We start from the raw sequence: 65,103 nt of genomic DNA on the forward strand, positions 1-65,103 counted from the left end.
TACATGTTACATAGATACAACATATGCTATAAGTCAGTGGTACTACTTATTTAATGTTAAAGCTGTAGCAAAAAGCTCTAGTGGCAATAAGATTATTTTCCTGGACTTTAATTTTCAGGATCCTAGGATGATGTGGAAGTCCCCTCTGTATGCTGTGAATATGTTTTATTACCATTGGTCATTAATGAGTAAAGCTGTTTCAGCCAATGACTGAGCAGGTCAAAGCTAGGTAGGAAATTCGAGCTGAGATATAGAGAGAAAGCAGGCAAACTCAAAAAGATGCCATGTAGCTGCCGAAGGAGAAAGATGCCTGAATGCCAGAACATTGCCAATAGGTCACAGACTCACGGTGAGAACAGATTAATATTACTTGGCTTTATTAAGATGTTAGAGTTAGCCAGGAATATGCTGGGGTCATTGGCCGAACAGTACTGTAATTAATGTGGTTTCTGTGTGATTATCCGGGTCAGAGTTAATAAACATGGTAGGTTTCCTAGAGTGTATACTGTAAACTGAACACACTCCTGCTGTCACCACACTTTCTCCCATTATGAACCTCAAACACGAGCCCTTTAAACATCAGTACTCTGCCATAGAGATCTGCCTGCATTTTCATGATATGAAACATAGAGTCCATGTATGCATAATCAAGATCCTACCTTGAAAGAAATTCTTCAAGGCAAGTATCTTTCTGATATGGGTTGATTTGGATTACTGGGTTTATCTCAAATTGTATCAATCTTTGAAATTATCCATTTAACATGTTCATTTCTCGTGTGTGTGTGTGTGTGTGTGTGTGTGTGTGTGTGTGTGTGTTGTCCACATGAGCTACTGTGTAACAAATGTGTGGAGTGCTCACAGAGGCCAAATCTGGGCATCAGGTCTCTGGAGTCTGGAATTAAGAGAGACTGAAAACCATCATGAGGTGCTCTGAATTCGACCTGGGGACTCTGCGAGAAAATCAAGTGTTCTTGTCTAAGAAGCCATCTCATCACACCCAAGTTGAGTACACATAATGCAAACAACATAACCTTAGCCTCTCTATTGCTGCAAAGACTTGACTGTCTACGAACATCACATGTTTTTCACCCATGGAAACACTGTTGGACACCACGCCTGGTTCCCTGATGTACTGTAGACAGTGCTGCAATCAACACTGACGGGCAAGTGCCTCTCTAATGTCCCGAGTTCTTTGGGAAGGTGCACATGAACCATGGGGTGGGCCAGATGCAGGCTTTGGTGGTCCCGGAACACTGACAGCCAGTCAGGATGGAAAATGTCCAATCCCCAGCAGCAGTAGATAGCATTCCTCACTGTGAATTCCCATTAGCAGCATTGGTCACTTTTTCTAGTCGGCCTTGAATGGCATCCACTGGAGGTTCACTATGCATTTCCCTGATTCCTCCTGAATCAGAACATTTGGATGTACTCACCCTCAGTTTTTCCAAAATCTATGAGAACAGTCTTTTTCTATCCCCTTTAATACCTGTGTTGTCTTCTTTCTTATGATTTACTTATTTAATTCTAAATCATCTAGATATTAATCTTCTAACTGAGCTATCAGTAGCAAAGATTTCACTTGGTTTTCAAGAAAAAACCCTCAAATAATGGCTTCTCTTGCTGGCAAAGAATCCTTTACTTCCCTGAGCAACCATTGATCAACTGACATTTGATCGCCTGATATTTTCCTCCATCCTGACCTGTCCCTGAATCTTAACCTCCTTGCACTATTCTGTGCTCTAACTGTTTCAGAGTTTGTAACACATTGTCCTCTGAGGCATATGCCATTAACCTTGTATGGGGTGACACATAAGAAATAGAATTAATTTATTTATAAGTTTAGTTTCTTGAGACAATGTTTCTCTTCATATCACTGAATATTTGGGAACTGACCTCACTAATCAGGCTAGCCTTGAAATCACAAAGATATGCCTGACACTGCCTTTGTAATGCCTTTGCCTGTGTCCCTGCCTCAAGAGTGCTGGGACTAAAGGAATGCACCAAAATCACAGGGGAAAGCACCTTCCTTTCTGAATATGTGGGTCACCGATTTCCCCACCATGATTATGTGAGGATGTATGTTAGCAACAGTACATTTTTTGATAGCTACCAAGAGTCACAGAGGCTGAACTGCTTGCGCTTACAACTGTCATTCCACACAGATTCATTGTTCTGAAAAATTGCTACTCAAACAGAGATCATAGGAACGCCTTCCTCATCACTATAAGGACCTAAGTGGAGAGGGCACAGAAGGAGGGGAGCATCTCACTTACCAGTCACTAACTTCTTCCTTGACTCTTTTTCAGTGTTGGAGAAGGGGGTGTCCGTGGGACTGACACCTCAGGACAGACAGTCCATCAGTTGCAGTCCACAATATTGCTAGTATTCCACCCTGCATTCACAGATGAGGACGCCACCTGTTGATAGGGACAGGTCATTGACTGCCCCCATCCAAAGGTCTCCAGAATTCCTGTTCTTGCCAACAGCTCTAATCCTGGGGGGGGGATGGAAAATAATTTAAATGAGATGACAGCCAATCTATCAATGCTTATGAATTACTTAAAGGCACACGGGAAACCTAGTCCCATCACTTCTCCCTTTAGCACACCCCAACTTGCAGCACACGCTGTGCTTTACTGACACTAACACCCTGAGGCAGAAGCTGGCTGTTGACCATGTCTCCTTGAGAAGCAGCACCTTTGGCCATCATGAGCCTGGACATGCACACTGTGATGGTCTCCAGCATAGACTTTGCTGACATGACTACACCGGGGCCAGATATTCACCTTCCACAATTTTTCAAATAACTCAATGTATTAAACATATTCAGAGATGCACAGCATCCTTATGCAAAGACTCCATAGTCATCAGGAGGGAATAAGCTGGGGCTCATGAGCAAGACAATACCAAGAAGACCAGAGAAAACAGCTTCAAGAAAACAGAGGAGCTGAAGCAGTTTAGGAAGAGTCAAGTCAGAAGAGAAGCACACCATCCCAGGACCAAAAGGAGGAGGAATCCACCTGTGCTCAGCCACCACAGCTTCAAGAAGCCTCGAACCCACCCCAGCATGCACACACGGGAGTCCGGGAAGGACTTTCACCTCTTGTGGGGGAAGTGAGAGAAGAAAACTGGCCTCCCCTGAACTCTGTCAACTCTTCCTGCTACTCTGTCCTCTATTATTACAAGAGTTTATTGAACTTTGATCTCTGGGGAAGTGGCATTGGATATTCGCAGGATGACATTGATTCACTTTCTTTTATTTCCTTTAGAGAGAGTTCTCTCCAAAGCGCTCTATGTCCTGGTAATAACATCATAGACCAGGTTAGCCTTGAACTCAGTGATCTGCTAGACTCTGCCTCTGCCGCTTCCTCTGTCTTTTGAGTCCCTGTCTCAAGAGTGCTGGAACTGAAAATATGCTTCAACGATCCAGGTAGAATCAAGATTCTTTCTGTACATGTGGATCACCAGGTTTCCCAGCATGATTTGATGAAGAGTCCATGTGTAGGCCAAGGCAATTCTTGCTACTGACCTAAAATCACAAGAGACTTAACTGAATGTATTGACTTAGCTGCATGGATTTACAACTGCAACTCAACTCAGATTCTTTTTTCTGACAGTACCTTTGTTTCACTTGTAGGCTGGACTTCTGACAATGCCTATCTACTTCCAGATAGTACAACATCTGGATTTGACTCAAGGAATGTATTCAACCAGTCCCTAGATATTTATGGTGTTTGTATTTTCTCAATAGGCAATCCACAGCTACTGTGTAGACACAATACTGTCCATTCTAACAAAGCCTATTTGCTGTCCAGAGTCACTGGTCTAGATAAATATAACAAAGCCAGCACGAAAGGATCCCACAACCTGTATCCAAGCATCCTGACAGGGGCACAATTGACTACAAGAGAATGAAGGAAAGCAATAGTTTAGGGAGGTCTCTTGTTTGATCACTCTCTCTGTGTTTTTTAGTTACAGAACTTGGGACTCCATGAGTCTACTGGGCTTCACTGTACTCCTCAGAAAAACAGAAAGGCATTTGAATGGATATACATTCATGTTAAGATTATTATTTTAATCTTTATGTTTTCAAATTAAGTGTCTTGTAGAATAACACTTGTTGAACAAAGCTCAGGAATTATTTTACATATTAAAGCAATTAACAAAAAGATGTACTGAATTCTTCTCATGGACTTTAAGTCTCACTGTACTATTTATTCAATGAACAGATTTTATTCTGTATATTGTATACTGACAACAGCACTCAGTTCCCACTACCTGGCCATTCCTTAGCTCTCACCAAATATCTTAGGAAATGTTCTTCTGCTTTATAGGACTGCTTACAATTTCATGAATGTCTATAGGTAGAGATGTGTCGCCAAGGATCCACATAGTGAGACAGGATAAGAAGATGTTTCTGTGGGACTGGATACATTTGGTACAATATAATTATCTCGAGTTCCAAGGATTCTCCTGCAATCACCTTGACTGCATTCATTGTTTTTACTGTAACGAGTTCCACTGTGTGCAACATCACAAATTTCTTATCATTTGCTCTGCTACTGGATACCAAGTCCAGGCCCTAACACAGATATCCTAATCCTGAACAAACTGCAATATACAGCAATGTGCAGAGCAATAATCCATCCAACACCTTGGAACAGCATGGACAGGAGGAGTGGTAGACCTGCTTTGGTGTTTAAAGACACTGTATATTGAAATACACGGAGGGTACAATACTTCACATTACACCCACCAACTGATTTGCTGCTCCTACGGGAGCAATACTTGCAAGTCCCCAACTTTCAGATAACTCTCTACTTCTTATATTCTGTACCATCTAGAAAGATCAAGTCCAACTGATCTTAGCTAACATATCTCTATGGGATAGTCATTTTATTATGGGGTAAAATACCAGGCTACACTGCTCTACCTGAGTGCATTAGCTCTTACATACAAACCACTGCACTCCTGCTTGCATGACAGTCCCTGATATTTGGATGGACTGCATTCTGCATGATCCATTTTGGCATAAGAGGCAATCATCTCACCACAACAGCAGCCACAGCCACTGAGTATCAGCAGCCAAAACTTTTACAGTTTTTCCATCAGCACCAAAAGCACACAGAAAAGGAAGTCGAGAAAGGAGACAGACTGGAGCAGTTCCATGGACACCTGCAGCTGCACTAATCTCACGCAGAAGCACAAAGGTTTAGAAGGGAAATACAAAGGCCCATCCATTCCCTTCAATAAAACAGTAGGAGGTCCCTTCCCACTGTGACCTGTGATCCTCTGAGCCACAGGAGATTCTGTTGTACGTCACGGCACAACATAAAAATTCCCTTCTATGAAAGCCAGCCTGCTAGCAGAAAGGGAGGTTACAGTTCAGTCCAAGTCTGACTTCTAGATATCCTACAACTGAAACAGAGGGACAATCATCTACTTCTTACTCATACCAAATAAAAGGATCCAAAGAGCTTCATCTTTTGGGAGGTCTTGAAGAGTTTCTTGACCAGCATCTCCTGAGTCTTAAGATCATTTCTGGGACATAGAATATAGCAGGCATATGGCTTCAGTGAGTGCCATATTCCACTCATTCAGGGTCCCATTTCTCAACTTCTCTAACTTACTTTTGCTCTCCTTGGAGATGCTATCCATAATTTTCAGGCACTGTAACGATACCACGGTACCACCGACGATAAGAAATGTTTCGTACACATGTGAGCAGTCTCTGGGCAGACCTGCCAATGCCAATTCTATCAGGGGATAGCCTTTGTGCAAAGTCACACACTAAGAAGATTCTCTAAATAGGGAGGGCAGTCTATTCCGCTGCAGCTTGCAAAGATCCCCTCACATGGAATTTTGTAATCTAGATAATACAACAAGTCCCTTCAGCTCCTAGTTTTCAGGATTCTCATGGGGCCAGGGCACATCATAACAGCTCTTACGCATCTGGTAGTATCAAACCAATCTCTTTACACTGACTCGAAGACAAGAACATGGCCGTCATATACCCATCCACTTGAATGTATTATTGAATTTACTTGAGTGTATTATTGAACACAGCATGGTCTATGTTTTAGTTTGCTCTCACCTATACACTTGGCACAACTAAGACTTTTGTCATTTTGAGTTAAAGACTTCAGGAGTTCATTGACAGGGTATGTGGATTTCAGTTAATTTCTTTCATAAAATGCAGTCAGCGTAAGTAATGTCACATGTGTGTCTCCCTAACAATGTCCATTCCTACAGAATAAGAGAACAAACACCTTCTCACCCACGTCAACAGTAATGATCTTGTGGGATTGCCCACGTTACTTGAAAGTGAAGGAATGGTGGGTTACAAGCACTGGACATCATTTATATACGTAGATATGTAAAATAAAGCAAAAACTCACATGGATATGGTATATGGGACAGGAAATCAAAGTCCCTAGGGCTCTTTCATTAATGGAATCCAGCAACACAGCTATGTAAAGTGCTCCCCTAGTAATGGGGCAAGGCACAAGAAAGACATCAGAGATCACCCACAATGCACTATTCCATTGACACCTCTGGACCATGTTATTCATGGGAACCCCAAAATTGGATAATAATAAACAATTGGTCAGAAAAATGCTTACTTTGCGATGCTACTTGGAGCACAACTGAGATACAACAAAGGGGCAATAGTGACGACTGCAAGTACCAATGCACACACTCCTATTTAGCTTATATAGCATAAAACAAACCAGGATCCTAAGGAAAGAGGAGAGTTCAATTCAGTGGTTGCCTCCCTGGAGTAGCCTCTCAGACTGATTGTGAAACATGATCTTTTTTTAATATTTATTTATTATGTATACAATATTCTGTCTGTGTGTATGCCTGCAGGCCAGAAGAGGGCACCAGACCCCATTACCGATGGTTGTGAGCCAACACGTGGTTGCTGGGAATTGAACTCAGGACCTTTGGAAGAGCAGGCAATGCTCTTAAACTCTGAGCCATTTCTCTAGCCCCTAGAACATGATCTTTATCATTAAATGGCACAGAAGGACCTAGTCTATGCTCGGCAATACTATACAAACACAGTTGACTTGGAATATATAAGAATGTTGGCTGAGCAAATCTAGAGAGTACCAGGAAGGAGAAATCCCCTGTGGTCTCTGATTTACCTCTTACCTCAATGTACTGCTTTGGTCTCCTGTTCTGGATTGCTTAGACAATGGTCTGTAAAGGATAACATGAAAGACACTTGATCCTGCACCAAGTTAGCTGAGATTTCTCTGTTTAGGTCTGTATCTCATTTTTTAATTGGGTTATTTGAAATGTTGATGTCTAATTTCTTGAGTTCTTTACATATTTTGGACATCAGTCCTTTGTCTGATGTGGGGTTGGTGAAGATCTTTTCCCATTCAGTAGGCTGCCTTTTCCTCTTATTGACTGTGTCCTTTGCTTTACAGAAGTTTCTCAGTTTCAGGAAGTTCCATTTATTTATTGTTGCTCTCAGGGTCTGTGCTACTGGGGTAATATTTAGGAAGTGGTCTCACGTGCCCATGCATTGAAGACTACTTCCCACTTTCTCTTCTATTTGGTTGTGTGTGGTCAGATTTATATTAAGGTCTTTGATCCATTTAGACTTGAGTTTTGTGCTTGGGGATAAATATGAATGTTCAACATCCTTAGCAGTCAGGGAAATGAAAATCAAAATAACTCTGAGATACCATCTTACACCTGTCAGAATGACTAAGATCAAAAGAATATCATGTTTTTGGTGCCATCTTCGACACGGTAACCTTTCTGTCCCGGTGCCCTCGCCTGAGGCCTTTACTCTGGGCTTTTGGCGCCTCCCAGAGCTTGGGGCCTCCCCCGGGACAAGGTCAGGACCAACAACCTGTGACCTCCCCCACGTGTTCAATGCAGCCATCTGGAACCAAGAGCGACTAATTCGTGAGTTCACCTGGGTTGGATCGCCTTCCCATTAAGCCCAGAGAGGTCCCGGCTCTCTTTGGTGCATAGTGGGTAAGGTTGCCGACTCCTCCCCCCTCCACCCGGCCTTCCACCCTTGGCTAGGTAGACCTGTTTTTTTTATCTGCACCTGGGAGCTCGGAGCTCCCAGTTCTATCTTTTTCTGTTTTCTTTCTGATCGCTTTTCTGTCCTCTTTACGGGCTCCCTACGGGGCGAGCGCCTCTCGGCTGCAACAGGCAGCCCCCAAAGGCTTAACTGCCTCCTCCTAGCCGGGATTGTTCCCCATCGGAAGCTCGGTTCGGGTCAGTTAGGCTATAGCAAGGCCCCCTGGTTGCTCGGACGCCTGTAATTAGGGCTGCTTTGTTCGTGGCACCTCCCTGTGCCATCTGCGGATAGTTTCACGGTAATAGCCATGGGTGCTAAGCCTTCTCAAACGGTTCCCCTGGCCTCCCCATTGGGGCAGCTGCTGGAAGCTCTGAAACCTCATGCCCTAATTCCCTCCGTGATATACATTAATCCATCTTTGCTCTAAAACTTGGCCAAAGTACAATTTACAGGGTTCCTTCAGGTGGCCTTCTCAGGGTTCATTTGACCCCGATATTTTACAGGAATTGGCTAACTTCTGTCACCGTTCAGCTAAATGGAAAGAAATGATGTACATTATGGCATTTTTCTACATGGCCATTAAGATTGACCCCTCCGTTGCCTCTCACTGTTCACCTGCACACATGTTCTTATCAATGCCATCCCTCCAGGAACCCTCTGCTCCCGCCATGGATCCCGCGGACAAACCTCCACCACCACCACCCCCGGCCTCGAGGGGCCACTCGCTCTCGCTCTCCCCAGTCGAGTGACAGCAACAGCTTACCCATCCCTCTTTCCTCCAAGGTCTCTTCTAGGCACAGGAAGGACGCACCTAACATCTCTAAACGTTCCCCTTCCAGATCCCCAAGAAAGTCCCATTCCAGATCTACAAGGACTTCGCATAGCCCCTCCAATAGAGTCCCTCATAAATATTCGTCCAACAGGTCATGCAAGCAGCTGGAGGCTTCCCCCTGCCACAGGTCACACAGACAGACAAAAGCATCTTCAGACTCCTCTCAGTCTCCTCCCCACCCTGCTCCGCCCCCTCGATCTGCCAAAGCCCCTCTAGGCTCCCGCTGTCACTGATCACCATTCTCCCGTTGTTAAAACACCCACACCTAAGGATATCAGGTTCTTAAAAGCCACAGCAGCCCCCTGTCAGATCTGCCAAAAGATAATGGCCCAGAGTTTACTTCCCAGATTTCTCAAAATCTGTCTAGGGCACTTGTAATCCCCTGGAACTTCCACACACTGTACCACCCTCAGTCTTCAGGTAAGGTAGAACGGACTAACTGCTCTTTAAAGGAAGCTCTCGTTAATATGTCACAGGAACTGCACCTCGACTGGGTAAGCCTTCTGTCCCTTGCTCTTCTCAGGCTTTGGGCTCTCACAAAGGGCCCCCTTTTCATTTCACCCTTTGAACTCATGTATGGGCGGCCGGTTTTAACCCCCAGCCTCTCATCGGGAACCTCTCTCTCCCCTTCCTGATCACCTGCTCACTCCCCTCCTTTTCCACTTACCTTCGCTACTGTGGGACTTCACAGATCACTCATTACCTCAACCATGTGCTAATACATGTCCAACGCCAGTTAAAATAGGAGATAAGGTATTACTCTCACCTCCAGGCCAACGTCCCTCACCTCTTTCCCCTAAATGGCAGGGTTCTCTCAGAGAAATTCTTCTAACCCCCACAGCTGCCAAGCTTGAAGGAATTCCCCATTGGATTCACCTGTCACATCTTAAACTGTTCATCTCCACGGCTCAAGATAATCCTTCATACACGGTAACTCAGACAGGACCTTGTTCTCTTAAGTTCCAAAGGATATCAGGTTCAGCCCCCTCGACTCCAGTCTAAGGGAAACAGTGGTCCCATCCGTCACTTAATCCTCCTGTGTTAACACACCCTCCCTTCTTTAAATTCCTAAATAACCATCCAGCTGCCGTTACAGATATCATCATCAAGTACGGAGTCAAGGGCTCAGGCGGTAAGCAGATTCTTAACAAAGTTCCTTGACATAACAGGTCAGTCGCTGACTGCAGCAGTGACCCCTGAAATGTTAAGGAGTATACGGTTAAAAGCTATTTTCTTTTAAGACACTTTCTTTAAGCTCTAGGAAGCCAGCCCGACCCACCTAAACAAATCAAACACAAGCAGACATTAACGGAATAAGTATCATTTAATTTTTTATCATTCTTAACCCCAGACCTCCAAAAACTCCTCCACCCCAAATTTCCCCTTTAATTTTCCAAACCTCCTCCCAAACCTCCTCTCCCCTTTAATTTTTTTCTCTCTACTAATGCGACTTTTGTCTTCCAGCAACATAACTATGACCCAGATACTCAGGAGGAGCCAGACAGATGTGATTTCTTCAGTCAGCCACCTTTAAAAGCCTGCAAACAGGACATAACCAACAGGACATCGCCAGAATAATCGGACACTCCCTGGATCCCTCGACGCCCAAAACCAGCAGGAAGCAGTCATGAGAGACCGGGCTACGCCCCCATTCCCTACCCTTTAAGACCCCCCACAATTTTTTTTAATAAAACCAAAAGGGTGAAATGTTGTTCCTTTTGCAGACTACAGCTCCCAGCATCCCCCTGGACTGGAAGCCGCAAAGGCGCAGGGCATTTCTCCCAGAAGCCCGTGTGTTCCCCGTTAAAAACAGGGGTCACCACGAGCTCTCTCTCTCTCTGCCCCTCTCTCCTTTTGTCTCTGCACACCTGTCCCTTACTTGTTGTTACCCCAACACTAAAGTGCACCCACGTGGGACGGTCGCGTGTCTGTGTCTCCGTCCTAACCCCGCATCGCCGGGTGTCTCGCGTAAAGTCTCCACTCTCTAATCCCGCAGACAGACAAACAAGACAAAAAAGAATAACAGAAGCAACAAGAAGACAAGCGTCTTAGAGTTCATCAACATGCACGCAGGACACTGAGCCCTGACCTTGCACATAGTCACAAAGGAACACTTTGATCTCTTCCTTGGGTCATGGACAGATGCTGATGGCACAAAAGCCAGACGGACTGGAATGGCCTATCACCTGAGTTCCCTCAACAGCAGTTCTCCCTCCTGCCCAAGACTACTCACTGTATGTAAGTGTTGGCTGATGGGACACTTTCTGTTGGAAGGTGACCCATTATATGTACATTATACACTGCTTCATCAGTGAACCTTATAAGAGCACTGCCATGATAGCCTAGACTAAACGCCATGGGAAGTGGCGCGCCCATGCCTTGATTGCCTCTTTCAGTAGCCCACACCCCAGCCTCCAAGGCTACTGTTGGTCTCCTGGCATCTTCTCCAACCAATCCCATCTTCTAGTTAGGAATCGAGCCTTCCCATTGGCTGTTGCCTCATTTATGACATCATTCTCCCTCCAACCCTACCAGCACCTGGTAGAATCTTGGTGTTTCCATGGTGATGACTGTAAACAAATTTGGATCATCACAGGTCCAGGTGACCAGTGACCAGTGAGTGCTGTCTGATACTGGACACACTTGCCACTGAGGTCAGCTGATCAGACAAAGCCGACCGATTATCTTGCTCCATTGTTCTTTGGATTGCTAATCCTCTCCCCTTGACCATGTCAGGTAAGGAAAGAGACTTTAAAACATGTGATCCTCTCCACTGACTTTTACTATACTAGTAAATCTTTGCTGAATGTGGATAGTATTGATGTTGATATAGATATCTAGATTTGAATGTCACATTTAGCTTTGGTTCTTACTAAGTATGTGATTTTAGACAGAAAGTTTATTCTCAAGTGTTTTCCATCCACCTCAAGGAGTGAACAGTGTCACTATGCTTGGGGTCTGTACTGTTGGGTTTTCAGAGGAAAGTGACCAGGGAATAAAATCAGGCCCTTTTGGATGGTATTAAACTACAGAGACACAGGAAAATGAACAAGGCACGCAGAGATCTAGCACTCCACACCACTGATGAGACAGTCTCCCCCCACTACTGTTTCCAGTCTTAGTTTAAAATTCAGGGCGACTCTAACAGTATCGGTCACACCACGGATGGTGGCACACAACTATAATCACAACATAGAGAGAACTGGGTGGGATGGAGGTCAGTTCAAGTCTAACTAGCTCTACACTGGCCTCTCTCTATACTCACCAAATGAATATTGACTATGGACAAAATGGTGACTGCCATGGTGTGCAATTACTTGGACTTCCCTGGATTAAACATGGAGAGTGGAAGAGAATAAGACGATTGTGGAATCTGAGAAGGCAGTTGTTGTACTGAAAGAAATATTGACAGTGTTGCTGGAAGGACAGACCCACAGGCAGTCAGGGAAGGGGGCAAACACAGTACGGGTCTAAAAGTATATAAATATATGAAGGCACACTGCAGAGGGGACCCTGGTGGTCAACAATGGTAGTTTAGAACACAATGTTGAAGACGACCAGATTATAATCAAAACAGACAAGGCATTGTCATTTCCCAAGCCATGTTTGACCAAACGTAACTGTTCAGATTAGTCTGTACAAAGGTTCCCTGGCACATATAGAAAGAATATCCTGATCTGGTCCCTACTCTTGCACTCCATCCAGACCACTTTCTGCCCAGTTCCCCATGTCTCATGTGCACTGGTGGTGTTGGATAGGATCAACTGGGGCTGCGAAGTCCAGTCAGTTAGAGTCTGACCATGGCAACTGACACGCTGTTGTGGGGGAGGGGATTCTCACAAGGATTCCCCCTTAGAAGAGATATAAAAATTAACAGTTACTGAGGAGCTGTTAAGAAAACAATTTAATCAACAGATATTAAATTGAGAAGCAATCATATTCAGAGATGAACCCCATAAAACATTAGCAGTCTCAAGAGGACACACTAAACTGGTGCAAACAAGAAGAAATGTTGTCAGTAGGTTGTATTTCTGAAATCATATTTGAATAATGCTTGAAAGTTATGAAATTATAAGAGATCCTATTTATACAAGAAATCCAAGGGGGAAAAAAGAGAGAGGGGAAAGGAATAATTACCTAAATTCCTTACACATTTGTTAAACATCATTTCAGAAAAAAAAACTCAATAAAATAGAGATTGGCCTGGTGGTCATGGCAGGGGCTCCAGCACCAGCACTTTAGAGGCAGCAGCAGACCTGTCTCTGTGATTTCAAAGCCAGACTGATCAACGTAGAGTGAGTTTAGGTCACTCTATACTGTAAGATCTGCAGAGAACAGGACAAAGTTCCAGGTATGGAATATGCCTATGGGTCTCTTCCCAATAATAACCTCTGTTGTAGAATATATTTGCAAGGAAGTGTCCCAACAGGCATTATTATATTACAATCAGGAAAAAGGAGCATCGTGTCTAGATCTGAGTGAGGATTAAGGCAGATTGACCAGGATTTCCATGCCCACACAGGAAAAAGCAGACAGTTCATCTAGTGATTGTCATCCTACATAGCACCACCGATCGATCTTAACCCATTTGCTTGAGATATGTAAGGGAACATAGGTGCTAGACTCTCCCACTCAGTACAACCTGGAGATAACACAGTCTCTCCCAGGGGATAGAAAGCTTCCATCTCAAATTTTTCCAACTCTCTTCTTGCTTCCTACAGAAAATTGCCAAAGTGCACCTTTCACTGGGACAGAATGTGCTCTGCAGCCCTCTGTGCCTGTGCTGAGGAATGCCACACCCTCAGCAGGAAGTGTGTGCAATTTCTATGGGGTCTGTACCCCAGCTGTGAGCTCAGCATGGCTCCTGTCATCAGACTCCAGCACATGCTGCCAGCAGCTCACGGACAGTGCCTGTCTTTACCAACGAGTTGGCACGACCATGCTGACTAAGCCAACTGACCAGAACCAGATCTCTACTTCGACATTTTTCTATCCAAGTGTTCTCCACTGGGATCTCAGAGAAAGCACCACCAGAAGGGAAGCTCCGTTCCTGGATGCCCCTTTAACTGTCATTGACCAGAATACCACCCCCTCGTCTCGGTCTATAACGGCCCAGTGTGATAACACTTTCCATATCAATGCATTACCACCATCCTATCCAACACTGTCTGCCTGCCTTGTACAGGCAACGCCATCAAATCTACCAGATCAACGATATATCCTGGCACCTTGCTACCTGCATGGAAGTCAGGTCTATTATTATGACCAGAACAGCCTGGGTCCTCCAATGGCTGAAGAATTCTGGCAGTGCCAGCAGGCCTATGGCTCTGTGTCCTGCTCTGGGAATCAGGCTTCCTCTCTGCACCCAGAGATGGTGATGGCACTACAGGAGATTCAGCCAATGAACATCCAAACACCTTTCTCCACCTCTCCCATCTACTGGCCCACATCTGCTCAAACCATGCCAGACACCAGTCTTCAAGGTGAGTAAAGCCAGGAGGAGAGGTGTGAGATCAGCCCTCAGACGAGACACAGCTCTACCTTTCAGAAGTGGATGTCCACACAGAGGAAGAATGGGAGTCCTGACATGTTGGCTGTGGCTCAGGCTTATTACCCCTATATTCAGTCTCTATAATGAGAGAGAATACAGGAAAGTGAGTGACATTCAACCTTCATTAGACATGTCCAAGGACCACACCACAGGAACGCATTTCACTGCCAAGGCTAATCAGCCCCACGTACCAGCTCACTAAAATCACCTCCTTCCTAATCTATGTCTCCAGTTTCTAGATGTCACCAAGAATTTTTTTTCTGTTTTTGTATCACTAAGTTTCCCCTGAGTTGAAACTAGTATCGAGAGAAATGGAACCCTGAATCTGACCTAGAGGAGGTCTTCTCCCACACTCCTAGTGTCTGCTGTGACATTCTCTAACACTTAAGATGTAGTGACAGTTTGCTTTGACCTGTGTAATATTGATAAGTAGGAATGAAGCATCTAGCCCTATCTGTCTCGCTCAACCTCTCTCTGTCTTTGTCTCTGTCTCTTTTCTTCCTCTAGATCTCTCTTCCACTTTCTCTTTTTCTTTTCTTTCTGAATCTTCAGCAGTGACCCAAGGCCAAGACTATGTAGACATGTTCTCTGTTACAAAGTTGAAGCTAAAAGCTACTACAGTCTTACATTTTCGCATCACTAACAAAAAAATCTGTGAAATGTGGAGCTTAAGGAATGTCAGGGCTTTTGAACTGCTTGCCTTTCAGAATTGAGGAACTGATATGGATACCTAAACTCATATAAAAATCCAGGCTTCAAGGCCATATGAGTAATACAATGAACAGAAAGAAACTGGTAGAGATGAGTAAGATTAGGAAATAGTGAACAACACAACCTGTCTCAGAGCAAACTTCCAAGGCAATGAGAGGCACTGTTCCAAAGGAAAATATGGGAGACAGGGAAGAGCACACACCAAGGAATTCTACCACCTCCCCATGATCACTAAGCATGTACACACCACACAATCACAAAAGAAAACATGATATCACACGGTCATGAGAAACAAATGAGTAGTTACTATGTGTCTCCAAAGAGGGCTGCTTTCCCTGCTCCTCCAGCAGAACTCATAGCAATGCCTGTAACACTGCTGCAGGAGCCTCAGTGCTCAGGTGCACTGAAAGGGGGGGTAGCATCTCACTTACCAGACACTGACTTTGAACTTCCTCTCTTTCAGTGGTGGAGAGGGAGATGACCCTGGGATTGACACCTTCAGAGCAGACACTGTGTCTGCTACAGAGTCCAGACCTCGGCAATGCCTGCACCCAGGATGCCCAGATGACGACAGCACCTGTCAGTGGGAACAGGTCATTAACTGCCCTCATGCACAGTCCTTCTGAATTCCTGGCCTTGCCTCCAGCCCCAAGCCTGGAAAAGACACAGAAGAACAATGCAGATGAGATGAATGCTGAGCAATCAACACCTCTGGATTCCTATGAGGGCACAAAATGCAACCAAGACGCATCACCCCTCCCTTCAGCACACCCCGGCATGCAGCAGCCCTTCAACTACAGTGATGTTGGGAGCCTGAGGCAGAAGCTAGCTTCTCAAAATGCCACTTTGGGAAACAGTGGCCTTGGTCTGGAAGACCCTGAGGCTCTGCAGAGTGTCATGGAGTCTAGCAATGACTTTACAGACATGACTACTCTGGTGGCAGATATTCACCTTCCCCAACTCTTAAACTCCATCCCTGACCTTGACCAAATGGAAGATCACACAGCAAGCCAAACCAAAGTCTCCAAAGACATCAGGAGGGATCAGGCCCAGTCACGCACCAGCATCTTTAATGGACTATCTGAACTAGGCAAAAAGAAAAGCCAGAAAGTCTCTGATGTGTTTCATGGAGCTCTTCAGGCCAGAACCCATCACGAGGATATGCTGAAGGAAGATGATCCTGGGACCATAGACAACACGGCCAACCACGTGCAGAGCAAATCTCAGATATTTGTACCCAAGAGGCCCAGCGTAGCAAGAGCACAGGGGAAAGAAAAGGCCAAAGAGACCAGAGAAAACGGCTCCAAGAAAACACAGGAGCTGAAGCCATCAAGTCACAGAGTCAAGGCAAAAGAGAAGCCCGCCATCCCCAAGACCAAGAGGAAGAGGAATCCACCTGAGCTCAGCCATGACAGCTTTAAGAAGCCTCGAACTCACCTCGGCATGCACATGCTGGAGTCCGTGCAGGTCTTTCACCCACTGGGGAAGAAGAGTGAGAGGAAAACTGGCATCTCCTCCTCCCGGGCTCTGCTGAACTTCAGCAGCAACAAAGATCCCAGGACGGGTCCTGATACCACATCACTGCTGGATATGCCACGTGAGGGCCAAAGCCTTGACAAAAGCCTGGGCAAGATTCAGAGACCAGGGAGCAGTGCTCCCAAGCGGTATCCATCTCCATCCCAGTATGAGCTTCCCCAACCTGGGAAGGTCAAGTTAGTACCTCTGCCTTTCCCAGTCCTGGACAAGCCTCAAACCAAACCTGTTTCTAGAAAGCTCCTCTGCCTGGCTTCACGCAGGCCCACTGTGGCTTACCCAGTGAGGCCTCACTCCCACTCAGCTCAGCCTCCCACGCTCAAGCCATCCCAACCAGCTCCTGCCAGCACATCACTGATGGCCTCTGACAAGCCAGCTCTGCCAAACGGCACCAGTGCCACACGAGCCAACATAACCAAGCCCATCCAGTCTTGCCCTGGGCCTCAGCCGGCTGCCTCTTTGCCTGCACCCTACAGAGCATCATCTCACACTTCACTCCACAGGGAGCCTCTTTCTGCTGCCAGCAACAAGGCCCTCTCATCTCCCAAAGCTAAAACCCAATACCTGCTGCTAGACTTCAGTTGCCAACCCATCCCATGGAGGAAAGTGGACATTCCAGGGCCAGTCATCTCACAGCCCATCACTGAAGAGCAGAGGCCAGAGAGGGAGGCCATGAAGAGGCGGGCTCAACAGGAGCGAGAGAATGCTGCCAAGTGTACCTCCCTGGGAAAACCACAGCTTTTCCTTCAGAGGGAGAAAGATATGGAAATTTCGAGATATTATGGCTATGCAGTGTAAGTGCTGCCCAAACCTTTGGGACACAACGCTGTTCATCATACACAGGTAAGATGTAGATACACATAGATATTCATGCATACATGAAGTTTAGAGGCTTAGCCTAATGTGTAGATATGTAGATACATACATAGTAATGCAGAATAATATTTAGATATATGCATATATATGAATGGAAAGACATAGTTTATAAATTTATAAATATTTGAAGACACTATAATTGACTGTAGAAACTTAAGACTGTGATTTTATCCATGAGTATATAGAGAGGGCTTTGATGTCTTCCTTAGAACTTTACTATTATTAATTTATGTTTCCTAGTTATGTAATAATACATGTTACATAGATACAACATACGCTATAAGTCAGTGGTACTACTTATTTAATGTTAAAGCTGTAGCAAAAAGCTCTAGTGGCAATAAGATTATTTTCCTGGACTTTAATTTTCAGGATCCTAGGATGATGTGGAAGTCCCCTCTGTATGCTGTGAATATGTTTTATTACCATTGGTCATTAATGAGTAAAGCTGTTTCAGCCAATGACTGAGCAGGTCAAAGCTAGGTGGGAAATTCGAGCTGAGATATAGAGAGAAAGCAGGCAAACTCAAAAAGATGCCATGTAGCTGCCGAAGGAGAAAGATGCCTGAATGCCAGAACATTGCCAATAGGTCACAGACTCACGGTGAGAACAGATTAATATTACTTGGCTTTATTAAGATGTTAGAGTTAGCCAGGAATATGCTGGGGTCATTGGCCGAACAGTACTGTAATTAATGTGGTTTCTGTGTGATTATCCGGGTCAGAGTTACTAAACATGGTAGGTTTCCTAGAGTGTATACTGTAAACTGAACACACTCCTGCTGTCACCACACTTTCTCCCATTATGAACCTCAAACACGAGCCCTTTAAACATCAGTACTCTGCCATAGAGATCTGCCTGCATTTTCATGATATGAAACATAGAGTCCATGTATGCATAATCAAGATCCTACCTTGAAAGAAATTCTTCAAGGCAAGTATCTTTCTGATATGGGTTGATTTGGATTACTGGGTTTATCTCAAATTGTATCAATCTTTGAAATTATCCATTTAACATGTTCATTTCTCTTGTGTGTGTGTGTGTGTGTGTGTGTGTGTGTGTGTGTGTGTGTGTTGTCCACATGAGCTACTGTGTAACAAATGTGTGGAGTGCTCACAGAGGCCAAATCTGGGCATCAGGTCTCTGGAGTCTGGAATTAAGAGAGACTGAAAACCATCATGAGGTGCTCTGAATTCGACCTGGGGACTCTGCGAGAAAATCAAGTGTTCTTGTCTAAGAAGCCATCTCATCACACCCAAGTTGAGTACACATAATGCAAACAACATAACCTTAGCCTCTCTATTGCTGCAAAGACTTGACTGTCTACGAACATCACATGTTTTTCACCCATGGAAACACTGTTGGACACCACGCCTGGTTCCCTGATGTACTGTAGACAGTGCTGCAATCAACACTGACGGGCAAGTGCCTCTCTAATGTCCCGAGTTCTTTGGGAAGGTGCACATGAACCATGGGGTGGGCCAGATGCAGGCTTTGGTTGTCCCGGAACACTGACAGCCAGTCAGGATGGAAAACGTCCAATCCCCAGCAGCAGTAGATAGCATTCCTCACTGTGAATTCCCATTAGCAGCATTGGTCACTTTTTCTAGTCGGCCTTGAATGGCATCCACTGGAGGTTCACTATGCATTTCCCTGATTCCTCCTGAATCAGAACATTTGGATGTACTCACCCTCAGTTTTTCCAAAATCTGTGAGAACAGTCTTTTTCTATCCCCTTTAATACCTGTGTTGTCTTCTTTCTTATGATTTACTTATTTAATTCTAAATCATCTAGATATTAATCTTCTAACTGAGCTATCAGTAGCAAAGATTTCACTTGGTTTTCAAGAAAAAAACCTCAAATAATGGCTTCTCTTGCTGGCAAAGAATCCTTTACTTCCCTGAGCAACCATTGATCAACTGACATTTGATCGCCTGATATTTTCCTCCATCCTGACCTGTCCCTGAATCTTAACCTCCTTGCACTATTCTGTGCTCTAACTGTTTCAGAGTTTGTAACACATTGTCCTCTGAGGCATATGCCATTAACCTTGTATGGGGTGACACATAAGAAATAGAATTAATTTATTTATAAGTTTAGTTTCTTGAGACAATGTTTCTCTTCATATCACTGAATATTTGGGAACTGACCTCACTAATCAGGCTAGCCTTGAAATCACAAAGATATGCCTGACACTGCCTTTGTAATGCCTTTGCCTGTGTCCCTGCCTCAAGAGTGCTGGGACTAAAGGAATGCACCAAAATCACAGGGGAAAGCACCTTCCTTTCTGAATATGTGGGTCACCGATTTCCCCACCATGATTATGTGAGGATGTATGTTAGCAACAGTACATTTTTTGATAGCTACCAAGAGTCACGGAGGCTGAACTGCTTGCGCTTACAACTGTAATTCCACACAGATTCATTGTTCTGAAAAATTGCTACTCAAACAGAGATCATAGGAATGCCTTCCTCATCACTATAAGGGCCTCAGTGGAGAGGGCACAGAAGGAGGGGAGCATCTCACTTACCAGTCACTAACTTCTTCCTTGACTCTTTTTCAGTGTTGGAGAAGGGGGTGTCCGTGGGACTGACACCTCAGGACAGACAGTCCATCAGTTGCAGTCCACAATATTGCTAGTATTCCACCCTGCATTCACAGATGAGGACGCCACCTGTTGATAGGGACAGGTCATTGACTGCCCCCATCCAAAGGTCTCCAGAATTCCTGTTCTTGCCAACAGCTCTAATCCTGGGGGTGGGGGGGATGGAAAAGAATTTGAATGAGATGACAGCCAATCTATCAATGCTTATGAATTACTTAAAGGCACATGGGAAACCTAGTCCCATCACTTCTCCCTTTAGCACACCCCAACTTGCAGCACACGCTGTGCTTTACTGACACTAACACCCTGAGGCAGAAGCTGGCTGTTGACCATGTCTCCTTGAGAAGCAGCACCTTTGGCCATCATGAGCCTGGACATGTACACTGTGATGGTCTCCAGCATAGACTTTGCTGACATGACTACACCGGGGCCAGATATTCACCTTCCACAATTTTTCAAATAACTCAATGTATTAAACATATTCAGAGATGCACAGCATCCTTATGCAAAGACTCCATAGTCATCAGGAGGGAATAAGCTGGGGCTCATGAGCAAGACAATACCAAGAAGACCAGAGAAAACAGCTTCAAGAAAACAGAGGAGCTGAAGCAGTTTAGGAAGAGTCAAGTCAGAAGAGAAGCACACCATCCCAGGACCAAAAGGAGGAGGAATCCACCTGTGCTCAGCCACCACAGCTTTAAAAAGCCTCGAAACCACCCCAGCATGCACACACGGGAGTCCGGGAAGGGCTTTCACCTCTTGTGGGGGAAGTGAGAGAAGAAAACTGGCCTCCCCTGAACTCTGTCAACTCTTCCTGCTACTCTGTCCTCTATTATTACAAGAGTTTATTGAACTTTGATCTCTGGGGAAGTGGCATTGGATATTCGCAGGGTGACATTTATTCACTTTCTTTTATTTCCTTTAGAGAGAGTTCTCTCCAAAGCGCTCTATGTCCTGGTAATAACATCATAGACCAGGTTAGCCTTGAACTCAGTGATCTGCTAGACTCTGCCTCTGCCGCTTCCTCTGTCTTTTGAGTCCCTGTCTCAAGAGTGCTGGAACTGAAAATATGCTTCAACGATCCAGGTAGAATCAAGATTCTTTCTGTACATGTGGATCACCAGGTTTCCCAGCATGATTTGATGAAGAGTCCATGTGTAGGCCAAGGCAATTCTTGCTACTGACCTAAAATCACAAGAGACTTAACTGAATGTATTTACTTAGCTGCATGGATTTACAACTGCAACTCAACTCAGATTCTTTTTTCTGACAGTACTTTTGTTTCACTTGTAGGCTGGACTTCTGACAATGCCTATCTACTTCCAGATAGTACAACATCTGGATTGACTCAAGGAATGTATTCAACCAGTTCCTAGATATTTATGGTGTTTGTATTTTCTCAATAGGCAATCCACAGCTACTGTGTAGACACAATACTGTCCATTCTAACAAAGCCTATTTGCTGTCCAGAGTCACTGGTCTAGATAAATATAACAAAGCCAGCACGAAAGGATCCCACAACCTGTATCCAAGCATCCTGACAGGGGCACAATTGACTACAAGAGAATGAAGGAAAGCAATAGTTTAGGGAGGTCTCTTGTTTGATCACTCTCTCTGTGTTTTTTAATTACAGAACTTGGACTCCATGAGTCTATTGGGCTTCACTGTACTCCTCAGAAAAACAGAAAGGCATTTGAATGGATATACATTCATGTTAAGATTATTATTTTAATCTTTATGTTTTCAAATTAAGTGTCTTGTAGAATAACACTTGTTGAACAAAGCTCAGGAATTATTTTACATATTAAAGCAATTAACAAAAAGATGTACTGAATTCTTCTCATGGACTTTAAGTCTCACTGTACTATTTATTCAATGAACAGATTTTATTCTGTATATTGTATACTGACAACAGCACTCAGTTCCCACTACCTGGCCATTCCTTAGCTCTCACCAAATATCTTAGGAAATGTTCTTCTGCTTTATAGGACTGCTTACAATTTCATGAATGTCTATAGGTAGAGATGTGTCGCCAAGGATCCACATAGTGAGAGAGGATAAGAAGATGTTTCTGTGGGACTGGATACATTTGGTACAATATAATTATCTCGAGTTCCAAGGATTCTCCTGCAATCACCTTGACTGCATTCATTGTTTTTACTGTAACGAGTTCCACTGTGTGCAACATCACAAATTTCTTATCATTTGCTCTGCTACTGGATACCAAGTCCAGGCCCTAACACAGATATCCTAATCCTGAACAAACTGCAATATACAGCAATGTGCAGAGCAATAATCCATCCAACGCCTTGGAACAGCATGGACAGGAGGAGTGGTAGACCTGCTTTGGTGTTTAAAGACACTGTATATTGAAATACACGGAGGGTACAATACTTCACATTACACCCACCAACTGATTTGCTGCTCCTACGGGAGCAATACTTGCAAGTCCCCAACTTTCAGATAACTCTCTACTTCTTATATTCTGTACCATCTAGAAAGATCAAGTCCAACTGATCTTAGCTAACATATCTCTATGGGATAGTCATTTTATTATGGGGTAAAATACCAGGCTACACTGCTCTACCTGAGTGCATTAGCTCTTACATACAAACCACTGCACTCCTGCTTGCATGACAGTGCCTGATATTTGGATGGACTGCATTCTGCATGATCCATTTTGGCATAAGAGGCAATCATCTCACCACAACAGCAGCCACAGCCACTGAGTATCAGCAGCCAAAACTTTTACAGTTTTTCCATCAGCACCAAAAGCACACAGAAAAGGAAGTCGAGAAAGGAGACAGACTGGAGCAGTTCCATGGACACCTGCAGCTGCACTAATCTCACGCAGAAGCACAAAGGTTTAGAAGGGAAATACAAAGGCCCATCCATTCCCTTCAATAAAACAGTAGGAGTTCCCTTCCCACTGTGACCTGTGATCCTCTGAGCCACAGGAGATTCTGTTGTACGTCACGGCACAACATAAAAATTCCCTTCTATGAAAGCCAGCCTGCTAGCAGAAAGGGAGGTTACAGTTCAGTCCAAGTCTGACTTCTAGATATCCTACAACTGAAACAGAGGGACAATCATCTACTTCTTACTCATACCAAATAAAAGGATCCAAAGAGCTTCATCTTTTGGGAGGTCTTGAAGAGTTTCTTGACCAGCATCTCCTGAGTCTTAAGATCATTTCTGGGACATAGAATATAGCAGGCATATGGCTTCAGTGAGTGCCATATTCCACTCATTCAGGGTCCCAATTCTCAACTTCTCTAACTTACTTTTGCTCTCCTTGGAGATGCTATCCATAATTTTCAGGCACTGTGACGATACCACGGTACCACCGACGATAAGAAATGTTTCGTACACATGTGAGCAGTCTCTGGGCAGACCTGCCAATGCCAATTCTATCAGGGGATAGCCTTTGTGCAAAGTCACACACTAAGAAGATTCTCTAAATAGGGAGGGCAGTCTATTCCGCTGCAGCTTGCAAAGATCCCCTCACATGGAATTTTGTAATCTAGATAATACAACAAGTCCCTTCAGCTCCTAGTTTTCAGGATTCTCATGGGGCCAGCGCACATCATAACAGCTCTTACGCATCTGGTAGTATCAAACCAATCTCTTTACACTGACTCAAAGACAAGAACATGGCCATCATATACCCATCCACTTGAATGTATTATTGAATTTACTTGAGTGTATTATTGAACACAGCATGGTCTATGTTTTAGTTTGCTCTCACCTATACACTTGGCACAACTAAGACTTTTGTCATTTTGAGTTAAAGACTTCAGGAGTTCATTGACAGGGTATGTGGATTTCAGTTAATTTCTTTCATAAAATGCAGTCAGCGTAAGTAATGTCACATGTGTGTCTCCCTAACAATGTACATTCCTACAGAATAAGAGAACAAACACCTTCTCACCCACGTCAACAGTAATGATCTTGTGGGATTGCCCACGTTACTTGAAAGTGAAGGAATGGTGGGTTACAAGCACTGGACATCATTTATATATGTAGATATGTAAAATAAAGCAAAAACTCACATGGATATGGTATATGGGACAGGAAATCAAAGTCCCTAGGGCTCTTTCATTAATGGAAGCCAGCAACACAGCTATGTAAAGTGCTCCCCTAGTAATGGGGCAAGGCACAAGAAAGACATCAGAGATCACCCACAATGCACTATTCCATTGACACCTCTGGACCATGTTATTCATGGGAACCCCAAAATTGGATAATAATAAACAATTGGTCAGAAAAATGCTTACTTTGCGATGCTACTTGGAGCACAACTGAGATACAACAAAGGGGCAATAGTGACGACTGCAAGTACCAATGCACACACTCCTATTTAGCTTATATAGCATAAAACAAACCAGGATCCTAAGGAAAGAGGAGAGTTCAATTCAGTGGTTGCCTCCCTGGAGTAGCCTCTCAGACTGATTGTGAAACATGATCTCTTTTTAATATTTATTTATTATGTATACAATATTCTGTCTGTGTGTATGCCTGCAGGCCAGAAGAGGGCACCAGACCCCATTACCGATGGTTGTGAGCCAACACGTGGTTGCTGGGAATTGAACTCAGGACCTTTGGAAGAGCAGGCAATGCTCTTAAACTCTGAGCCATTTCTCTAGCCCCTAGAACATGATCTTTATCATTAAATGGCACAGAAGGACCTAGTCTATGCTCGGCAATACTATACAAACACAGTTGACTTGGAATATATAAGAATGTTGGCTGAGCAAATCTAGAGAGTACCAGGAAGGAGAAATCCCCTGTGGTCTCTGATTTACCTCTTACCTCAATGTACTGCTTTGGTCTCCTGTTCTGGATTGCTTAGACAATGGTCTGTAAAGGATAACATGAAAGACACTTGATCCTGCACCAAGTTAGCTGAGATTTCTCTGTTTAGGTCTGTATCTCATTTTTTAATTGGGTTATTTGAAATGTTGATGTCTAATTTCTTGAGTTCTTTACATATTTTGGACATCAGTCCTTTGTCTGATGTGGGGTTGGTGAAGATCTTTTCCCATTCAGTAGGCTGCCTTTTCCTCTTATTGACTGTGTCCTTTGCTTTACAGAAGTTTCTCAGTTTCAGGAAGTTCCATTTATTTATTGTTGCTCTCAGGGTCTGTGCTACTGGGGTAATATTTAGGAAGTGGTCTCACGTGCCCATGCATTGAAGACTACTTCCCACTTTCTCTTCTATTTGGTTGTGTGTGGTCAGATTTATATTAAGGTCTTTGATCCATTTAGACTTGAGTTTTGTGCTTGGGGATAAATATGAATGTTCAACATCCTTAGCAGTCAGGGAAATGAAAATCAAAATAACTCTGAGATACCATCTTACACCTGTCAGAATGACTAAGATCAAAAGAATATCATGTTTTTGGTGCCATCTTCGACACGGTAACCTTTCTGTCCCGGTGCCCTCGCCTGAGGCCTTTACTCTGGGCTTTTGGCGCCTCCCAGAGCTTGGGGCCTCCCCCGGGACAAGGTCAGGACCAACAACCTGTGACCTCCCCCACGTGTTCAATGCAGCCATCTGGAACCAAGAGCGACTAATTCGTGAGTTCACCTGGGTTGGATCGCCTTCCCATTAAGCCCAGAGAGGTCCCGGCTCTCTTTGGTGCATAGTGGGTAAGGTTGCCGACTCCTCCCCCCTCCACCCGGCCTTCCACCCTTGGCTAGGTAGACCTGTTTTTTTTATCTGCACCTGGGAGCTCGGAGCTCCCAGTTCTATCTTTTTCTGTTTTCTTTCTGATCGCTTTTCTGTCCTCTTTACGGGCTCCCTACGGGGCGAGCGCCTCTCGGCTGCAACAGGCAGCCCCCAAAGGCTTAACTGCCTCCTCCTAGCCGGGATTGTTCCCCATCGGAAGCTCGGTTCGGGTCAGTTAGGCTATAGCAAGGCCCCCTGGTTGCTCGGACGCCTGTAATTAGGGCTGCTTTGTTCGTGGCACCTCCCTGTGCCATCTGCGGATAGTTTCACGGTAATAGCCATGGGTGCTAAGCCTTCTCAAACGGTTCCCCTGGCCTCCCCATTGGGGCAGCTGCTGGAAGCTCTGAAACCTCATGCCCTAATTCCCTCCGTGATATACATTAATCCGTCTTTGCTCTAAAACTTGGCCAAAGTACAATTTACAGGGTTCCTTCAGGTGGCCTTCTCAGGGTTCATTTGACCCCGATATTTTACAGGAATTGGCTAACTTCTGTCACCGTTCGGCTAAATGGAAAGAAATGATGTACATTATGGCATTTTTCTACATGGCCATTAAGATTGACCCCTCCGTTGCCTCTCACTGTTCACCTGCACACATGTTCTTATCAATGCCATCCCTCCAGGAACCCTCTGCTCCCGCCATGGATCCCGCGGACAAATCTCCACCACCACCACCCCCGGCCTCGAGGGGCCACTCGCTCTCGCTCTCCCCAGTCGAGTGACAGCAACAGCTTACCCATCCCTCTTTCCTCCAAGGTCTCTTCTAGGCACAGGAAGGATGCACCTAACACCTCTAAACGTTCCCCTTCCAGATCCCCAAGAAAGTCCCATTCCAGATCTACAAGGACTTCGCATAGCCCCTCCGATAGAGTCCCTCATAAATATTCGTCCAACAGGTCATGCAAACAGCTGGAGGCTTCCCCCTGCCACAGGTCACACAGACAGACAAAAGCATCTTCAGACTCCTCTCAGTCTCCTCCCCACCCTGCTCCGCCCCCTCGATCTTCCAACGCCCCTCTAGGCTCCCACTGTCACTGATCACCATCCTCCCGTTGTTAAAACACCCACACCTAAGGATATCAGGTTCCTAAAGGCCACAGCGGCCCCCTGTCAGATCTGCCAAAAGATAATGGCCCAGAGTTTACTTCCCAGATTTCTCAAAATCTGTCTAGGGCACTTGTAATCCCCTGGAACTTCCACACACTGTACCACCCTCAGTCTTCAGGTAAGGTAGAACGGACTAACTGCTCTTTAAAGGAAGCTCTCGTTAAGATGTCAAAGGAACTTCACCTCGACTGGGTAAGCCTTCTGTCCCTTGCTCTTCTCAGGCTTTGGGCTCTCACAAAGGGCCCCCTTTTCATTTCACCCTTTGAACTCATATATGGGCGGCCGGTTTTAACCCCCAGCCTCTCATCGGGAACCTCTCTCTCCCCTTCCTGATCACCTGCTCACTCCCCTCCTTTTCCACTTACCTTCGCTACTGTGGGACTTCACAGATCACTCATTACCTCAACCATGTGCTAATACATGTCCAACGCCGGTTAAAATAGGAGATAAGGTATTACTCTCACCTCCAGGCCAACGTCCCTCACCTCTTTCCCCTAAATGGCAGGGTTCTCTCAGAGAAATTCTTCTAACCCCCACAGCTGCCAAGCTTGAAGGAATTCCCCATTGGATTCACCTGTCACATCTTAAACTGTTCATCTCCACGGCTCAAGATAATCCTCCATACACGGTAACTCAGACAGGACCTTGTTCTCTTAAGTTCCAAAGGATACCAGGTTCAGCCCCCTCGACTCCAGTCTAAGGGAAATAGTGGTCCCATCCGTCACTTATCCTCCTGTGTTAACACGCCCTCCCTTCTTTAAATTCCTAAATAACCATCCAGCTGCCGTTACAGATATCATCATCAAGTACGGAGTCAAGGGCTCAGGCGGTAAGCAGATTCTTAACAAAGTTCCTTGACATAACAGGTCAGTCGCTGACTGCAGCAGTGACCCCTGAAATGTTAAGGAGTATACGGTTAAAAGCTATTTTCTTTTAAGACACTTTCTTTAAGCTCTAGGAAGCCAGCCCGACCCACCTAAACAAATCAAACACAAGCGGATCATTAACGGAATAAGTATCATTTAATTTTTTATCATTCTTAACCCCAGACCTCCAAAAACTCCTCCACCCCAAATTTCCCCTTTAATTTTCCAAACCTCCTCCCAAACCTCCTCTCCCCTTTAATTTTTTTCTCTCTACTAATGCGACTTTTGTCTTCCAGCAACATAACTATGACCCAGATACTCAGGAGGAGCCAGACAGATGTGATTTCTTCAGTCAGCCACCTTTAAAAGCCTGCAAACAGGACATAACCAACAGGACATCGCCAGAATAATCGGACACTCCCTGGATCCCTCGACGCCCAAAGGACATCATCAGAATAACTGGACACTCCCTGGATCCCTCGACGCCCAAAGCCAGCAGGAAGCAGTCATGAGAGACCGGGCTACGCCCCCATTCCCTACCCTTTAAGACCCCCCACAATTTTTTTAATAAAACCAAAAGGGTGAAATGTTGTTCCTTTTGCAGACTACAGCTCCCAGCATCCCCCTGGACTGGAAGCCGCAAAGGCGCAGGGCATTTCTGCCAGATGCCCGTGTGTTCCCCGTTAAAAACAGGGTCACCACGAGCTCTCTCTCTCTCTGCCCCTCTCTCCTTTTGTCTCTGCACACCTGTCCCTTACTTGTTGTTACCCCAACATTAAAGTGCACCCACGTGGGACGGTCGCGTGTCTGTGTCTCCGTCCTAACCCCGCATCGCCGGGTGTCTCACGTAAAGTCTCCACTCTCTAATCCCGCAGACAGACAAACAAGACAAAAAAGAATAACAGAACCAACAAGAAGACAAGTGTCTTAGAGTTCATCAACATGCACGCAGCACACCGAGCCCTGACCTTGCACATAGTCACAAAGGAACACTTTGATCTCTTCCTTGGGTCATGGACAGATGCTGATGGCACAAAAGCCAGACGGACTGGAATGGCCTATCACCTGAGTTCCCTCAACAGCAGTTCTCCCTCCTGCCCAAGACTACTCACTGTATGTAAGTGTTGGCTGATGGGACACTTTCTGTTGGAAGGTGACCCATTATATGTACATTATACACTGCTTCATCAGTGAACCTTATAAGAGCACTGCCATGATAGCCTAGACTAAACGCCATGGGAAGTGGCACGTCCATGCCTTGATTGCCTCTTTCAGTAGCCCACACCCCAGCCTCCAAGGCTACTGTTGGTCTCCTGGCATCTTCTCCAACCAATCCCATCTTCTAGTTAGGAATCGAGCCTTCCCATTGGCTGTTGCCTCATTTATGACATCATTCTCCCTCCAACCCTACCAGCACCTGGTAGAATCTTGGTGTTTCCATGGTGATGAATGTAAACAAATTTGGATCATCACAGGTCCAGGTGACCAGTGACCAGTGAGTGCTCTCTGATACTGGACACACTTGCCACTGAGGTCAGCTGATCAGACAAAGCCGACCGATTATCTTGCTCCATTGTTCTTTGGATTGCTAATCCTCTCCCCTTGACCATGTCAGGTAAGGAAAGAGACTTTAAAACATGTGATCCTCTCCACTGACTTTTACTATACTAGTAAATCTTTGCTGAATGTGGATAGTATTGATGTTGATATAGATATCTAGATTTGAATGTCACATTTACCTTTGGTTCTTACTAAGTATGTGATTTTAGACAGAAAGTTTATTCTCAAGTGTTTTCCATCCACCTCAAGGAGTGAACAGTGTCACTATGCTTGGGGTCTGTACTGTTGGGTTTTCAGAGGAAAGTGACCAGGGAATAAAATCAGGCCCTTTTGGATGGTATTAAACTACAGAGACACAGGAAAATGAACAAGGCACGCAGAGATCTAGCACTCCACACCACTGATGAGACAGTCTCCCCCCACTACTGTTTCCAGTCTTAGTTTAAAATTCAGGGTGACTCTAACAGTATCGGTCACACCACGGATGGTGGCACACAACTATAATCACAACATAGAGAGAACTGGGTGGGATGGAGGTCAGTTCAAGTCTAACTGGCTCTACACTGGCCTCTCTCTATACTCACCAAATGAATATTGACTATGGACAAAATGGCGACTGCCATGGTGTGCAGTTACTTGGACTTCCCTGGATTAAACATGGAGAGTGGAAGAGAATAAGACGATTGTGGAATCTGAGAAGGCAGTTGTTGTACTGAAAGAAATATTGACAGTGTTGCTGGAAGGACAGACCCACAGGCAGTCAGGGAAGGGGGCAAACACAGTACGGGTCTAAAAGTATATAAATATATGAAGGCACACTGCAGAGGGGACCCTGGTGGTCAACAATGGTAGTTTAGAACACAATGTTGAAGACGACCAGATTATAATCAAAACAGACAAGGCATTGTCATTTCCCAAGCCATGTTTAACCAAACGTAACTGTTCAGATTAGTCTGTACAAAGGTTCCCTGGCACATATAGAAAGAATATCCTGATCTGGTCCCTACTCTTGCACTCCATCCAGACCACTTTCTGCCCAGTTCCCCATGTCTCATGTGCACTGGTGGTGTTGGATAGGATCAACTGGGGCTGCGAAGTCCAGTCAGTTAGAGTCTGACCATGGCAACTGACACGCTGTTGTGGGGGAGGGGATTCTCACAAGGATTCCCCCTTAGAAGAGATATAAAAATTAACAGTTACTGAGGAGCTGTTAAGAAAACAATTTAATCAACAGATATTAAATTGAGAAGCAATCATATTCAGAGATGAACCCCATAAAACATTAGCAGTCTCAAGAGGACACACTAAACTGGTGCAAACAAGAAGAAATGTTGTCAGTAGGTTGTATTTCTGAAATCATATTTGAATAATGCTTGAAAGTTATGAAATTATAAGAGATCCTATTTATACAAGAAATCCAAGGGGGAAAAAAGAGAGAGGGGAAAGGAATAATTACCTAAATTCCTTACACATTTGTTAAACATCATTTCAGAAAAAAAAACTCAATAAAATAGAGATTGGCCTGGTGGTCATGGCAGGGGCTCCAGCACCAGCACTTTAGAGGCAGCAGCAGACCTGTCTCTGTGATTTCAAAGCCAGACTGATCAACGTAGAGTGAGTTTAGGTCATTCTATACTGTAAGATCTGCAGAGAACAGGACAAAGTTCCAGGTATGGAATATGCCTATGGGTCTCTTCCCAATAATAACCTCTGTTGTAGAATATATTTGCAAGGAAGTGTCCCAACAGGCATTATTATATTACAATCAGGAAAAAGGAGCATCGTGTCTAGATCTGAGTGAGGATTAAGGCAGATTGACCAGGATTTCCATGCCCACACAGGAAAAAGCAGACAGTTCATCTAGTGATTGTCATCCTACATAGCACCACCGATCGATCTTAACCCATTTGCTTGAGATGTGTAAGGGAACATAGATGCTAGACTCTCCCACTCAGTACAACCTGGAGATAACACAGTCCCTCCCAGGGGATAGAAAGCTTCCATCTCAAATTTTTCCAACTCTCTTCTTGCTTCCTACAGAAAATTGCCAAAGTGCACCTTTCACTGGGACAGAATGTGCTCTGCAGCCCTCTGTGCCTGTGCTGAGGAATGCCACACCCTCAGCAGGAAGTGTGTGCAATTTCTATGGGGTCTGTACCCCAGCTGTGAGCTCAGCATGGCTCCTGTCATCAGACTCCAGTACATGCTGCCAGCAGCTCACGGACAGTGCCTGTCTTTACCAACGCGCTGGCACGACCATGCTGACTAAGCCAACTGACCAGAACCAGATCTCTACTTCGACATTTTTCTATCCAAGTGTTCTCCACTGGGATCTCAGAGAAAGCACCACCAGAAGGGAAGCTCCGTTCCTGGATGCCCCTTTAACTGTCATTGACCAGAACACCACCCCCTCGTCTATAACAGCCCAGTGTGATAACACTTTCCATATCAATGCATTACCACCATCCTATCCAACACTGTCTGCCTGCCTTGTACAGGCAACGCCATCAAATCTACCAGATCAACGATATATCCTGGCACCTTGCTACCTGCATGGAAGTCAGGTCTATTATTATGACCAGAACAGCCTGGGTCCTCCAATGGCTGAAGAATTCTGGCAGTGCCAGCAGGCCTATGGCTCTGTGTCCTGCTCTGGGAATCAGGCTTCCTCTCTGCACCCAGAGATGGTGATGGCACTACAGGAGATTCAGCCAATGAACATCCAAACACCTTTCTCCACCTCTCCCATCTACTGGCCCACATCTGCTCAAACCATGCCAGACACCAGTCTTCAAGGTGAGTAAAGCCAGGAGGAGAGGTGTGAGATCAGCCCTCAGACGAGACACAGCTCTACCTTTCAGAAGTGGATGTCCACACAGAGGAAGAATGGGAGTCCTGACATGTTGGCTGTGGCTCAGGCTTATTACCCCTATATTCAGTCTCTATAATGAGAGAGAATACAGGAAAGTGAGTGACATTCAACCTTCATTAGACATGTCCAAGGACCACACCACAGGAACGCATTTCACTGCCAAGGCTAATCAGCCCCACGTACCAGCTCACTAAAATCACCTCCTTCCTAATCTATGTCTCCAGTTTCTAGATGTCACCAAGAATTTTTTTTCTGTTTTTGTATCACTAAGTTTCCCCTGAGTTGAAACTAGTATCGAGAGAAATGGAACCCTGAATCTGACCTAGAGGAGGTCTTCTCCCACACTCCTAGTGTCTGCTGTGACATTCTCTAACACTTAAGATGTAGTGACAGTTTGCTTTGACCTGTGTAATATTGATAAGTAGGAATGAAGCATCTAGCCCTATCTGTCTCGCTCAACCTCTCTCTGTCTTTGTCTCTGTCTCTTTTCTTCCTCTAGATCTCTCTTCCACTTTCTCTTTCTCTTTTCTTTCTGAATCTTCAGCAGTGACCCAAGGCCAAGACTATGTAGACATGTTCTCTGTTACAAAGTTGAAGCTAAAACCTACTAGAGTCTTACATTTTCACATCACTAACAAAAAAATCTGTGAAATGTGGAGCTTAAGGAATATCAGGGCTTTTGAACTGCTTGCCTTTCAGAATTGAGGAACTGATATGGATACCTAAACTCATATAAAAATCCAGGCTTCAAGGCCATATGAGTAATACAATGAACAGAAAGAAACTGGTAGAGATGAGTAAGATTAGGAAATAGTGAACAACATAACCTGTCTCAGAGCAAACTTCCAAGGCAATGAGAGGCACTGTTCCAAAGGAAAATATGGGAGACAGGGAAGAGCACACACCAAGGAATTCTACCACCTCCCCATGATCACTAAGCATGTACACACCACACAATCACAAAAGAAAACATGATATCACACGGTCATGAGAAACAAATGAGTAGTTACTATGTGTCTCCAAAGAGGGCTGCTTTCCCTGCTCCTCCAGCAGAACTCATAGCAATGCCTGTAACACTGCTGCAGGAGCCTCAGTGCTCAGGTGCACTGAAAGGGGGGGGTAGCATCTCACTTACCAGACACTGACTTTGAACTTCCTCTCTTTCAGTGGTGGAGAGGGAGATGACCCTGGGATTGACACCTTCAGAGCAGACACTGTGTCTGCTACAGAATCCAGACCTCGGCAATGCCTGCACCCAGGATGCCCAGATGACGATAGCACCTGTCAGTGGGAACAGGTCATTAACTGCCCTCATGCACAGTCCTTCTGAATTCCTGGCCTTGCCTCCAGCCCCAAGCCTGGAAAAGACACAGAAGAACAATGCAGATGAGATGAATGCTGAGCAATCAACACCTCTGGATTCCTATGAGGGCACAAAATGCAACCAAGACGCATCTCCCCCCCCCTTCAGCACACCCCGGCATGCAGCAGCCCTTCAACTACAGTGATATTGGGAGCCTGAGGCAGAAGCTAGCTTCTCAAAATGCCACTTTGGGAAACAGTGGCCTTGGTCTGGAAGACCCTGAGGCTCTGCAGAGTATCATGGAGTCTAGCAATGACTTTACAGACATGACTACTCTGGTGGCAGATATTCACCTTCCCCAACTCTTAAACTCCATCACTGACCTTGACCAAATGGAAGATCACACAGCAAGCCAAACCAAAGACTCCAAAGACATCAGGAGGGATCAGGCCCAGTCACGCACCAGCATCTTTAATGGACTATCTGAACTAGGCAAAAAGAAAAGCCAGAAAGTCTCTGATGTGTTTCATGGAACTCTTCAGGCCAGAACCCATCACGAGGATATGCTGAAGGAAGATGATCCTGGGACCATAGACAACACGGCCAACCACGTGCAGAGCAAATCTCAGATATTTGTACCCAAGAGGCCCAGCGTAGCAAGAGCACAGGGGAAAGAAAAGGCCAAAGAGACCAGAGAAAACGGCTCCAAGAAAACACAGGAGCTGAAGCCATCAAGTCACAGAGTCAAGGCAAAAGAGAAGCCCGCCATCCCCAAGACCAAGAGGAAGAGGAATCCACCTGAGCTCAGCCATGACAGCTTTAAGAAGCCTCGAACTCACCTCGGCATGCACATGCTGGAGTCCGTGCAGGTCTTTCACCCACTGGGGAAGAAGAGTGAGAGGAAAACTGGCATCTCCTCCTCCCGGGCTCTGCTGAACTTCAGCAGCAACAAAGATCCCAGGACGGGTCCTGATACCACATCACTGCTGGATATGCCACGTGAGGGCCAAAGCCTTGACAAAAGCCTGGGCAAGATTCAGAGACCAGGGAGCAGTGCTCCCAAGCGGTGTCCATCTCCATCCCAGTATGAGCTTCCCCAACCTGGGAAGGTCAAGTTAGTACCTCTGCCTTTCCCAGTCCTGGACAAGCCTCAAACCAAACCTGTTTCTAGAAAGCTCCTCTGCCTGGCTTCACGCAGGCCCACTGTGGCTTACCCAGTGAGGCCTCACTCCCACTCAGCTCAGCCTCCCACGCTCAAGCCATCCCAACCAGCTCCTGCCAGCACATCACTGATGGCCTCTGACAAGCCAGCTCTGCCAAACGGCACCAGTGCCACACGAGCCAACATAACCAAGCCCATCCAGTCTTGCCCTGGGCCTCAGCCGGCTGCCTCTTTGCCTGCACCCTACAGAGCATCATCTCACACTTCACTCCACAGGGAGCCTCTTTCTGCTGCCAGCAACAAGGCCCTCTCATCTCCCAAAGCTAAAACCCAATACCTGCTGCTAGACTTCAGTTGCCAACCCATCCCATGGAGGAAAGTGGACATTCCAGGGCCAGTCATCTCACAGCCCATCACTGAAGAGCAGAGGCCAGAGAGGGAGGCCATGAAGAGGCGGGCTCAACAAGAGCGAGAGAATGCTGCCAAGGGTACCTCCCTGGGAAAACCACAGCTTTTCCTTCAGAGGGAGAAAGATATGGAAATTTCGAGATATTATGGCTATGCAGTGTAAGTGCTGCCCAAACCTTTGGGACACAACGCTGTTCATCATACACAGGTAAGATGTAGATACACATAGATATTCATGCATACATGAAGTTTAGAGGCTTAGCCTAATGTGTAGATATGTAGATACATACATAGTAATGCAGAATAATATTTAGATATATGCATATATATGAATGGAAAGACATAGTTTATAAATTTATAAATATTTGAAGACACTATAATTGACTGTAGAAACTTAAGACTGTGATTTTATCCATGAGTATATAGAGAGGGCTTTGATGTCTTCCTTAGAACTTTACTATTATTAATTTATGTTTCCTAGTTATGTAATAATACATGTTACATAGATACAACATATGCTATAAGTCAGTGGTACTACTTATTTAATGTTAAAGCTGTAGCAAAAAGCTCTAGTGGCAATAAGATTATTTTCCTGGACTTTAATTTTCAGGATCCTAGGATGATGTGGAAGTCCCCTCTGTATGCTGTGAATATGTTTTATTACCATTGGTCATTAATGAGTAAAGCTGTTTCAGCCAATGACTGAGCAGGTCAAAGCTAGGTAGGAAATTCGAGCTGAGATATAGAGAGAAAGCAGGCAAACTCAAAAAGATGCCATGTAGCTGCCGAAGGAGAAAGATGCCTGAATGCCAGAACATTGCCAATAGGTCACAGACTCACGGTGAGAACAGATTAATATTACTTGGCTTTATTAAGATGTTAGAGTTAGCCAGGAATATGCTGGGGTCATTGGCCGAACAGTACTGTAATTAATGTGGTTTCTGTGTGATTATCCGGGTCAGAGTTACTAAACATGGTAGGTTTCCTAGAGTGTATACTGTAAACTGAACACACTCCTGCTGTCACCACACTTTCTCCCATTATGAACCTCAAACACGAGCCCTTTAAACATCAGTACTCTGCCATAGAGATCTGCCTGCATTTTCATGATATGAAACATAGAGTCCATGTATGCATAATCAAGATCCTACCTTGAAAGAAATTCTTCAAGGCAAGTATCTTTCTGATATGGGTTGATTTGGATTACTGGGTTTATCTCAAATTGTATCAATCTTTGAAATTATCCATTTAACATGTTCATTTCTCGTGTGTGTGTGTGTGTGTGTGTGTGTGTGTGTGTGTGTGTGTGTTGTCCACAAGAGCTACTGTGTAACAAATGTGTGGAGTGCTCACAGAGGCCAAATCTGGGCATCAGGTCTCTGGAGTCTGGAATTAAGAGAGACTGAAAACCATCATGAGGTGCTCTGAATTCGACCTGGGGACTCTGCGAGAAAATCAAGTGTTCTTGTCTAAGAAGCCATCTCATCACACCCAAGTTGAGTACACATAATGCAAACAACATAACCTTAGCCTCTCTATTGCTGCAAAGACTTGACTGTCTACGAACATCACATGTTTTTCACCCATGGAAACACTGTTGGACACCACGCCTGGTTCCCTGATGTACTGTAGACAGTGCTGCAATCAACACTGACGGGCAAGTGCCTCTCTAATGTCCCGAGTTCTTTGGGAAGGTGCACATGAACCATGGGGTGGTCCAGATGCAGGCTTTGGTGGTCCCGGAACACTGACAGCCAGTCAGGATGGAAAACGTCCAATCCCCAGCAGCAGTAGATAGCATTCCTCACTGTGAATTCCCATTAGCAGCATTGGTCACTTTTTCTAGTCGGCCTTGAATGGCATCCACTGGAGGTTCACTATGCATTTCCCTGATTCCTCCTGAATCAGAACATTTGGATGTACTCACCCTCAGTTTTTCCAAAATCTATGAGAACAGTCTTTTTCTATCCCCTTTAATACCTGTGTTGTCTTCTTTCTTATGATTTACTTATTTAATTCTAAATCATCTAGATATTAATCTTCTAACTGAGCTATCAGTAGCAAAGATTTCACTTGGTTTTCAAGAAAAAACCCTCAAATAATGGCTTCTCTTGCTGGCAAAGAATCCTTTACTTCCCTGAGCAACCATTGATCAACTGACATTTGATCGCCTGATATTTTCCTCCATCCTGACCTGTCCCTGAATCTTAACCTCCTTGCACTATTCTGTGCTCTAACTGTTTCAGAGTTTGTAACACATTGTCCTCTGAGGCATATGCCATTAACCTTGTATGGGGTGACACATAAGAAATAGAATTAATTTATTTATAAGTTTAGTTTCTTGAGACAATGTTTCTCTTCATATCACTGAATATTTGGGAACTGACCTCACTAATCAGGCTAGCCTTGAAATCACAAAGATATGCCTGACACTGCCTTTGTAATGCCTTTGCCTGTGTCCCTGCCTCAAGAGTGCTGGGACTAAAGGAATGCACCAAAATCACAGGGGAAAGCACCTTCCTTTCTGAATATGTGGGTCACCGATTTCCCCACCATGATTATGTGAGGATGTATGTTAGCAACAGTACATTTTTTGATAGCTACCAAGAGTCACAGAGGCTGAACTGCTTGCGCTTACAACTGTCATTCCACACAGATTCATTGTTCTGAAAAATTGCTACTCAAACAGAGATCATAGGAACGCCTTCCTCATCACTATAAGGACCTAAGTGGAGAGGGCACAGAAGGAGGGGAGCATCTCACTTACCAGTCACTAACTTCTTCCTTGACTCTTTTTCAGTGTTGGAGAAGGGGGTGTCCGTGGGACTGACACCTCAGGACAGACAGTCCATCAGTTGCAGTCCACAATATTGCTAGTATTCCACCCTGCATTCACAGATGAGGACGCCACCTGTTGATAGGGACAGGTCATTGACTGCCCCCATCCAAAGGTCTCCAGAATTCCTGTTCTTGCCAACAGCTCTAATCCTGGGGGTGGGGGGGATGGAAAATAATTTAAATGAGATGACAGCCAATCTATCAATGCTTATGAATTACTTAAAGGCACACGGGAAACCTAGTCCCATCACTTCTCCCTTTAGCACACCCCAACTTGCAGCACACGCTGTGCTTTACTGACACTAACACCCTGAGGCAGAAGCTGGCTGTTGACCATGTCTCCTTGAGAAGCAGCACCTTTGGCCATCATGAGCCTGGACATGCACACTGTGATGGTCTCCAGCATAGACTTTGCTGACATGACTACACCGGGGCCAGATATTCACCTTCCACAATTTTTCAAATAACTCAATGTATTAAACATATTCAGAGATGCACAGCATCCTTATGCAAAGACTCCATAGTCATCAGGAGGGAATAAGCTGGGGCTCATGAGCAAGACAATACCAAGAAGACCAGAGAAAACAGCTTCAAGAAAACAGAGGAGCTGAAGCAATTTAGGAAGTCAAGTCAGAAGAGAAGCACACCATCCCAGGACGAAAAGGAGAAGGAATCCACCTGTGCTCAGCCACCACAGCTTTAAGCCTAGAACCCACCCCAGCAGGCACACGCGGGAGTCCTGGAAGGGCTTTCACCTCTTGTGGGGGAAGTGAGAGAAGAAAACTGGCCTCCCCTGAACTCTGTCAACTCTTCCTGCTACTCTGTCCTCTATTATTACAAGAGTTTATTTAACTTTGATCTCTGGGGAAGTGGCATTGGATATTCGCAGGGTGACATTTATTCACTTTCTTTTAGTTCCTTGAGAGAGAGTTCTCTCCAAAGATCTCTATGTCCTGGTAATAACATCATAGACCAGGTTGGCCTTGAACTCAGTGATCTGCTAGACTCTGCCTCTGCCGCTTCCTCTGTCTTTTGAGTCCCTGTCTCAAGAGTGCTGGAACTAAAAATATGCTTCAACAATCCAGGTAGAATCAAGATTCTTTCTGTACATGTGGATCACCAGGTTTCCCAGCATGATTTGATGAAGAGTCCATGTGTAGGCCAAGGCAATTCTTGCTACTGACCTAAAATCACAAGAGACTTAACTGAATGTATTGACTTAGCTGCATGGATTTACAACTGCAACTCAACTCAGATTCTTTTTTCTGACAGTACCTGTGTTTCACTTGTAGGCTGGACTTCTGACAATGCCTATCTACTTCCAGATAGTACAACGTCTGGATTGACTCAAGGAATGTATTCAACCAGTCCCTAGATATTTATGGTGTTTGTATTTTCTCAATAGGCAATCCCCAGCTACTGTGTAGACACAATACTGTCCATTCTAACAAAGCCTATGTGCTGTCAAGAGTCACTGGTCTAGATAAATATAACAAAGCCAGCACGAAAGGATCCCACAGCCTGTATCCAAGCATCCTGACAGGGGCACAATTGACTACAAGAGAATGAAGGAAAGCAATAGTTTAGGGAGGTCTCTTGTTTGATCACTCTCTCTGTGTTTTTTAACTACAGAATTTGAGACTCCATGAGTCTACTGGGCTTCACTGTACTCCTCAGAAAAACAGAAAGGCATTTGAATGGATATACATTCATGTTAAGATTATTATTTTAATCTTTATGTTTTCAAATTAAGTGTCTTGTAGAATAACACTTGTTGAACAAAGCTCAGGAATTATTTTACATATTAAAGCAATTAACAAAAAGATGTACTGAATTCTTCTCATGGACTTTAAGTCTCACTGTACTATTTATTCAATGAACAGATTTTATTCTGTATATTGTATACTGACAACAGCACTCAGTTCCCACTACCTGGCCATTCCTTAGCTCTCACCAAATATCTTAGGAAATGTTCTTCTGCTTTATAGTACTGCTTACAATTTCATGAATGTCTATAGGTAGAGATGTGTCGCCAAGGATCCACATAGTGAGACAGGATAAGAAGATGTTTCTGTGGGACTGGATACATTTTGGTACAATATAATTATCTCGAGTTCAAAGGATTCTCCTGCAATCACCTTGACTGCATTCATTGTTTTTACTGTAACGAGTTCCACTGTGTGCAACATCACAAATTTCTTATCATTTGCTCTGCTACTGGATACCAAGTCCAGGCCCTAACACAGATATCCTAATCCTGAACAAACTGCAATATACAGCAATGTGCAGAGCAATAATCCATCCAACGCCTTGGAACAGCATGGACAGGAGGAGTGGTAGACCTGCTTTGGTGTTTAAAGACACTGTATATTGAAATACACGGAGGGTACAATACTTCACATTACACCCACCAACTGATTTGCTGCTCCTACGGGAGCAATACTTGCAAGTCCCCAACTTTCAGATAACTCTCCACTTCTTATATTCTGTACCATCTAGAAAGATCAAGTCCAACTGATCTTAGCTAACATATCTCTATGGGATAGTCATGTTATTATGGGGTAAAATACCAGGCTACACTGCTCTACCTGAGTGCATTAGCTCTTACATACAAACCACTGCACTCCTGCTTGCATGACAGTCCCTGATATTTGGATGGACTGCATTCTGCATGATCCATTTTGGCATAAGAGGCAATCATCTCACCACAACAGCAGCCACAGCCACTGAGTATCAGCAGCCAAAACTTTTACAGTTTTTCTATCAGCACCAAAAGCACACAGAAAAGGAAGTCGAGAAAGGAGACAGACTGGAGCAGTTCCATGGACACCTGCAGCTGCACTAATCTCACGCAGAAGCACAAAGGTTTAGAAGGGAAATACAAAGGCCCATCCATTCCCTTCAATAAAACAGTAGGAGTTCCCTTCCCACTGTGACCTGTGATCCTCTGAGCCACAGGAGATTCTGTTGTACGTCACGGCACAACATAAAAATTCCCTTCTATGAAAGCCAGCCTGCTAGCAGAAAGGGAGGTTACAGTTCAGTCCAAGTCTGACTTCTAGATATCCTACAACTGAAACAGAGGGACAATCATCTACTTCTTACTCATACCAAATAAAAGGATCCAAAGAGCTTCATCTTTTGGGAGGTCTTGAAGAGTTTCTTGACCAGCATCTCCTGAGTCTTAAGATCATTTCTGGGACATAGAATATAGCAGGCATATGGCTTCAGTGAGTGCCATATTCCACTCACTCAGGGTCCCATTTCTCAACTTCTCTAACTTACTTTTGCTCTCCTTGGAGATGCTATCCATAATTTTCAGGCACTGTGACGATACCACGGTACCACCGACGATAAGAAATGTTTCGTACACATGTGAGCAGTCTCTGGGCAGACCTGCCAATGCCAATTCTATCAGGGGATAGCCTTTGTGCAAAGTCACACACTAAGAAGATTCTCTAAATAGGGAGGGCAGTCTATTCCGCTGCAGCTTGCAAAGATCCCCTCACATGGAATTTTGTAATCTAGATAATACAACAAGTCCCTTCAGCTCCTAGTTTTTAGGATTCTCATGGGGCCAGCGCACATCATAACAGCTCTTACGCATCTGGTAGTATCAAACCAATCTCTTTACACTGACTCAAAGACAAGAACTTGGCCACCATATACCCATCCACTTGAATGTATTATTGAATTTACTTGAGTGTATTATTGAACACAGCATGGTCTATGTTTTAGTTTGCTCTCACCTATACACTTGGCACAACTAAGACTTTTGTCATTTTGAGTTAAAGACTTCAGGAGTTCATTGACAGGGTATGTGGATTTCAGTTAATTTCTTTCATAAAATGCAGTCAGCGTAAGTAATGTCACATGTGTGTCTCCCTAACAATGTACATTCCTACAGAATAAGAGAACAATCACCTTCTCACCCACGTCAACAGTAATGATCTTGTGGGATTGCCCACGTTACTTGAAAGTGAAGGAATGGTGGGTTACAAGCACTGGACATCATTTATATACGTAGATATGTAAAATAAAGCAAAAACTCACATGGATATGGTATATGGGACAGGAAATCAAAGTCCCTAGGGCTCTTTCATTAATGGAAGCCAGCAACACAGCTATGTAAAGTGCTCCCCTAGTAATGGGGCAAGGCACAAGAAAGACATCAGAGATCACCCACAATGCACTATTCCATTGACACCTCTGGACCATGTTATTCATGGGAACCCCAAAATTGGATAATAATAAACAATTGGTCAGAAAAATGCTTACTTTGCGATGCTACTTGGAGCACAACTGAGATACAACAAAGGGGCAATAGTGACGACTGCAAGTACCAATGCACACACTCCTATTTAGCTTATATAGCATAAAACAAACCAGGATCCTAAGGAAAGAGGAGAGTTCAATTCAGTGGTTGCCTCCCTGGAGTAGCCTCTCAGACTGATTGTGAAACATGATCTCTTTTTAATATTTATTTATTATGTATACAATATTCTGTCTGTGTGTATGCCTGCAGGCCAGAAGAGGGCACCAGACCCCATTACCGATGGTTGTGAGCCAACACGTGGTTGCTGGGAATTGAACTCAGGACCTTTGGAAGAGCAGGCAATGCTCTTAAACTCTGAGCCATTTCTCTAGCCCCTAGAACATGATCTTTATCATTAAATGGCACAGAAGGACCTAGTCTATGCTCGGCAATACTATACAAACACAGTTGACTTGGAATATATAAGAATGTTGGCTGAGCAAATCTAGAGAGTACCAGGAAGGAGAAATCCCCTGTGGTCTCTGATTTACCTCTTACCTCAATGTACTGCTTTGGTCTCCTGTTCTGGATTGCTTAGACAATGGTCTGTAAAGGATAACATGAAAGACACTTGATCCTGCACCAAGTTAGCTGAGATTTCTCTGTTTAGGTCTGTATCTCATTTTTTAATTGGGTTATTTGAAATGTTGATGTCTAATTTCTTGAGTTCTTTACATATTTTGGACATCAGTCCTTTGTCTGATGTGGGGTTGGTGAAGATCTTTTCCCATTCAGTAGGCTGCCTTTCCCTCTTATTGACTGTGTCCTTTGCTTTACAGAAGTTTCTCAGTTTCAGGAAGTTCCATTTATTTATTGTTGCTCTCAGGGTCTGTGCTACTGGGGTAATATTTAGGAAGTGGTCTCACGTGCCCATGCATTGAAGACTACTTCCCACTTTCTCTTCTATTTGGTTGTGTGTGGTCAGATTTATATTAAGGTCTTTGATCCATTTAGACTTGAGTTTTGTGCTTGGGGATAAATATGAATGTTCAACATCCTTAGCAGTCAGGGAAATGAAAATCAAAATAACTCTGAGATACCATCTTACACCTGTCAGAATGACTAAGATCAAAAGAATAACATGTTTTTGGTGCCATCTTCGACACGGTAACCTTTCTGTCGCGGTGCCCTCGCCTGAGGCCTTTACTCTGGGCTTTTGGCACCTCCCAGAGCTCGGGGCCTCCCCCGGGACAAGGTCAGGACCAACAACCTGTGACCTCCCCCACGTGTTCAATGCAGCCATCTGGAACCAAGAGCGACTAATTCGTGAGTTCACCTGGGTTGGATCGCCTTCCCATTAAGCCCAGAGAGGTCCCGGCTCTCTTTGGTGCATAGTGGGTAAGGTTGGCGACTCCTCCCCCCTCCACCCGGCCTTCCACCCTTGGCTAGCTAGACCTGTTTTTTTATCCGCACCTGGGAGCTCGGAGCTCCCAGTTCTATCTTTTTCTGTTTTCTTTCTGATCGCTTTTCTGTCCTCTTTACGGGCTCCCTACGGGGCGAGCGCCTCTCGGCTGCAACAGGCAGCCCCCAAAGGCTTAACTGCCTCCTCCTAGCCGGGATTGTTCCCCATCGGAAGCTCGGTTCGGGTCAGTTAGGCTATAGCAAGGCCCCCTGGTTGCTTGGACGCCTGTAATTAGGGCTGCTTTGTTCGTGGCACCTCCCTGTGCCATCTGCGGATAGTTTCACGGTAATAGCCATGGGTGCTAAGCCTTCTCAAACGGTTCCCCTGGCCTCCCCATTGGGGCAGCTGCTGGAAGCTCTGAAACCTCATGCCCTAATTCCCTCCGTGATATACATTAATCCGTCTTTGCTCTAAAACTTGGCCAAAGTACAATTTACAGGGTTCCTTCAGGTGGCCTTCTCAGGGTTCATTTGACCCCGATATTTTACAGGAATTGGCTAACTTCTGTCACCGTTCGGCTAAATGGAAAGAAATGATGTACATTATGGCATTTTTCTACATGGCCATTAAGATTGACCCCTCCGTTGCCTCTCACTGTTCACCTGCACACATGTTCTTATCAATGCCATCCCTCCAGGAACCCTCTGCTCCCGCCATGGATCCCGCGGACAAACCTCCACCACCACCACCCCCGGCCTCGAGGGGCCACTCGCTCTCGCTCTCCCCAGTCGAGTGACAGCAACAGCTTACCCATCCCTCTTTCCTCCAAGGTCTCTTCTAGGCACAGGAAGGATGCACCTAACACCTCTAAACGTTCCCCTTCCAGATACCCAAGAAAGTCCCATTCCAGATCTACAAGGACTTCGCATAGCCCCTCCGATAGAGTCCCTCATAAATATTCATCCAACAGGTCATGCAAGCAGCTGGAGGCTTCCCCCTGCCACAGGTCACACAGACAGACAAAAGCATCTTCAGACTCCTCTCAGTCTCCTCCCCACCCTGCTCCGCCCCCTCGATCTTCCAAAGCCCCTCTAGGCTCCCGCTGTCACTGATCACCATTCTCCCGTTGTTAAAACAACCACACCAAAGGATATCAGGTTCCTAAAGGCCACAGCGGCCCCCTGTCAGATCTGCCAAAAGATAATGGCCCAGAGTTTACTTCCCAGATTTCTCAAAATCTGTCTAGGGCACTTGTAATCCCCTGGAACTTCCACACACTGTACCACCCTCAGTCTTCAGGTAAGGTAGAACGGACTAACTGCTCTTTAAAGGAAGCTCTCGTTAAGATGTCAAAGGAACTCCACCTCGACTGGGTAAGCCTTCTGTCCCTTGCTCTTCTCAGGCTTTGGGCTCTCACAAAGGGCCCCCTTTTCATTTCACCCGTTGAACTCATGTATGGGCGGCCGGTTTTAACCCCCAGCCTCTCATCGGGAACCTCTCTCTCCCCTTCCTGATCACCTGCTCACTCCCCTCCTTTTCCACTTACCTTCGCTACTGTGGGACTTCACAGATCACTCATTACCTCAACCATGTGCTAATACATGTCCAACGCCGGTTAAAATAGGAGATAAGGTATTACTCTCACCTCCAGGCCAACGTCCCTCACCTCTTTCCCCTAAATGGCAGGGTTCTCTCAGAGAAATTCTTCTAACCCCCACAGCTGCCAAGCTTGAAGGAATTCCCCATTGGATTCACCTGTCACATCTTAAACTGTTCATCTCCATGGCTCAAGATAATCCTTCATACACGGTAACTCAGACAGGACCTTGTTCTCTTAAGTTCCAAAGGATACCAGGTTCAGCCCCCTCAACTCCAGTCTAAGGGAAACAGTGGTCCCATCCGTCACTTAATCCTCCTGTGTTAACACGCCCTCCCTTCTTTAAATTCCTAAATAACCATCCAGCTGCCGTTACAGATATCATCATCAAGTACGGAGTCAAGGGCTCAGGCGGTAAGCAGATTCTTAACAAAGTTCCTTGACATAACAGGTCAGTCGCTGACTGCAGCAGTGACCCCTGAAATGTTAAGGAGTATACGGTTAAAAGCTATTTTCTTTTAAGACACTTTCTTTAAGCTCTAGGAAGCCAGCCCGACCCACCTAAACAAATCAAACACAAGCAGATCATTAACGGAATAAGTATCATTTAATTTTTTATCATTCTTAACCCCAGACCTCCAAAAACTCCTCCACCCCAAATTTCCCCTTTAATTTTTCCAAACCTCCTCCCAAACCTCCTCTCCCCTTTAAATTTTTTCTCTCTACTAATGCGACTTTTGTCTTCCAGCAACATAACTATGACCCAGATACTCAGGAGGAGCCAGACAGATGTGATTTCTTCAGTCAGCCACCTTTAAAAGCCTGCAAACAGGACATAACCAACAGGACATCGCCAGAATAATCGGACACTCCCTGGATCCCTCGACGCCCAAAGGACATCGTCAGAATAACTGGACACTCCCTGGATCCCTCGACGCCCAAAGCCAGCAGGAAGCAGTCATGAGAGACCGGGCTACGCCCCCATTCCCTACCCTTTAAGACCCCCCACAATTTTTTTTAATAAAACCAAAAGGGTGAAATGTTGTTCCTTTTGCAGACTACAGCTCCCAGCATCCCCCTGGACTGGAAGCCGCAAAGGCGCAGGGCATTTCTCCCAGAAGCCCGTGTGTTCCCCGTTAAAAACAGGGGTCACCACGAGCTCTCTCTCTCTCTCTGCCCCTCTCTCCTTTCGTCTCTGCACACCTGTCCCTTACTTGTTGTTACCCCAACATTAAAGTGCACCCACGTGGGACGGTCGCGTGTCTGTGTCTCCGTCCTAACCCCGCATCGCCGGGTGTCTCGCGTAAAGTCTCCACTCTCTAATCCCGCAGACAGACAAACAAGACAAAAAAGAATAACAGAAGCAACAAGAAGACAAGTGTCTTAGTGTTCATCAACATGCACGCAGCACACCGAGCCCTGACCTTGCACATAGTCACAAAGGAACACTTTGATCTCTTCCTTGGGTCATGGACAGATGCTGATGGCACAAAAGCCAGACGGACTGGAATGGCCTATCACCTGAGTTCCCTCAACAGCAGTTCTCCCTCCTGCCCAAGACTACTCACTGTATGTAAGTGTTGGCTGATGGGACACTTTCTGTTGGAAGGTGACCCATTATATGTACATTATACACTGCTTCATCAGTGAACCATATAAGAGCACTGCCATGATAGCCTAGACTAAACGCCATGGGAAGTGGCACGTCCATGCCTTGATTGCCTCTTTCAGTAGCCCACACCCCAGCCTCCAAGGCTACTGTTGGTCTCCTGGCATCTTCTCCAACCAATCCCATCTTCTAGTTAGGAATCGAGCCTTCCCATTGGCTGTTGCCTCATTTATGACATCATTCTCCCTCCAACCCTACCAGCACCTGGTAGAATCTTGGTGTTTCCATGGTGATGACTGTAAACAAATTTGGATCATCACAGGTCCAGGTGACCAGTGACCAGTGAGTGCTGTCTGATACTGGACACACTTGCCACTGAGGTCAGCTGATCAGACAAAGCCGACCGATTATCTTGCTCCATTGTTCTTTGGATTGCTAATCCTCTCCCCTTGACCATGTCAGGTAAGGAAAGAGACTTTAAAACATGTGATCCTCTCCACTGACTTTTACTATACTAGTAAATCTTTGCTGAATGTGGATAGTATTGATGTTGATATAGATATCTAGATTTGAATGTCACATTTAGCTTTGGTTCTTACTAAGTATATGATTTTAGACAGAAAGTTTATTCTCAAGTGTTTTCCATCCACCTCAAGGAGTGAACAGTGTCACTATGCTTGGGGTCTGTACTGTTGGGTTTTCAGAGGAAAGTGACCAGGGAATAAAATCAGGCCCTTTTGGATGGTATTAAACTACAGAGACACAGGAAAATGAACAAGGCACGCAGAGATCTAGCACTCCACACCACTGATGAGACAGTCTCCCCCCACTACTGTTTCCAGTCTTAGTTTAAAATTCAGGGCAACTCTAACAGTATCGGTCACACCACGGATGGTGGCACACAACTATAATCACAACATAGAGAGAACTGGGTGGGATGGAGGTCAGTTCAAGTCTAACTAGCTCTACACTGGCCTCTCTCTATACTCACCAAATGAATATTGACTATGGACAAAATGGCGACTGCCATGGTGTGCAGTTACTTGGACTTCCCTGGATTAAACATGGAGAGTGGAAGAGAATAAGACGATTGTGGAATCTGAGAAGGCAGTTGTTGTACTGAAAGAAATATTGACAGTGTTGCTGGAAGGACAGACCCACAGGAAGTCAGGGAAGGGGGCAAACACAGTACGGGTCTAAAAGTATATAAATATATGAAGGCACACTGCAGAGGGGACCCTGGTGGTCAACAATGGTAGTTTAGAACACAATGTTGAAGACGACCAGATTATAATCAAAACAGACAAGGCATTGTCATTTCCCAAGCCATGTTTAACCAAACATAACTGTTCAGATTAGTCTGTACAAAGGTTCCCTGGCACATATAGAAAGAATATCCTGATCTGGTCCCTACTCTTGCACTCCATCCAGACCACTTTCTGCCCAGTTCCCCATGTCTCATGTGCACTGGTGGTGTTGGATAGGATCAACTGGGGCTGCGAAGTCCAGTCAGTTAGAGTCTGACCATGGCAACTGACACGCTGTTGTGGGGGAGGGGATTCTCACAAGGATTCCCCCTTAGAAGAGATATAAAAATTAACAGTTACTGAGGAGCTGTTAAGAAAACAATTTAATCAACAGATATTAAATTGAGAAGCAATCATATTCAGAGATGAACCCCATAAAACATTAGCATTCTCAAGAGGACACACTAAACTGGTGCAAACAAGAAGAAATGTTGTCAGTAGGTTGTATTTCTGAAATCATATTTGAATAATGCTTGAAAGTTATGAAATTATAAGAGATCCTATTTATACAAGAAATCCAAGGGGGAAAAAAGAGAGAGGGGAAAGGAATAATTACCTAAATTCCTTACACATTTGTTAAACATCATTTCAGAAAAAAAACTCAATAAAATAGAGATTGGCCTGGTGGTCATGGCAGGGGCTCCAGCACCAGCACTTTAGAGGCAGCAGCAGACCTGTCTCTGTGATTTCAAAGCCAGACTGATCAACGTAGAGTGAGTTTAGGTCACTCTATACTGTAAGATCTGCAGAGAACAGGACAAAGTTCCAGGTATGGAATATGCCTATGGGTCTCTTCCCAATAATAACCTCTGTTGTAGAATATATTTGCAAGGAAGTGTCCCAACAGGCATTATTATATTACAATCAGGAAAAAGGAGCATCGTGTCTAGATCTGAGTGAGGATTAAGGCAGATTGACCAGGATTTCCATGCCCACACAGGAAAAAGCAGACAGTTCATCTAGTGATTGTCATCCTACATAGCACCACCGATCGATCTTAACCCATTTGCTTGAGATATGTAAGGGAACATAGGTGCTAGACTCTCCCACTCAGTACAACCTGGAGATAACACAGTCCCTCCCAGGGGATAGAAAGCTTCCATCTCAAATTTTTCCAACTCTCTTCTTGCTTCCTACAGAAAATTGCCAAAGTGCACCTTTCACTGGGACAGAATGTGCTCTGCAGCCCTCTGTGCCTGTGCTGAGGAATGCCACACCCTCAGCAGGAAGTGTGTGCAATTTCTATGGGGTCTGTACCCCAGCTGTGAGCTCAGCATGGCTCCTGTCATCAGACTCCAGCACATGCTGCCAGCAGCTCACGGACAGTGCCTGTCTTTACCAACGAGTTGGCACGACCATGCTGACTAAGCCAACTGACCAGAACCAGATCTCTACTTCGACATTTTTCTATCCAAGTGTTCTCCACTGGGATCTCAGAGAAAGCACCACCAGAAGGGAAGCTCCGTTCCTGGATGCCCCTTTAACTGTCATTGACCAGAATACCACCCCCTCGTCTCGGTCTATAACAGCCCAGTGTGATAACACTTTCCATATCAATGCATTACCACCATCCTATCCAACACTGTCTGCCTGCCTTGTACAGGCAACGCCATCAAATCTACCAGATCAACGATATATCCTGGCACCTTGCTACCTGCATGGAAGTCAGGTCTATTATTATGACCAGAACAGCCTGGGTCCTCCGATGGCTGAAGAATTCTGGCAGTGCCAGCAGGCCTATGGCTCTGTGTCCTGCTCTGGGAATCAGGCTTCCTCTCTGCACCCAGAGATGGTGATGGCACTACAGGAGATTCAGCCAATGAACATCCAAACACCTTTCTCCACCTCTCCCATCTACTGGCCCACATCTGCTCAAACCATGCCAGACACCAGTCTTCAAGGTGAGTAAAGCCAGGAGGAGAGGTGTGAGATCAGCCCTCAGACGAGACACAGCTCTACCTTTCAGAAGTGGATGTCCACACAGAGGAAGAATGGGAGTCCTGACATGTTGGCTGTGGCTCAGGCTTATTACCCCTATATTCAGTCTCTATAATGAGAGAGAATACAGGAAAGTGAGTGACATTCAACCTTCATTAGACATGTCCAAGGACCACACCACAGGAACGCATTTCACTGCCAAGGCTAATCAGCCCCACGTACCAGCTCACTAAAATCACCTCCTTCCTAATCTATGTCTCCAGTTTCTAGATGTCACCAAGAAAATTTTTTCTGTTTTTGTATCACTAAGTTTCCCCTGAGTTGAAACTAGTATCGAGAGAAATGGAACCCTGAATCTGACCTAGAGGAGGTCTTCTCCCACACTCCTAGTGTCTGCTAGTGACATTCTCTAACACTTAAGATGTAGTGACAGTTTGCTTTGACCTGTGTAATATTGATAAGTAGGAATGAAGCATCTAGCCCTATCTGTCTCGCTCAACCTCTCTCTGTCTTTGTCTCTGTCTCTTTTCTTCCTCTAGATCTCTCTTCCACTTTCTCTTTCTCTTTTTCTTTTTCTTTCTGAATCTTCAGCAGTGACCCAAGGCCAAGACTATGTAGACATGTTCTCTGTTACAAAGTTGAAGCTAAAAGCTACTACAGTCTTACATTTTCGCATCACTAACAAAAAAATCTGTGAAATGTGGAGCTTAAGGAATATCAGGGCTTTTGAACTGCTTGCCTTTCAGAATTGAGGAACTGATATGGATACCTAAACTCATATAAAAATCCAGGCTTCAAGGCCATATGAGTAATACAATGAACAGAAAGAAACTGGTAGAGATGAGTAAGATTAGGAAATAGTGAACAACACAACCTGTCTCAGAGCAAACTTCCAAGGCAATGAGAGGCACTGTTCCAAAGGAAAATATGGGAGACAGGGAAGAGCACACACCAAGGAATTCTACCACCTCCCCATGATCACTAAGCATGTACACACCACACAATCACAAAAGAAAACATGATATCACACGGTCATGAGAAACAAATGAGTAGTTACTATGTGTCTCCAAAGAGGGCTGCTTTCCCTGCTCCTCCAGCAGAACTCATAGCAATGCCTGTAACACTGCTGCAGGAGCCTCAGTGCTCAGGTGCACTGAAAGGGGGGGTAGCATCTCACTTACCAGGCACTGATATTGAACTTCCTCTCTTTCAGTGGTGGAGAGGGAGATGACCCTGGGATTGACACCTTCAGAGCAGACGCTGTGTCTGCTACAGAGTCCTGACCTCGGCAATGCCTGCACCCAGGATGCCCAGACAACGACAGCACCTGTCAGTGGGAACAGGTCATTAACTGCCCTCATGCACAGTCCTTCTGAATTCCTGGCCTTGCCTCCAGCCCCAAGCCTGGAAAAGACACAGAAGAACAATGCAGATGAGATGAATGCTGAGCAATCAACACCTCTGGATTCCTATGAGGGCACAAAATGCAACCAAGACGCATCACCCCTCCCTTCAGCACACCCTGGCATGCAGCAGCCCTTCAACTACAGTGATGTTGGGAGCCTGAGGCAGAAGCTAGCTTCTCAAAATGCCACTTTGGGAAACAGTGGCCTTGGTCTGGAAGACCCTGAGGCTCTGCAGAGTGTCATGGAGTCTAGCAATGACTTTACAGACATGACTACTCTGGTGGCAGATATTCACCTTCCCCAACTCTTAAACTCCATCACTGACCTTGACCAAATGGAAGATCACACAGCAAGCCAAACCAAAGACTCCAAAGACATCAGGAGGGATCAGGCCCAGTCACGCACCAGCATCTTTAATGGACTATCTGAACTAGGCAAAAAGAAAAGCCAGAAAGTCTCTGATGTGTTTCATGGAACTCTTCAGGCCAGAACCCATCACGAGGATATGCTGAAGGAAGATGATCCTGGGACCATAGACAACACGGCCAACCACGTGCAGAGCAAATCTCAGATATTTGTACCCAAGAGGCCCAGCGTAGCAAGAGCACAGGGGAAAGAAAAGGCCAAAGAGACCAGAGAAAACGGCTCCAAGAAAACACAGGAGCTGAAGCCATCAAGTCACAGAGTCAAGGCAAAAGAGAAGCCCGCCATCCCCAAGACCAAGAGGAAGAGGAATCCACCTGAGCTCAGCCATGACAGCTTTAAGAAGCCTCGAACTCACCTCGGCATGCACATGCTGGAGTCCGTGCAGGTCTTTCACCCACTGGGGAAGAAGAGTGAGAGGAAAACTGGCATCTCCTCCTCCCGGGCTCTGCTGAACTTCAGCAGCAACAAAGATCCCAGGACGGGTCCTGATACCACATCACTGCTGGATATGCCACGTGAGGGCCAAAGCCTTGACAAAAGCCTGGGCAAGATTCAGAGACCAGGGAGCAGTGCTCCCAAGCGGTATCCATCTCCATCCCAGTATGAGCTTCCCCAACCTGGGAAGGTCAAGTTAGTACCTCTGCCTTTCCCAGTCCTGGACAAGCCTCAAACCAAACCTGTTTCTAGAAAGCTCCTCTGCCTGGCTTCACGCAGGCCCACTGTGGCTTACCCAGTGAGGCCTCACTCCCACTCAGCTCAGCCTCCCACGCTCAAGCCATCCCAACCAGCTCCTGCCAGCACATCACTGATGGCCTCTGACAAGCCAGCTCTGCCAAACGGCACCAGTGCCACACGAGCCAACATAACCAAGCCCATCCAGTCTTGCCCTGGGCCTCAGCCGGCTGCCTCTTTGCCTGCACCCTACAGAGCATCATCTCACACTTCACTCCACAGGGAGCCTCTTTCTGCTGCCAGCAACAAGGCCCTCTCATCTCCCAAAGCTAAAACCCAATACCTGCTGCTAGACTTCAGTTGCCAACCCATCCCATGGAGGAAAGTGGACATTCCAGGGCCAGTCATCTCACAGCCCATCACTGAAGAGCAGAGGCCAGAGAGGGAGGCCATGAAGAGGCGGGCTCAACAGGAGCGAGAGAATGCTGCCAAGTGTACCTCCCTGGGAAAACCACAGCTTTTCCTTCAGAGGGAGAAAGATATGGAAATTTCGAGATATTATGGCTATGCAGTGTAAGTGCTGCCCAAACCTTTGGGACACAACGCTGTTCATCATACACAGGTAAGATGTAGATACACATAGATATTCATGCATACATGAAGCTTAGAGGCTTAGCCTAATGTGTAGATATGTAGATACATACATAGTAATGCAGAATAATATTTAGATATATGCATATATATGAATGGAAAGACATAGTTTATAAATTTATAAATATTTGAAGACACTATAATTGACTGTAGAAACTTAAGACTGTGATTTTATCCATGAGTATATAGAGAGGGCTTTGATGTCTTCCTTAGAACTTTACTATTATTAATTTATGTTTCCTAGTTATGTAATAATACATGTTACATAGATACAACATATGCTATAAGTCAGTGGTACTACTTATTTAATGTTAAAGCTGTAGCAAAAAGCTCTAGTGGCAATAAGATTATTTTCCTGGACTTTAATTTTCAGGATCCTAGGATGATGTGGAAGTCCCCTCTGTATGCTGTGAATATGTTTTATTACCATTGGTCATTAATGAGTAAAGCTGTTTCAGCCAATGACTGAGCAGGTCAAAGCTAGGTAGGAAATTCGAGCTGAGATATAGAGAGAAAGCAGGCAAACTCAAAAAGATGCCATGTAGCTGCCGAAGGAGAAAGATGCCTGAATGCCAGAACATTGCCAATAGGTCACAGACTCACGGTGAGAACAGATTAATATTACTTGGCTTTATTAAGATGTTAGAGTTAGCCAGGAATATGCTGGGGTCATTGGCCGAACAGTACTGTAATTAATGTGGTTTCTGTGTGATTATCCGGGTCAGAGTTACTAAACATGGTAGGTTTCCTAGAGTGTATACTGTAAACTGAACACACTCCTGCTGTCACCACACTTTCTCCCATTATGAACCTCAAACACGAGCCCTTTAAACATCAGTACTCTGCCATAGAGATCTGCCTGCATTTTCATGATATGAAACATAGAGTCCATGTATGCATAATCAAGATCCTACCTTGAAAGAAATTCTTCAAGGCAAGTATCTTTCTGATATGGGTTGATTTGGATTACTGGGTTTATCTCAAATTGTATCAATCTTTGAAATTATCCATTTAACATGTTCATTTCTCTTGTGTGTGTGTGTGTGTGTGTGTGTGTGTGTGTGTGTGTGTGTGTGTGTTGTCCACATGAGCTACTGTGTAACAAATGTGTGGAGTGCTCACAGAGGCCAAATCTGGGCATCAGGTCTCTGGAGTCTGGAATTAAGAGAGACTGAAAACCATCATGAGGTGCTCTGAATTCGACCTGGGGACTCTGCGAGAAAATCAAGTGTTCTTGTCTAAGAAGCCATCTCATCACACCCAAGTTGAGTACACATAATGCAAACAACATAACCTTAGCCTCTCTATTGCTGCAAAGACTTGACTGTCTACGAACATCACATGTTTTTCACCCATGGAAACACTGTTGGACACCACGCCTGGTTCCCTGATGTACTGTAGACAGTGCTGCAATCAACACTGACGGGCAAGTGCCTCTCTAATGTCCCGAGTTCTTTGGGAAGGTGCACATGAACCATGGGGTGGTCCAGATGCAGGCTTTGGTGGTCCCGGAACACTGACAGCCAATCAGGATGGAAAACGTCCAATCCCCAGCAGCAGTAGATAGCATTTCTCACTGTGAATTCCCATTAGCAGCATTGGTCACTTTTTCTAGTCGGCCTTGAATGGCATCCACTGGAGGTTCACTATGCATTTCCCTGATTCCTCCTGAATCAGAACATTTGGATGTACTCACCCTCAGTTTTTCCAAAATCTGTGAGAACAGTCTTTTTCTATCCCCTTTAATACCTGTGTTGTCTTCTTTCTTACGATTTACTTATTTAATTCTAAATCATCTAGATATTAATCTTCTAACCGAGCTATCAGTAGCAAAGATTTCACTTGGTTTTCAAGAAAAAACCCTCAAATAATGGCTTCTCTTGCTGGCAAAGAATCCTTTACTTCCCTGAGCAACCATTGATCAACTGACATTTGATCGCCTGATATTTTCCTCCATCCTGACCTGTCCCTGAATCTTAACCTCCTTGCACTATTCTTTGCTCTAACTGTTTCAGAGTTTGTAACACATTGTCCTCTGAGGCATATGCCATTAACCTTGTATGGGGTGACACATAAGAAATAGAATTAATTTATTTATAAGTTTAGTTTCTTGAGACAATGTTTCTCTTCATATCACTGAATATTTGGGAACTGACCTCACTAATCAGGCTAGCCTTGAAATCACAAAGATATGCCTGACACTGCCTTTGTAATGCCTTTGCCTGTGTCCCTGCCTCAAGAGTGCTGCGACTAAAGGAATGCACCAAAATCACAGGGGAAAGCACCTTCCTTTCTGTATATGTGGGTCACCGATTTCCCCACCATGATTATGTGAGGATGTATGTTAGCAACAGTACATTTTTTGATAGCTACCAAGAGTCACAGAGGCTGAACTGCTTGCGCTTACAACTGTCATTCCACACAGATTCATTGTTCTGAAAAATTGCTACTCAAACAGAGATCATAGGAACGCCTTCCTCATCACTATAAGGGCCTAAGTGGAGAGGGCACAGAAGGAGGGGAGCATCTCACTTACCAGTCACTAACTTCTTCCTTGACTCTTTTTCAGTGTTGGAGAAGGAGGTGTCCGTGGGACTGACACCTCAGGACAGACAGTCCATCAGTTGCAGTCCACAATATTGCTAGTATTCCACCCTGCATTCACAGATGAGGACGCCACCTGTTGATAGGGACAGGTCATTGACTGCCCCCATCCAAAGGTCTCCAGAATTCCTGTTCTTGCCAACAGCTCTAATCCTGGGGGTGGGGGGGATGGAAAAGAATTTAAATGAGATGACAGCCAATCTATCAATGCTTATGAATTACTTAAAGGCACACGGGAAACCTAGTCCCATCACTTCTCCCTTTAGCACACCCCAACTTGCAGCACACGCTGTGCTTTACTGACACTAACACCCTGAGGCAGAAGCTGGCTGTTGACCATGTCTCCTTGAGAAGCAGCACCTTTGGCCATCATGAGCCTGGACATGTACACTGTGATAGTCTCCAGCATAGACTTTGCTGACATGACTACACCGGGGCCAGATATTCACCTTCCACAATTTTTCAAATAACTCAATGTATTAAACATATTCAGAGATGCACAGCATCCTTATGCAAAGACTCCATAGTCATCAGGAGGGAATAAGCTGGGGCTCATGAGCAAGACAATACCAAGAAGACCAGAGAAAACAGCTTCAAGAAAACAGAGGAGCTGAAGCAGTTTAGGAAGAGTCAAGTCAGAAGAGAAGCACACCATCCCAGGACCAAAAGGAGGAGGAATCCACCTGTGCTCAGCCACCACAGCTTTAAAAAGCCTCGAACCCACCCCAGCATGCACACACGGGAGTCCGGGAAGGGCTTTCACCTCTTGTGGGGGAAGTGAGAGAAGAAAACTGGCCTCCCCTGAACTCTGTCAACTCTTCCTGCTACTCTGTCCTCTATTATTACAAGAGTTTATTGAACTTTGATCTCTGGGGAAGTGGCATTGGATATTCGCAGGGTGACATTTATTCACTTTCTTTTATTTCCTTGAGAGAGAGTTCTCTCCAAAGCGCTCTATGTCCTGGTAATAACATCATAGACCAGGTTAGCCTTGAACTCAGTGATCTGCTAGACTCTGCCTCTGCCGCTTCCTCTGTCTTTTGAGTCCCTGTCTCAAGAGTGCTGGAACTGAAAATATGCTTCAACGATCCAGGTAGAATCAAGATTCTTTCTGTACATGTGGATCACCAGGTTTCCCAGCATGATTTGATGAAGAGTCCATGTGTAGGCCAAGGCAATTCTTGCTACTGACCTAAAATCACAAGAGACTTAACTGAATGTATTGACTTAGCTGCATGGATTTACAACTGCAACTCAACTCAGATTCTTTTTTCTGACAGTACCTGTGTTTCACTTGTAGGCTGGACTTCTGACAATGCCTATCTACTTCCAGATAGTACAACATCTGGATTTGACTCAAGGAATGTATTCAACCAGTCCCTAGATATTTATGGTGTTTGTATTTTCTCAATAGGCAATCCCCAGCTACTGTGTAGACACAATACTGTCCATTCTAACAAAGCCTATTTGCTGTCCAGAGTCACTGGTCTAGATAAATATAACAAAGCCAGCACGAAAGGATCCCACAACCTGTATCCAAGCATCCTGACAGGGGCACAATTGACTACAAGAGAATGAAGGAAAGCAATAGTTTAGGGAGGTCTCTTGTTTGATCACTCTCTCTGTGTTTTTTAACTACAGAACTTGGGACTCCATGAGTCTACTGGGCTTCACTGTACTCCTCAGAAAAACAGAAAGGCATTTGAATGGATATACATTCATGTTAAGATTATTGTTTTAATCTTTATGTTTTCAAATTAAGTGTCTTGTAGAATAACACTTGTTGAACAAAGCTCAGGAATTATTTTACATATTAAAGCAATTAACAAAAAGATGTACTGAATTCTTCTCATGGACTTTAAGTCTCACTGTACTATTTATTCAATGAACAGATTTTATTCTGTATATTGTATACTGACAACAGCACTCAGTTCCCACTACCTGGCCATTCCTTAGCTCTCACCAAATATCTTAGGAAATGTTCTTCTGCTTTATAGGACTGCTTACAATTTCATGAATGTCTATAGGTAGAGATGTGTCGCCAAGGATCCACATAGTGAGACAGGATAAGAAGATGTTTCTGTGGGACTGGATACATTTGGTACAATATAATTATCTCGAGTTCCAAGGATTCTCCTGCAATCACCTTGACTGCATTCATTGTTTTTACTGTAACGAGTTCCACTGTGTGCAACATCACAAATTTCTTATCATTTGCTCTGCTACTGGATACCAAGTCCAGGCCCTAACACAGATATCCTAATCCTGAACAAACTGCAATATACAGCAATGTGCAGAGCAATAATCCATCCAACGCCTTGGAACAGCATGGACAGGAGGAGTGGTAGACCTGCTTTGGTGTTTAAAGACACTGTATATTGAAATACACGGAGGGTACAATACTTCACATTACACCCACCAACTGATTTGCTGCTCCTACGGGAGCAATACTTGCAAGTCCCCAACTTTCAGATAACTCTCTACTTCTTATATTCTGTACCATATAGAAAGATCAAGTCCAACTGATCTTAGCTAACATATCTCTATGGGATAGTCATGTTATTATGGGGTAAAATACCAGGCTACACTGCTCTACCTGAGTGCATTAGCTCTTACATACAAACCACTGCACTCCTGCTTGCATGACAGTCCCTGATATTTGGATGGACTGCATTCTGCATGATCCATTTTGGCATAAGAGGCAATCATCTCACCACAACAGCAGCCACAGCCACTGAGTATCAGCAGCCAAAACTTTTACAGTTTTTCCATCAGCACCAAAAGCACACAGAAAAGGAAGTCGAGAAAGGAGACAGACTGGAGCAGTTCCATGGACACCTGCAGCTGCACTAATCTCACGCAGAAGCACAAAGGTTTAGAAGGGAAATACAAAGGCCCATCCATTCCCTTCAATAAAACAGTAGGAGGTCCCTTCCCACTGTGACCTGTGATCCTCTGAGCCACAGGAGATTCTGTTGTACGTCACGGCACACCATAAAAATTCCCTTCTATTACCTGTTTGATCGTTCTTTCTTGGTTTCCCAGGGTATTATGTACGTATTTACTCATTTCTTCAAATTTTTGGTTATACTTCTCATCCATTTATATAAGGGCATTTTTCACATGTTGTTTAAGGGACTCTACAGCTTTCATAAAGTCAATTTTTTCCACTTCTTCTGTGTTATGGTGTTGGAGACCAAGAACAATGGCAATGGGTTTCTGATCCTACTGCACGCACTGGCTTTGTGGGAGCCTAGGCAGTTTGGATGCTCAACTTACTAGACCTGGATGGAGGTGGGGGTTCCTTGGACTTCCCACAGGACAGGGAACCCGGATTGCTTTTCGGGCAGGGGGGGGAGACTTAATTGAGGGAGGGGGAGGGAAATGGGAGGAGGTGGCGGGGAAGAGACAGAAATCGTTAATAAATAAATAAATTTAAAAAAAATTCCCTTCTATGAAAGCCAGCCTGCTAACAGAAAGGGAGGTTACAGTTCAGTCCAAGTCTGACTTCTAGATATCCTACAACTGAAACAGAGGGACAATCATCTACTTCTTACTCATACCAAATAAAAGGATCCAAAGAGCTTCATCTTTTGGGAGGTCTTGAAGAGTTTCTTGACCAGCATCTCCTGAGTCTTAAGATCATTTCTGGGACATAGAATATAGCAGGCATATGGCTTCAGTGAGTGCCATATTCCACTCATTCAGGGTCCCATTTCTCAACTTCTCTAACTTACTTTTGCTCTCCTTGGAGATGCTATCCATAATTTTCAGGCACTGTGACGATACCACGGTACCACCGACGATAAGAAATGTTTCGTACACATGTGAGCAGTCTCTGGGCAGACCTGCCAATGCCAATTCTATCAGGGGATAGCCTTTGTGCAAAGTCACACACTAAGAAGATTCTCTAAATAGGGAGGGCAGTCTATTCCGCTGCAGCTTGCAAAGATCCCCTCACATGGAATTTTGTAATCTAGATAATACAACAAGTCCCTTCAGCTCCTAGTTTTCAGGATTCTCATGGGGCCAGCGCACATCATAACAGCTCTTACGCATCTGGTAGTATCAAACCAATCTCTTTACACTGACTCAAAGACAAGAACATGGCCATCATATACCCATCCACTTGAATGTATTATTGAATTTACTTGAGTGTATTATTGAACACAGCATGGTCTATGTTTTAGTTTGCTCTCACCTATACACTTGGCACAACTAAGACTTTTGTCATTTTGAGTTAAAGACTTCAGGAGTTCATTGACAGGGTATGTGGATTTCAGTTAATTTCTTTCATAAAATGCAGTCAGCGTAAGTAATGTCACATGTGTGTCTCCCTAACAATGTACATTCCTACAGAATAAGAGAACAAACACCTTCTCACCCACGTCAACAGTAATGATCTTGTGGGATTGCCCACGTTACTTGAAAGTGAAGGAATGGTGGGTTACAAGCACTGGACATCATTTATATACGTAGATATGTAAAATAAAGCAAAAACTCACATGGATATGGTATATGGGACAGGAAATCAAAGTCCCTAGGGCTCTTTCATTAATGGAAGCCAGCAACACAGCTATGTAAAGTGCTCCCCTAGTAATGGGGCAAGGCACAAGAAAGACATCAGAGATCACCCACAATGCACTATTCCATTGACACCTCTGGACCATGTTATTCATGGGAACCCCAAAATTGGATAATAATAAACAATTGGTCAGAAAAATGCTTACTTTGCGATGCTACTTGGAGCACAACTGAGATACAACAAAGGGGCAATAGTGACGACTGCAAGTACCAATGCACACACTCCTACTTAGCTTATATAGCATAAAACAAACCAGGATCCTAAGGAAAGAGGAGAGTTCAATTCAGTGGTTGCCTCCCTGGAGTAGCCTCTCAGACTGATTGTGAAACATGATCTCTTTTTAATATTTATTTATTATGTATACAATATTCTGTCTGTGTGTATGCCTGCAGGCCAGAAGAGGGCACCAGACCCCATTACCGATGGTTGTGAGCCAACACGTGGTTGCTGGGAATTGAACTCAGGACCTTTGGAAGAGCAGGCAATGCTCTTAAACTCTGAGCCATTTCTCTAGCCCCTAGAACATGATCTTTATCATTAAATGGCACAGAAGGACCTAGTCTATGCTCGGCAATACTATACAAACACAGTTGACTTGGAATATATAAGAATGTTGGCTGAGCAAATCTAGAGAGTACCAGGAAGGAGAAATCCCCTGTGGTCTCTGATTTACCTCTTACCTCAATGTACTGCTTTGGTCTCCTGTTCTGGATTGCTTAGACAATGGTCTGTAAAGGATAACATGAAAGACACTTGATCCTGCACCAAGTTAGCTGAGATTTCTCTGTTTAGGTCTGTATCTCATTTTTTAATTGGGTTATTTGAAATGTTGATGTCTAATTTCTTGAGTTCTTTACATATTTTGGACATCAGTCCTTTGTCTGATGTGGGGTTGGTGAAGATCTTTTCCCATTCAGTAGGCTGCCTTTTCCTCTTATTGACTGTGTCCTTTGCTTTACAGAAGTTTCTCAGTTTCAGGAAGTTCCATTTATTTATTGTTGCTCTCAGGGTCTGTGCTACTGGGGTAATATTTAGGAAGTGGTCTCACGTGCCCATGCATTGAAGACTACTTCCCACTTTCTCTTCTATTTGGTTGTGTGTGGTCAGATTTATATTAAGGTCTTTGATCCATTTAGACTTGAGTTTTGTGCTTGGGGATAAATATGAATGTTCAACATCCTTAGCAGTCAGGGAAATGAAAATCAAAATAACTCTGAGATACCATCTTACACCTGTCAGAATGACTAAGATCAAAAGAATAACATGTTTTTGGTGCCGTCTTCGACACGGTAACCTTTCTGTCCCGGTGCCCTCGCCTGAGGCCTTTACTCTGGGATTTTGGCGCCTCCCAGAGCTTGGGGCCTCCCCCGGGACAAGGTCAGGACCAACAACCTGTGACCTCCCCCACGTGTTCAATGCAGCCATCTGGAACCAAGAGCGACTAATTCGTGAGTTCACCTGGGTTGGATCGCCTTCCCATTAAGCCCAGAGAGGTCCCGGCTCTCTTTGGTGCATAGTGGGTAAGGTTGGCGACTCCTCCCCCCTCCACCCGGCCTTCCACCCTTGGCTAGCTAGACCTGTTTTTTTATCCGCACCTGGGAGCTCGGAGCTCCCAGTTCTATCTTTTTCTGTTTTCTTTCTGATCGCTTTTCTGTCCTCTTTACGGGCTCCCTACGGGGCGAGCGCCTCTCGGCTGCAACAGGCAGCCCCCAAAGGCTTAACTGCCTCCTCCTAGCCGGGATTGTTCCCCATCGGAAGCTCGGTTCGGGTCAGTTAGGCTATAGCAAGGCCCCCTGGTTGCTCGGACGCCTGTAATTAGGGCTGCTTTGTTCGTGGCACCTCCCTGTGCCATCTGCGGATAGTTTCACGGTAATAGCCATGGGTGCTAAGCCTTCTCAAACGGTTCCCCTGGCCTCCCCATTGGGGCAGCTGCTGGAAGCTCTGAAACCTCATGCCCTAATTCCCTCCGTGATATACATTAATCCGTCTTTGCTCTAAAACTTGGCCAAAGTACAATTTACAGGGTTCCTTCAGGTGGCCTTCTCAGGGTTCATTTGACCCCGATATTTTACAGGAATTGGCTAACTTCTGTCACCGTTCGGCTAAATGGAAAGAAATGATGTACATTATGGCATTTTTCTACATGGCCATTAAGATTGACCCCTCCGTTGCCTCTCACTGTTCACCTGCACACATGTTCTTATCAATGCCATCCCTCCAGGGACCCTCTGCTCCCGCCATGGATCCCGCGGACAAACCTCCACCACCACCACCCCCGGCCTCGAGGGGCCACTCGCTCTCGCTCTCCCCAGTCGAGTGACAGCAACAGCTTACCCATTCCTCTTTCCTCCAAGGTCTCTTCTAGGCCCTGGAAGGACGCACCTAACACCTCTAAACGTTCCCCTTCCAGATCGCCAAGAAAGTCCCATTCCAGATCTACAAGGACTTCGCATAGCCCCTCCGATAGAGTCCCTCATAAATATTCGTCCAACAGGTCATGCAAGCAGCTGGAGGCTTCCCCCTGCAACAGGTCACACAGACAGACAAAAGCATCTTCAGACTCCTCTCAGTCTCCTCCCCACCCTGCTCCGCCCCCTCGATCTTCCAAAGCCCCTCTAGGCTCCCGCTGTCACTGATCACCATTCTCCCGTTGTTAAAACACCCACACCTAAGGATATCAGGTTCCTAAAAGCCACAGCGGCCCCCTGTCAGATCTGCCAAAAGATAATGGCCCAGAGATTACTTCCCAGATTTCTCAAAATCTGTCTAGGGCACTTGTAATCCCCTGGAACTTCCACACACTGTACCACCCTCAGTCTTCAGGTAAGGTAGAACGAACTAACTGCTCTTTAAAGGAAGCTCTTGTTAAGATGTCACAGGAATTCCACCTCGACTGGGTAAGCCTTCTGTCCCTTGCTCTTCTCAGGCTTTGGGCTCTCACAAAGGGCCCCCTTTTCATTTCACCCTTTGAACTCATATATGGGCGGCCGGTTTTAACCCCCAGCCTCTCATCGGGAACCTCTTTCTCCCCTTCCTGATCACCTGCTCACTCCCCTCCTTTTCCACTTACCTTCGCTACTGTGGGACTTCACAGATCACTCATTACCTCAAGCATGTGCTAATACATGTCCAACGCCGGTTAAAATAGGAGATAAGGTATTACTCTCACCTCCAGGCCAACGTCCCTCACCTCTTTCCCCTAAATGGCAGGGTTCTCTCAGAGAAATTCTTCTAACCCCCACAGCTGCCAAGCTTGAAGGAATTCCCCATTGGATTCAACTGTCACATCTTAAACTGTTCATCTCCATGGCTCAAGATAATCCTTCATACACGGTAACTCAGACAGGACCTTGTTCTCTTAAGTTCCAAAGGATACCAGGTTCAGCCCCCTCGACTCCAGTCTAAGGGAAACAGTGGTCCCATCCGTCACTTAATCCTCCTGTGTTAACACGCCCTCCCTTCTTTAAATTCCTAAATAACCATCCAGCTGCCGTTACAGATATCATCATCAAGTACGGAGTCAAGGGCTCAGGCGGTAAGCAGATTCTTAACAAAGTTCCTTGACATAACAGGTCAGTCGCTGACTGCAGCAGTGACCCCTGAAATGTTAAGGAGTATACGGTTAAAAGCTATTTTCTTTTAAGACACTTTCTTTAAGCTCTAGGAAGCCAGCCCGACCCACCTAAACAAATCAAACACAAGCGGATCATTAACGGAATAAGTATCATTTAATTTTTTTATCATTCTTAACCCCAGACCTCCAAAAACTCCTCCACCCCAAATTTCCCCTTTAATTTTCCAAACCTCCTCCCAAACCTCCTCTCCCCTTTAATTTTTTTCTCTCTACTAATGCGACTTTTGTCTTCCAGCAACATAACTATGACCCAGATACTCAGGAGGAGCCAGACAGATGTGATTTCTTCAGACAGCCACCTTTAAAAGCCTGCAAACAGGACATAACCAACAGGACATCGCCAGAATAATCGGACACTCCCTGGATCCCTCGACGCCCAAAGGACATCGTCAGAATAACTGGACACTCCCTGGATCCCTCGACGCCCAAAGCCAGCAGGAAGCAGTCATGAGAGACCGGGCTACGCCCCCATTCCCTAACCTTTAAGACCCCCCACAATTTTTTTTGAATAAAACCAAAAGGGTGAAATGTTGTTCCTTTTGCAGACTACAGCTCCCAGCATCCCCCTGGACTGGAAGCCGCAAAGGCGCAGGGCATTTCTCCCAGACGCCCGTGTGTTCCCCGTTAAAAACAGGGGTCACCACGAGCTCTCTCTCTCTCTCTGCCCCTCTCTCCTTTTGTCTCTGCACACCTGTCCCTTACTTGTTGTTACCCCAACATTAAAGTGCACCCACGTGGGACGGTCGCGTGTCTGTGTCTCCGTCCTAACCCCGCATCGCCGGGTGTCTCGCGTAAAGTCTCCACTCTCTAATCCCGCAGACAGACAAACAAGACAAAAAAGAATAACAGAAGCAACAAGAAGACAAGTGTCTTAGAGTTCATCAACATGCACGCAGCACACCGAGCCCTGACCTTGCACATAGTCACAAAGGAACACTTTGATCTCTTCCTTGGGTCATGGACAGATGCTGATGGCACAAAAGCCAGACGGACTGGAATGGCCTATCACCTGAG

The 65,103-nt window shown here is 45.1% G+C and overlaps 3 protein-coding genes across 3 annotated transcripts; all 3 read left to right on the forward strand.

The window, feature by feature from the left end:
- The first annotated feature begins 11,611 nt into the window (after positions 1–11,611).
- On the forward strand, positions 11,612–17,475 carry LOC142837172 (uncharacterized protein C2orf78 homolog). The gene is made up of 3 exons (XM_075952134.1): positions 11,612–11,618; positions 13,604–13,879; positions 15,608–17,475. The coding sequence occupies exons 1-3, from the start codon at positions 11,612–11,614 to the stop codon at positions 17,473–17,475; spliced, it is 2,151 nt and encodes a 716-aa protein (XP_075808249.1).
- Positions 17,476–29,468: 11,993 nt separating this feature from the next.
- Positions 29,469–35,328, forward strand: LOC142837174 (uncharacterized protein C2orf78 homolog). The gene is made up of 5 exons (XM_075952135.1): positions 29,469–29,475; positions 31,461–32,216; positions 33,460–33,743; positions 34,138–34,248; positions 34,297–35,328. The coding sequence occupies exons 1-5, from the start codon at positions 29,469–29,471 to the stop codon at positions 35,326–35,328; spliced, it is 2,190 nt and encodes a 729-aa protein (XP_075808250.1).
- Positions 35,329–47,321: 11,993 nt separating this feature from the next.
- On the forward strand, positions 47,322–53,192 carry LOC142837175 (uncharacterized protein C2orf78 homolog). Its single transcript, XM_075952136.1, has 3 exons — positions 47,322–47,328; positions 49,313–49,588; positions 51,325–53,192. The coding sequence occupies exons 1-3, from the start codon at positions 47,322–47,324 to the stop codon at positions 53,190–53,192; spliced, it is 2,151 nt and encodes a 716-aa protein (XP_075808251.1).
- The last annotated feature ends 11,911 nt before the right edge of the window (positions 53,193–65,103 follow it).

The sequence above is a fragment of the Microtus pennsylvanicus genome, chromosome 17 (genome assembly GCF_037038515.1).
Source record: "Microtus pennsylvanicus isolate mMicPen1 chromosome 17, mMicPen1.hap1, whole genome shotgun sequence".
Classification (NCBI taxonomy): domain Eukaryota; kingdom Metazoa; phylum Chordata; class Mammalia; order Rodentia; family Cricetidae; genus Microtus; species Microtus pennsylvanicus.

Bases quoted from the DNA above. Each gene is read 5' to 3' on its own strand.
- LOC142837172 (XM_075952134.1), top strand. The intron at 13,880-15,607 runs GTGTTCTCCACT...CCTCTCTTTCAG, and splicing joins TTCGACATTTTTCTATCCAA to TGGTGGAGAGGGAGATGACC.
- LOC142837174 (XM_075952135.1), top strand. The intron at 33,744-34,137 runs GCATCTCCCCCC...GGAACTCTTCAG, and splicing joins GCACAAAATGCAACCAAGAC to GCCAGAACCCATCACGAGGA. The intron at 34,249-34,296 runs GTAGCAAGAGCA...ACCAGAGAAAAC, and splicing joins TTGTACCCAAGAGGCCCAGC to GGCTCCAAGAAAACACAGGA.
- LOC142837175 (XM_075952136.1), top strand. The intron at 49,589-51,324 runs GTGTTCTCCACT...CCTCTCTTTCAG, and splicing joins TTCGACATTTTTCTATCCAA to TGGTGGAGAGGGAGATGACC.